This window comes from Glycine max, chromosome 15 (assembly GCF_000004515.6).
Source record: "Glycine max cultivar Williams 82 chromosome 15, Glycine_max_v4.0, whole genome shotgun sequence".
Lineage (NCBI taxonomy): Eukaryota > Viridiplantae > Streptophyta > Magnoliopsida > Fabales > Fabaceae > Glycine > Glycine max.
Window position 1 is genome coordinate 11,401,548 of NC_038251.2, and position 72,089 is coordinate 11,473,636.

The 72,089-nt window shown below is 32.3% G+C and overlaps 5 protein-coding genes and 2 pseudogenes across 11 annotated transcripts in view; 2 read left to right on the plus strand and 5 right to left on the minus strand.

The window, feature by feature from the left end:
- Positions 1-9,426: 9,426 nt before the first annotated feature.
- LOC100814408 (probable pectinesterase 67) lies at positions 9,427-10,820 on the plus strand (annotated as a pseudogene).
- A 562-nt stretch (positions 10,821-11,382) lies between these two features.
- Positions 11,383-12,474, minus strand: LOC102665334 (glycine-rich cell wall structural protein). The gene has a single exon (XM_026125672.2). It carries the CDS (start codon positions 12,472-12,474, stop codon positions 11,383-11,385), a length of 1,092 nt encoding a protein of 363 aa, XP_025981457.1.
- Positions 12,475-15,421: 2,947 nt separating this feature from the next.
- Positions 15,422-16,217, minus strand: LOC100794345 (uncharacterized; annotated as a pseudogene).
- A 2,552-nt stretch (positions 16,218-18,769) lies between these two features.
- On the plus strand, positions 18,770-21,860 carry LOC100527445 (uncharacterized). The gene is given in 3 exon segments (NM_001249262.2): positions 18,770-19,048; positions 21,471-21,537; positions 21,634-21,860. Coding segments are annotated over 3 exon segments (333 nt in total). The 5' UTR covers positions 18,770-18,863; the 3' UTR covers positions 21,715-21,860.
- Positions 21,861-26,666: 4,806 nt separating this feature from the next.
- LOC100794865 (phytochrome B-2-like) lies at positions 26,667-33,697 on the minus strand. Of its 4 annotated transcripts, none has more exons than XM_006597633.4 (5): positions 31,272-33,696; positions 29,780-30,587; positions 28,185-28,478; positions 27,392-27,643; positions 26,667-27,295 (listed from the first exon to the last, which is right to left on the minus strand). In XM_006597633.4, exons 1-4 carry the CDS (start codon positions 33,400-33,402, stop codon positions 27,427-27,429), a joined length of 3,450 nt encoding a protein of 1,149 aa, XP_006597696.1. In that variant the 5' UTR covers positions 33,403-33,696; the 3' UTR covers positions 26,667-27,295; positions 27,392-27,426. The 4 variants fall into 4 exon arrangements, 3 of the variants coding, with proteins under 3 accessions (XP_006597696.1, NP_001412203.1, XP_014623437.1); XM_014767951.3 differs by having other exon boundaries at positions 26,731-27,391; positions 27,488-27,643; positions 31,272-33,697; NM_001425274.1 differs by having other exon boundaries at positions 26,717-27,643; positions 31,272-33,643.
- An 18,436-nt stretch (positions 33,698-52,133) lies between these two features.
- On the minus strand, positions 52,134-58,550 carry LOC100796266 (ATP-citrate synthase beta chain protein 1). Of its 3 annotated transcripts, none has more exons than XM_014767945.3 (18): positions 58,417-58,534; positions 58,273-58,307; positions 58,053-58,171; positions 57,836-57,938; positions 57,562-57,627; positions 57,030-57,153; positions 56,810-56,944; positions 56,199-56,259; positions 56,045-56,121; positions 55,644-55,757; positions 55,412-55,540; positions 55,200-55,332; positions 54,688-54,815; positions 53,913-54,018; positions 53,702-53,778; positions 53,175-53,245; positions 52,765-53,049; positions 52,134-52,478 (listed from the first exon to the last, which is right to left on the minus strand). In XM_014767945.3, exons 3-18 carry the CDS (start codon positions 58,150-58,152, stop codon positions 52,403-52,405), a joined length of 1,785 nt encoding a protein of 594 aa, XP_014623431.1. In that variant the 5' UTR covers positions 58,153-58,171; positions 58,273-58,307; positions 58,417-58,534; the 3' UTR covers positions 52,134-52,402. The 3 variants fall into 3 exon arrangements, with proteins under 3 accessions (XP_014623431.1, XP_014623432.1, XP_014623433.1); XM_014767946.3 differs by having other exon boundaries at positions 58,406-58,515; XM_014767947.3 differs by lacking the exon at positions 58,053-58,171 and having other exon boundaries at positions 58,273-58,550.
- A 9,120-nt stretch (positions 58,551-67,670) lies between these two features.
- The window catches only part of LOC100795745 (ATP-citrate synthase beta chain protein 1), a 6,497-nt gene continuing 2,078 nt past the window's right edge, over positions 67,671-72,089 (minus strand). For both annotated transcript variants that reach the window (XM_006597635.4, XM_041010026.1), the window contains exons 5-17: positions 71,907-72,030; positions 71,689-71,823; positions 70,646-70,706; positions 70,496-70,572; positions 70,227-70,382; positions 69,999-70,127; positions 69,722-69,854; positions 69,473-69,600; positions 69,168-69,273; positions 68,974-69,050; positions 68,689-68,759; positions 68,296-68,580; positions 67,671-68,019 (exon numbers count right to left, since the gene is read on the minus strand). In XM_006597635.4, coding sequence (XP_006597698.1) covers positions 67,944-68,019; positions 68,296-68,580; positions 68,689-68,759; positions 68,974-69,050; positions 69,168-69,273; positions 69,473-69,600; positions 69,722-69,854; positions 69,999-70,127; positions 70,227-70,382; positions 70,496-70,572; positions 70,646-70,706; positions 71,689-71,823; positions 71,907-72,030 — 1,558 coding nt within the window. In that variant the 3' untranslated portion in view covers positions 67,671-67,943. The remainder of the gene's footprint in view (positions 68,020-68,295; positions 68,581-68,688; positions 68,760-68,973; positions 69,051-69,167; positions 69,274-69,472; positions 69,601-69,721; positions 69,855-69,998; positions 70,128-70,226; positions 70,383-70,495; positions 70,573-70,645; positions 70,707-71,688; positions 71,824-71,906; positions 72,031-72,089) is intronic.

The following is a 72,089-nucleotide window of genomic DNA, read 5'->3' on the forward strand; positions in this document are numbered from 1 at the left end:
CCAGCAACCAGTCATGAATGCAAATCAAAGTATGGAGCAATAAGAAAAGTATTTTTTTTAACACATATCTATTTTTTTTAAAAAATGTTAATACTTTTTCATGAGTTAAAAGAAAAGCAACTTTAGAAGAAGAAAAACTATAAAAATAATTAAAAACTAAAAAAACTAAAATTTGTCTCAAAAACTGATAAAAATAAATGTTTTATTAAATTGAGTTTTATTTTCTAAAAATGCTAACATTCACTCTTAATTAGGTCATTGGTTAAGAAAGTAAAAATATTTTTTTCGAGCAAAGGACATATACACTAATGTAAAGATATAAAAAGATTTTATATTGTAGTTTTAAATGATCCTTATTTAACCACCACTTGTTCATGATCCTAAGTACTTATATAACATTCAAATTTTACAATTTAGAAAAAGAAATAATAACACTTAATTAGATGTCATAAAAAGATTAGCTGAAAAAATATACATATATTAATCTAAACATGCAAATCAATTTAAATAGCATATTCAGAGCGGAAATTAAATATTACGAGCGTACCTCCAGCCATTGCAAATCGAACGCGAAGCGGCACACACACGAACTTGGAAGGAAGTTTTGTTCTTCCAGACCCTTACTCACTCTGAATAGATGGTGTATTTTTTTCTGAATAGAGAAGTGAGTTTAGTGATACAAAACTGAGAGCACCCCATCCTATCTATAAAGTCTGTCCATCAGAGAGCTCTCAACTTGTTATCAGAATGTAACAACCTAATAATTTATATATGTCTTATCACATATTTTAATGTATAGTAGATTTGTTGTCTTATAAAGATTAAATAGAATCATGGTAGTTTAAGACAATCAATAATTAATTATCTTAAAAGTTATAATAATGATGTATAATTGATACATACATTTAGACTGTTACTAAGTAATATACTTTCATCATAATTTTTAATATACTTTCACTATAGTTTTTAATAGAAATTTATTTATTTATTAATTTCTCAACTTATGACCCAGACACTCATTAATGCAACTTGTTTTGTTAACCGATCATGTTTCTAACTATGAGCTTCTTCAAAGTTGTGTGCAACACAATGAAATTAATACGTGCATGGTGAAGCAATCTTTCATGCATTTTAAAAATATTCTTCAACTATCAACAAAATGCAGGAGGTTAAGTAAAAATTCAAAACCAATGGATTGTCAAGTCTCCCCAAATAAATTTGCTCCTGCCTCTTGCAAAAAAAAAGTATGAAACAACGCGCATGACACTTGACAGGAACTGTCCCCATTTCGTAATTTCATCACTGCTTTAAATTTAAGAACCTGTCAACTTGCCACTCTTCTTTTCAGTTTCTTTATGGTGCACAATGCGCAACATATGAAAGCATTACAAAGCTTTTCATCAAATTGGAGCTATCAGGTTTGAGGAACGATCAATTAGGATGCATTGCATCATATATACTTATTTCACAATTTGGAATTGGCCTAACTGAATCCAAATTTTAAGATTATATCAGAATCTATTCTAATTAAGGATACTTTTTATTTTATAAGTAAATTTTTAGAATTGAATTAGATTCAAATCCAAATTATAATCAAAACTTATATCTTAACGATTATTATTAGGACCACCTGTTATAAGGTCCTTACCTGAACATCCATAAATGTTGTTATATATACAATCGCGTTAGAAATGTTCAATTGTCTGCGTGAGGGAGCTGCATTGGAGATTTCACTATTGACTAGTGATGATCAAATTAAAGGATATTATAAATGTAAAATAACTCTTACCTTTGAACCGATTTTGATGGATTGAGTTTGATCTAAATTGTAAGAACTTATATTGGTGTTCAACATGTTCAACTGTAGCATCATATGCATAAACGCGTAAACACTAGTGTTGGTGGCAATTGACTTCTATTTTTAACTATAGAAAAGTAACATGTTGGAGTAGGACTTCCATACCAAGTTCCAAAGTCCGTGAAACTTTGTTATCTCACTCTCATTATTGTTTAGGCATAGTGTGACAGTAAGGTATGGGCGTTCAGTGTTGTGGCTACAGAATAAATAATGGTGGGTAGCTTGTCTTTAATGCTGTAAAAATAGTGAGTTTATGTCCGAATTTTAATTAGCAATTAACAACGCACTACAGACAGGTGAATGTATGCGTGAAGCAAGTACTTTATAGTTTTGTACTAATACAGATAAGATCTCGTTCGCACTCACCAATTTTTCACGTTCTTCATTCAATTTGTTCAGTTATGATTTGATGGAGCAAATAGGGATTAGATTAATAAACTTGGATACTTTATATGGAGCGCTAGTAATTGTCATCATTATACACAAAAAAAACTTGGATTTTTTTTTTCAGTAAGAAAACAAAGCAACAACGCAGAAGAAACAAGAAAACTAATGGGGAGGAATAACTCCATCAATATAGTTAGTTAGATTTTTTTAGTTGGGATTATTTTTCAATAAAATTAACAAATATTTTATATTAATAATATGGTATTAAAAAAATATTCTTTTTATTGTTAAGAGTATTAACCAATTAGTATATAATTGTTTTAGTTTAACCAAAGATTTTAAGTTCAAGTATTGCATAGATAGTACGACGAAGAAAATTTTTGATATATATATATATATAAAAGGAAAGATTAAATTATACATGAGTAATCTTAATAATTATTATATTATTTTATAACTTTTAACTGAATAATATTTTTTTAAAATTAATTATTGAATTGAAAGTTCTTTTCATATAGATTGTATATATATAATTTCATATTAATTATCTAGATTAAAATCGATGTAATATAATTTTAAAATATATTAAAATATGAATTATTTGATTATTTTGTAATATGTATATATAATTCAACCATTAAATTAATAAAAATCACATTTTATATTAAATTATAAAAATAATGTAATAATTACTAAAATTATACCGATATAATTTCATCATCGTCTATATATAAATAAAGTAGATACTTAATTTTTCTGTCTTTAGCAATACATCAAGTTAGTCTTAACTAGATTCAACATCAATAATTGATGAATAAAAAATCACTCTCGATATGAGGCTGTTCGATTTAAAAAGAAATATTCTCAAATTCTCTTGAAAATATTTTTTAAAGTTAGCAACGATATAAAACTGTTGTCCTAGCGAAAATGTTGTGTGTACGGTAGCAATGGTTAGAAATTTTTCTACGGCACTACTTTTACTCAATAAAAGTATAAAACCATTATCGTAATTCGTAAAAATAGGCAATGACTCAGGAAAATCAAGTTTGAGAGGAAAATCACTTTGGAATAATATTTGCTTACCTATAAAAGCAAGTTTAAAAGATTTAAGAATTAGTATAATAATTATTTTTAATGTAATATATATATATATATATATATATATATATATATATATATATATATATATATATATATATATTAATTCTATAACTTACATCTAAATAATAAATTTGGAATTAAAATTAGATTTAAAATTCAAAATTATAATTGTAATTTATCATCTAAATAAACCTCAAGTTGTTGCATTATTAAATCAATGATAATCAAATAAAACACTACATTTAGAGTTACTATTTCATATGTCACTGTAAAAAATAAAATATTTAAAGAATTATCAAAATTATACTCAATATAAATCTATTTTACTAATTTATAATAAAATTTTAAAAAATTGAAACATATATGATAACTTTTTTTGTTGTAGTTTAAATTAACCCTTCTCAATTATAAGGAATGCTGCAGGTAGGAAGATATTTTAGTAAAAAAATTTATGAATGAATATTTAACCAATAAGGAGGGAGATAAATATAACATTAATGCAGGGAGAATATATTGTTTGAAGAGAGAAAAAAAAGGTTATTGAAAGAAAAAGAAAAATACTTTCGTACGTATATTATTACCAAAATTGTTTAACATTTTTCTTCATTGCTAGGACTTAAATCATCATCTAGGGATGACGAAACATTAATCATAAAATCAAGTGCAAGTCATCTTTAGTGACATATATAATCTTAACTTCATTCGTTTTCTCAAATGATTTTTCCTGTGAAATTATATTTAATAGGCTTTTTGCTAAGTACACTCCTATTTAATTTTTCGATTTTTTACTATCATATATATTCTTTACATCCGTAGCTTTGATACAAATTTATTATTAATTAATTGGAATATACTTTCCACAACTATGTTTTGTTTTTAGATTTTGGAAAGTACTTTTTGAAATACTATTTTATGTTTTAAAAAATACCTTTCAGAATGTTAAAAATTAAAATTGTATTTTGAAAAATACTTTTTAGAATAATTTTATTTTTTTAATATTTTGGAAAGTACTTTCTAAGATACTATTTTGTGTTTTGGAAGTATTTTTCAAATGCTAATTAAGAAAAACATGTTAAAAAAATTCAAGCAACTAGGACCATTAAAAATCTCATATAAAGAAAACCTTGGAATATTGAAGCAATCGAAGTGAAGAAAGCATATAATTAATATCAGTCCTTTAATATGGACGATTCTAAGAGGCGCTTCATTGCTACAACATGGAATTTGGAGGATAAAAAAATTTCAATGCTAGAGCAAGAGATCGAGCAAGGAAGGAACAAAGAAAAATCATAACAAGAGATCAAAAGTGATGGAGTGGAAGAGGGGAGGGAGTGTGATGAAAGAGAAGAAAATATATTATTGCTATGAAAAAGGGATGGTGTTGTTGTGTTGATGTTAACTCATTGACAAGTGCATCAAATTGTCTCAAGTAATAAAGTACTCAGAAGTTAGTTAAAATTGACTATCAAATTAACTTAAATTTCGGAGTTATCAACTCTCCAAATTAAAACCTTTGATTGTCCTCAAACAAAAGATAAATTCTGAATGTATTGACACATGAGATAACTGCGAACCATTTCAAACCTTTCAATGACTGACCCTGAGCTTGCATTTGTCTTAATCTTGTGATGAAAGCATGAAGGAATGCACATAGAGATGGAAAAGGTTAGCAAATAAAAATTTCATCAAGACAAAATTATCACACTTCATTCCTCACAAGGCTAGTGTTTCCCTCAGCACAAGTGTTTCGGCTAAAATTGTTTCTAAATTTAACAACTGAACTAATGTTCCCCACTTTGCACTTCTTCTCAGTTAAGGTAATTATACATATATATTGTGGATCACTAAGGGCTTTTTAGGCTTGTAACGTAGCTGAGCTAATAAGGAACTCATGGTTTTTCTTTGGATTCAAAGTTAGGTTCTAAGAGAGGCGAATGGAATTAATAACCCATGGCTTTATACTTCACAGCCCTAACTTTCATGTCTTTCATTCTTAACAACACACAAATCTCTTTGGCACATAGTTGCTATCAGCTCTTTATTTGAAGCATACTTTTTTTTTAGCAATAGAAACTATAAAAACTGAATTGCACTAGTACTGTAGCAACTGATCACATAATGCAGTTTTCTCTGGATGTATGTTGTTATTAGTGTTCCTGAAATGAATATTTTCACCCAAGAATCCTCCTCCCCCAAATTAGGGGTAAATTTGTCTTAACCCGTGCTCTCCTACAACCTAAGATAAGGTACTTATTAATTCCATTCGACTCGGGTTTCAAAGACAATTTATTCACATTAGGCTCAACAGTGTGCAAGGGATTTATTCTAGTAAGAGGTTGGCAATTTGGCTCAATGGCTAAGAAAATTAACAACAAGACCTTGATCATTTCCACCTTATGTATGTACTCAAACAGTCTAAGAACCATGCAAAATTAGGAAATTAAGGATAATTGTTCTCTCACAGTTATAAGTTTGCCCATCTCACCAGACATTTATGAAGTACTCAGCTTACCATACCATGATTTTCGTTCAGACGTGCTAACCTCTTCACTCTTATGCTTTCGATTCATACTTCATCACTCACAATAACACCTGCTCACACAAGAATCAAAATTTTCACAATTATCTCATCAGTATACATTATATCTCATTCATCAATTCATCCTGAACAAGTCGTGGCCAATTATTGATTTCCTATGTCTTATCATGCAATTTTTTATTCAATGAGTGAAATTAAACTACTGGAATTAAACTACTGAAATTAAACTGCACGAAATAAAGAAAAGAAATAAGACAACTATCCTAAAAACACACAAATGCAATTAACTAAAAGAGAGATAGAGTAAGAAATCCTGGGTTGTCTCCCAGTAAACGCTTCTTTAACGTCATTAGCTTGACGGGTCCAATGCCTTCAAGGTGGCATGAAGGTTACATAGAACACATCTTTCTTGCATTTTTACCTCTTAGCTAAAGACTCCATGAAACTCATGTATCCCGGAAACGTCTTCCATATCATTGCAAGAGAAGTGCTAGTGATCAAGGAGAGAATGACACTTAAAGATTTATCATGTTCTCCATGTCTGTCTTCCTTGACAATTAGTTGATGAGGAGGGATATTGACTTGGAGAATACTTTCTTGTTGCATTTCTACTTGTGAGCACTCCTTCCATTGTTGTTGTGTTCTCTCCTCATTTTTTTCTTCATCTTTTTCTCTTGAATCATGCTCTTATACAAAACTTTCTTCATGAGCTTCAACCTCTACAAAGTTTTCTTCTCTTGTGACCAAAAAGGGTAATTTAGCCACTTCTTTTGCTAGCTTACCAAATGGAATTTCTAGAATTTTAATTGCATGTTGAGTAGCTTTAGATGTTTCCATTAGTTGCATCAACAAATTATCAAGATTAGAAATTATTTCTTCTTCATATTGATTGTAAGGTTGTAACTCTTTCTCCCACCAACAATTTTCCATGTAGTAACTCTTGCCAACCTAAATCTCTAGATTTTGAATTGAGTTTTGATTGGCTTTAAAGCTAGCTTGGGATGTTTCCATGAATTGCATAAACATATTCTCCATATTAGAAAGTCTTTTTTCTTCATATTAATTGTAAGGGTGCAACTTTTGTCCCCACCTAGAATTTTCCATGGAGTAAAGATGACAATTATTATTGAAATGCTCTCCTCCATAAAAATCACAATTTACCGGTGGTGGGTTACTGACCCCTAATCGTATGCTTTCAAGATACTCAATCCACCTCTTTAAAATATCTTCCATGGATCAAGTTCTTCTAAAGTTCCACCCTGCAAACATAGACTCACAAGAAAAAAATACTTCTCTTTTTTTTGTTTAAAAAAAATATAATTGAATAAAGAAAAATTGAAAAATAGTTTTTTTTAAAAAAAATAAAAATAAAAAGTTAAAGATAAAAATTGATTGTTTTAAAATTAGAATATGCAAACAACCAAGTACGAAGAACAAAGCCTCTTGCAACGACACCAAAAATTTGTTAACTCATTGGCAAGTACACCAAATTGTCTCAAGTAGTAAAGTACTCGGAAGTCCGAGTGTCGAATCTACAGAAATTTTGTTTGTACTTAAATTGATGCAAACACAATTTACAAGCAAGAGATAAGAAATTTAAATGTAAAATTTAAAGAAAGTAAGAGATAAGAAAGATAAGAAATTTAAAATAGAAGATTATAAGATAAAAATTTAAAGCGATAAGAAATTTAAAGAAAAAAAAAGTAGAAGATAAAATAGATGATTTTAAAGTAAAAGATAAAAAATGTAGAAGATAGAGATAACGATGCTTAAAGATAAATTCAGAATTTAAATATGTTGGGGGTATAACATGCCAAAACTAAACTACGAGTGATACAATGTGAATGATTTTCTCTATCAAATGATATTCATGTTTCCACTCACACATCTACTAAGACACTATATTGGTGCATGAATAACCTAATTTATCTATTCTTTTCTCCCAATTTTTTTTACAAAGATAAAAATAATAAATCGTATTAAGATTAGAGATGCATGAAATAGGTTAAATGAATATCAATTTATTTCTAGCAATGATTTCATTTAGATACCCTTTCCCAGTTCTTTAGAAAATAACCATTTTTCAATGCATCATCCTTTAAACACTATATGGATGGTCAAACCATAACAAACAATTAGGCACAGAAAAGAACAATAGAAATAGAATTGCATAAGATAGATAATAAGAAATAGTTACATTACAAAAGTTGGTCTGTCAGACTCTTAACAATGAGGGTTTAACCTCTCATTGTCATGAGAAACTTTACACTTCAGGGGCTGATGTGGATAGAAGAAGAGGGATGGATAAAGGAAGAGAAAAGGGATAATGGACATAGAAAGAGGGTTTCCCCTATTAGAGATGCTCATGCTTAAGATGTATTCATTAGAGAGCTCTAAGTCTTCATATCTCGATGTGTAGGTGTTGGTGTCTCTTTTTTCTCTTCTGCTTCCTACTCCTTTTATAGGTTGTAGCTTAATTTCCACATGATCTCGCGCTTAGCACAGACTTTCACGTTAAGCGCACCTTTAGACTTCTTCATGGACCTTTTTTGCGCTAAGCGTGAGCTGGCCGCTAAGCGAGGAGACGTGTTGGAACTGTCTTGTGCGCTAAGCAAGCTGTCTAATTCTTTCAACTTTTCTTCAAGGTTTTTTCTTCCAACTTTTGCCTGAATTTTCCTCTAAAGCATTTGAAATCTTCTTCTTTTAAATTCTGCTAATAAAAAACTGCAAAGATATTAATTTCTTTATTATTTCATTAAAAATAACAATAAAGTAAATAAATTACAATCATTTTTAGTCAAAATTGACTATCAAATTAACTCAAATTTTATAGTTATCAATTGAAAAAAAATACAGGGGAGAAAAGATGATTTGAAAGGAAAAGGTTATATAAGGAATTTGATTTTTTTTTTAAAGGAGAGTGTACTTGCCAAAAAAAAGGGAGCTGATATAGCAAAATCCCAGTCAACATTGGTTACCGTATTCTATACATGAAACTTCTATTTGACACTTAATGAAACTTCTTTCACCTGGCTCATTTTAAGGTAAAATGTTAAATAATGGAATGCACTGCGTTGGTGAATGCATTTTAATTTATATACATAAACTTATCAATATCAATTATTTAGGAATAAGTATTTAATTTATAATCACAAAATATTCAATTTGTGCCAATAAATATAGGAGTAAATATATATTATGAAGAAACTTGCGTTAACAGATGGGATGTAATCAATTTTAGTCCTTCATTTAGTACCAGAAAGCCAAAAAGTAGTAACATGAAAAGCAAACTAACCACTTGCCGCATAGCGCATGCAACTAAATTAAAGGAACTTATGGACATCCTCCAACATAGAGAATATCTTGTAACCATCCTTTGTCATTTAATTGAGTGACGCTCAATTTTACCTTCCTAACATCTTAACTCCAAAAATAAAGAATACTTAAGAGCTTCTCATTTCCCATACTCATGCCTCACACAAAAGCCACAAAACACAAATTCTAACTTCACATTCTCACCGCCCCCCCCCCCCCCCAAGACATGGCTTCTCCTCTTTCGCGGTTGTCTTTTCATGCTTCATCATTCATAGTGGCAATTCTCATTTTTTGCATGTCACACTGTGCTCTTGGCATTGATGGACAAACGGTCATAGACTCTCCTCTATTAACAGAAAAGTTAGGAATCAATCGCACAGAAAAGGTGCACATACCGGAGAATAAGCCTTATATATTCATGAGAGGAAATGGAAAAGGAAAAACTGCCATAGTTTGGTCTCAAAGCTCTGAAGACAATGTGGCTTCTGCCACCTTTAAAGTCGAAGCACACGACTTCATTGCCTTTGGAATTAGCTTCAAGGTCAATTCTCTCTATATACTTAAAACTTTGCAACCTTATGCTGGAAAAGAGGGTTGGAAATTAAAAAAAATTTATCATGAGCAAATATTTTGTAATAAAATTTAAAGAATATCAAGCATTGTAATTTGAATATTTTTTACTTTTATCCACATCAAGCTAAAAATTTGAACAAAGTTGTGATAATTATTTTGTTGTTCTTTTCATTGCAGAATTAGGCACCTACGGGGGTTGCGTATACCTCGCAAAACCAATCAGTGGCAGCAGACAAAGTGGCATTTTATCATTGCGCATTTTACAGTACTCAACACTCTCTTCGATTGCAAAGGTTGACATTACTACGATAGTTGTTACATTCAAGGGTCAATTGATTTCATATTTGGCCGTGGCAGATAGATCTTCCATGTAAGTAATTACTAGTGTCTTTTCATGCATGTTTTTCCTAATGTTAATTATTATGAGTGAACCACGCACTAAATACATTTTCATGCAGAAAGCGGATATATATTTGTGGTGGATGACAAGAGGGTAACGATTAAAGGTTCAGTCACTGCTCAAAATAGGGAAAGTGAAGGTGAGATGAGTGGGTTTATCTTCATCAAAGGCAAGGTTTATGACATTGGTGGGGTGTACCTAGGAAGAGCAAAGGGCCCTTATTCTAGGGTGATTTTTGCTGAGACGTATCTATCCATGACCATTGTCCCAGAAGGGTGAACCAATTGGAGCTATGATGGTAGCACAAAGTAAGAAAAATCGCCAATTGAACTTCCTCTTATATTTGTACATAGTATAGTTATGTATTTATGTTCATGAGAATATTGATTGATTAACTGTGTGGTAATTGATTAAAATTATAGAAATCTATAACATGCGGAGTACAAATGCTATGGACCTGGAGCTTTAACAACGGGGCGTGCTCCTTGGTCGAAGCAACTAACTAAGGAAGAAGTTGCTCCCTTCATATCTATTGATTACACTGATGGCAAGAATTGGTTGCCAGCGTGGGTATAATTGTGTTGTGTTCGCATGCAAAGCTTTTAAATATGAAAAATGAAGGATGTGGATATAAAAGAGACTCTTGAATATGCAGTTGGATTGTTTAGCGGAAGCTAAATTGTGTAGCCACTTTGTCATGACACAGTTGGTACGTTATAGTAGTACTTTAGATTTATGCCTAGCTAGCAATTTAGATAGAATTTAAACTATCAAAGATCTGTTTTTAAGAGTAGGTATTGTTATTGCCTTGTACTTTTTCTTCTTTGGCTCTTGTTAATGCTACGCAAAATGATTTGTGTTAAACCAGAAACATGCCACTTCAAGTGTTTGTTATTTTTATAGATTGTTTTACATTCACAAGTTAAATATTGTGGTAATGGTAGTGTTCATGTCAATTAAGTAAGCAAAAGCTAGAACACTAGCTCCACATAAATAAAAGGAAATTAATTAATAATAATATATATATGCCAAAACTTAAGATTATATCAAGAATTCACATTTATTCATTAATTTATATTATCTTATATTTGCATCCATATATGGATGAACATGATAAAATTCAATAATTTATTTAATTAATGTATATTATTGCATGCTACATCCATGCAAGATAGCGTAAGATCATGTTTTTAGGAATATTTATTTATATTAATAGCCATCGCCACCAGCACTCCCACTTGCATGACCACCAGCTACTACTCCAAAGCCACCACCAACTCCACCTTTTCCACCTCCATAGCCACCACCAACTCCTCCTCCAGTGCCACTACCAACACCACCTCCTCCAACTCCACCTTTTCCACCTCCAATGCCACCACCAGCACCACCTCCTCCTGAGCCTCCACCAACACCACCATTATGTCCACCTCCTCCACCAGCTCCTCCCCCAGTGTCACCTTCAGCACCACCTCCTGAGCCCCCACCAACACCACCACCATGTCCACCTCCCATGCCACCATTATTAATTCCACCACATCCACCAGCTCCTCCTCCTTTACCACCTCCATAACCGCCACCAACACCAACTCCTCCTCCTCCAACACCACCACCATGTCCACCTCCTATGTTGCCTCCAGCCCCACTACCACCACCAGCTCCTCCTCCAATTCCACTACCATGTCCACCTCCAATGCCACCACCATGTCCACCTCCGGCTTGACCACCTCCACCAGCACCTCCAGCTCCCCCTCCAATGCCACCACCATGTCCACCTCCGGCTTGACCACCTCCACCAGCACCTCCAGCTCCCCCTCCAATGCCACCACCATGTCCACCTCCTACGTTGCCTGCAGCACCACTTCCGGCTCCACCACCTCCACCCCCTCCTCCTCCAATGCCACCAGCATGTCCTCCTCCTATCCCACCAGCACCACCTCCTCCAGCTCCTCCTCCAACACCACCACCTTCTCCTCCAATACCACCATGTCCACCTTCTATGCCACCTCCAGCACCTCCACCCTTATCGCCTCCATAACCTCCACCAACACCACCTCCATAGCCTCCCCCAGCTCCACCACCTCCGCCAGCTCCTCCTCCTACACCACTCCCGTGTCCACCTCCAAACCCACCACCTGCACCTCCTCCAGCACCACCACCAAATCCACCTCCACCACCGCCAAAACCATCTCCTTCAAAGCCATCGATTAATTCATGTTTTTTTATTTTTTGGCATTCTGCTATTACTATCACTAGTAAAAAGAACACAGTAAATGTTCCAATACTCTTACGTAATTTTCCCATCACTGAACAATCACAGAAAATCAAACTAGAAATGTTTGTGCTGCTTGCAATTTGAAAGCTAACAAGGAGTAGTATTTATAGTGGAAGCCACAGTACGTGCCATTAATTCATGTTGTTGAGATCTCTCTCTCATTGTGATATTGATGCCTTTCCATAGTACTACTGTCCATCACTTGGCCAAAATAATTCAAACTAGTCTGGAACATGGTTACATGGAGTACGAGACTTTTTTTTTTCTATTCCTTTTTTGGCACCTAATAATCTATTAGTGTTTATGAAACAACTTTTATATCTGCTATACTCCTTAGAACACTAAGTTTTTAGAACCAAAAGAATTAATGTTAATAATACATCACATATATACTTTTTAATATATTTTAATTGTTAAGTAAAATTTATATATAACTTGTTAAATCATGCAAAATTTATTAAATAATAAAAATAGATTTAAAATGTGTCATTATTTTTCTCTTATAGTTTCATCAATACTAGCTTTTGATACTAATTAATGACTTAAAAGCTAGTACTAGTTCACACCGATTCCACAAATGGCTTTACGATGTGGGAACAAGCTTGCTAATATCGTGGATGACAAGTGCCACGTAAAGCTTGGCCTTGTGGATCAAATCACAGTTGAAGATACGGTAAGGTTACTTGTATCAATTTTTGCTGCCGACAATTTTTACTCTGAAAATGGGATGAAATTTAGTGGTTCTTTATCCATTCTTGACTTTGATCCATCACCTCGGCATTTGATTTTTTTTTTTTTACCAAATAAAGCACCAATTGAGCTCAAAATGATCGACAGCAAATTTAGTCGCAAAATTTTTTTTCAAACAAGAATGATCACTTCAAATAAAATTTACCATTTTCATTCAATTTTTTGTTAATTTGTCCAAGCTCAACTAAGATCTATTGTATCTGTTAATTAAAAAATAAGGATAGTTGATGGCGATTATTTCACAAGTTTAGTGCACTTTTTCATAATCTGGCCCGTTAAATATGCACTATCTTTCCTTTATTGAAACTACATTATTGCCATCCATGAATACACTGGTCAATAAAATTATGAAATTTTTTTAATTAATCATAGAATAATACTAATATATGAGAACAATTAATGACAATTATTAGATCATAATTAAAAATAATAAACGATTGAGATTAAAACATTTAAAAATTTAAACTAAAATCTAACATAATCATCACATCTCTATCAGATTCACTAAACAAATCACATCATAAAATATCTTAATTATCATTTATCCATCACTATCATCATCACCGCCGCTACCTCTACTATCATGACGATCGTCATCGTTGTAGCCACCAACGACAGAGGTGACGACAACGATGACAACGACAAAGGTGATGACAATAATGATTATGATGGTGGAACCGACAATCATGATAATGATGGGTTGTTTGATATGCGTAAGGAAGTCATAATTGAAATCTTTATAGATTTAATTTTTTGTTTGATTAATTTTTTAAATATTTTATGATATATTATATTTTAATTTGAAATTTTAAATATTTTAATCACAACCATTTATTATTTTTAATCTTGATATGATGATTATTATTAATTATTCTCATGTTTTTATAAGAAATATATATATATATATATATATATATATATATATATATATATATATATAATACTATATTAGTTAAGAATTTTTACATTAATAAATAATATAAAGAAATTTTATATTTTTATTCAATTATTAATTAAAATATATTATATGTGTGTTAATTTTTACTTAATAACCTTAAAAGTTATATATGTAATAATTTCTTATTGGTTAATCATGTAAACAATACATAGAAATTAAAGTCTAGTATAAAGTAAAAACACCAACATAAATTGGGTATTGCAAAGGGCTAGCTAATTTCCTATGATGTAGTATATTAATATTCAAATATCCACCGGGAGAAATGTCTAGACATTTAGAACTAACCATGCATTCAATGGGCAATCGAACTTGATTTCCAGAATGTTATCCAGAATGTTAAATTTGAGTCTGATTGCAAAACAGTTACGGATAGTTTCACCAACAATTCTAGAGGTTTTCTGATCTCAATGTTTTATTAGCTAAGTGTAGAGCCCATTTTACATCTATATCAAACTCTCAAGTGAATTTTGTGAAGAAAAAGTAAATTATGTTTCAAGCTTGTAACCATGTTCCTATTACTAACTAACACATAGGCATATAGTCAATTTCTTTCTTAGCTATAACTACTTCTCTAGACCCAACACTAATGCTACTGAAAAGATAGTATTTTGAAACTAAAATACTATAACATAAAAATTGTTGAATGATCTTAAAATTATGAAAGATTATGTTCATTTTATTAATATTTTGACACCTAAACCTCAAATAATTGTGATCACTCGCTTTATTTATTGAGTTATAATTTTTTTAATGTTAATTTAATTTTTATTAAACAAATAATTATTTTTTTCTCTTACGTAAAATAAACATTAACATGCAAATAAAATTAACAAAACCTTAAGCAGCAGCATTTTCAGGAAAATATGATAAGTTTTAAAGATATTATTCTTAGTACAAAATCACTTGAAAATTTTTACAAGAATTTTATTAGCCACTAAACTCATAATTTGTAATCCTCACTACTTTTAAATTATTTCAAGTTTTGTGGGAACCGGACCTTCCAAATCTAATCAATTGTTTGAGTATGAATAGAACAAATCCACTTTTATATTATAAAAGAATATCTCAAGAAACTAGGAAACTAATAATAATAATAAAAACATGGAAACTAAAATATATATGAATATATTTTGTTATTGTAATTTAGGTAAGCATATATTTAGGAAACTAATTATATGCTTAACAAACTAAATATATTCACATATATCTTAACACACCCCGCAGTCGAAGTAGGAGGACGACGGACACTGAGACTGTCCCTAAAATCATCAAACAACGGCGGGATTTTCCACTGCCGAACCCACAACCACCGCCACTGGATTTTTTTTTTCAGAATTCTTGCGATATCCAGATGGCTTCCCACGGTGCTGCTGGTCCGAATGTGAGAAATTTGAGTCATATACGGATTGTGAGGCAGCCACCATTGCCGACTCCGAACCTGTGTCAGCCTCCTTTGCCAATCCGACTTCCTCAAGTGTGAGCATCGATCGAGCCTGATAAAACGAAGGTATAGGATCACTCTGCCGAATTAACGTCCCTACACCTCGATATGCACTTGTGAGACCCGAAACAAGTTGAATGACGAGGCGACTCTCTGGCACCGGTGTTCCAACATTTTTCAACTGATCAGCAAGGGACTTGAGACGTTGACGATATGCCAAAGCAGTTGGAAAATTCTCCATCTTAGTATTGGAGAATTCATCCTCAAGAGTTACCACACTGGAATGTTTGTTGTCTTGAAAAATTCCAAGCATCCATGGCCATGGCATCGGGTTCAATAATTGTATGCAACAAGTCATTGGAGATGGTTGTATAAAGCCAGGAAAGAACTGTAGCATCAAGAGTCGACCATAATTCCTTTTCATCCTCAGTCGTAGGTACCTTCTCTTTGCCGTTGGCAGGAGGAATAATGTGATGAAGGACCTTATGAGAATGTGCAGTAATTTTAAAAAGCTCTGCCCATGTAGAGTATTGGACATTCTCCATTTCAAAAGTGATGAAGATATGGTTGCGTATATTGGAAACCGCAAGAGCTGGATGGAAAGAACTCTTGTTATCCGTCATGGCGGTGAGAAAAAGAAGAAGAAATAAGAGAGATGAAGGAAAGGTAAGGTAAGGGAAGAGATTTGAGAGAGAGATGAAGGAAAGGTAAGGGAAGAGATTTCAGAGATAGAGAGAGATATATAAGGGATTTGAGAGAGAGATGAAGGGAAGGTAAGGAAAGGAAAGGAAAGGGATTTGAGAGAGAAAGGCAGCGAGCAAAAGGATTCACCGGGGACCCGGTGAGGGACGATTTTTCCTTATTCCCTCAACCAAGCTCTGATACCATAAAAAAATATTTTCCTCCACGATTTCATTCACTGACTTGGAATATGGAATATATATAATGTAATGTAGAAGACGTAATCTAAAAAAACTAGAAAACTAATAATAATACAGGAAACTCAGAAACTAAGATATATGTAAATATATTTTGTTATTGTAATTTAGGTAAGCATATATTTAGGAAACTAATTATATATTTAAAAAACTAAATATATATATCTTAAAATATTATATATTAAAAGTTTAATTATTCTGTGAGTCTTCGTATTTTGACTAAATTTTCAATTAGTTTATTAATTTCTTAAAAACAAATTGAATCCTAAACTTTTGCTTTGCTTATTGTTGTTAAAAAAATTAATTATAAACACTTAATTAGAGCTGCACATAAGAAGAGACTGATACTTCTAAAATATGTTCTAAGCAGAATTATATAAAAAATTATAGAATTTCAACCTTGTATATTTCGATCTAGATATTCTGTCAAAAGTTTTTCATAATTTTTTGACTTTGCATAATATATTATTATTATTAGTAGTAGTAGTAATAGTAGTAGTCGTCTTTTTTAAATAAAAATAAAAAATTAAGTTGTAGCAACAATGTTCCATTTAAAAATCTGTACGTACATTCAAATTTGCTGTCATTTTAGTTGGTAAAAATTTAAATGCTCGAGGTAACAGGTCATGATCAATAGATACAAATTTACTACTAATTTTTAACTTGACTCTAATTTTCAAGTTATGTTAAAAATACTTAAAAATTTCTCTTTTGAAAGTTCAATTTGACTTTCCTCTCTCTCTCCCTCTCTGTTTTTTACTGGTGACAATATCCTCACTTTTAATCATTTAATGGAAATTAATTTACTTTGAATATAAACCTTCTACTATGTAAACTTATATAGTCTTCGCTAATTTTCGTTATATTTTAGGCCTAAATAAGAATTATACAGTAAAATTAATATTATTTCATAAATTATAAGTTAATATTAATAACAAAACATTTTGATATTTTCATTTAAATTTAAGTATTTTGTATTATTTTTTTCATTTTGCAAAACAAATAAAATTCCTTAATATTAGTAAAAATAATATATAAAATATTAAATATACAAAATATATTAAATAAAATTATATTCAAAATATATTAGATAAAAAGTATTCAAAAAATATATAAAATATTAAATAAAACCATAAAAAATATATACAAAATATTAAATAAAACTAAAAAAGTATAAAAAAGGCATTTATTTATTAAATAATTAAATTAAAAAATTATTTACAATATTAAAAAAATTAAAATAAAAAATATTTACGATTTTGAAGTCGTAAAAATAAAAAACAATTATGACTTTAAAAAAAATTACGATTTTATAGTTCTAAAAACAAAAAAACTAACGAACGTAAAAAAGCTTACAACTTTAGTTAAAAAATTATATAAAAAAAAATTATAACATCTATTACAAGTTACTTCAAAAAATTATAATTTAACAAGGACCATCAATTGTTAATTTTAAAAAAAAATTACCCCACTTAAAAAATTGGCCGTTAGTACACCAAAAGAAAAAACACTTGAGTAGCATTATTAATTAATCCATAACCATACATGATCAGTGCGAGCTAGCTTTTCATACATGCATCAAAAACTATATACTCTGAAGTTTAAATTTAATTTTAATTATATAAAAATAAATCTCATTCTTTTAGCGATCGTCAATTTTTTTTCTGATTATAATTCTATTGAAAAAAAGCTGTAACACACAAATTTATTCCCGAAAGGTACCTTTGAACTTTAGCCTCCAAAGGAAAATAAAATAAAAGACCCTACACGAGCATATACTTTAAAAATGAAGAAATTTAACTTTCTTATCAAAATACAAAATTTTGAAAATGAAGAAATTTAATTTCTTTATTCAAATACAAAATTTTAAAAATGAAAAAAATCTAATTTTTTATCTAAACACAAAATTTTAGAAATGAAAGGAATTTAAATTGAAGCATTTGAAATTCTCAGAATTTAAAATTTTTTAGACTTTAAAATTTCTTCATCCAAACACACTCTTAATGTATTTGGAATGCACCCATATTAAGTAAATAGCAGAAATGAATTTTCGTTGTGCATTTTGAGTTACAGAAATGTGTTTTCATGAGGGGTACTTTAGGAAATAAAAAAAAATCAAACACATTAAGAGGTTAGAATAGCAAAGACCTTTGTAGAGGCCACTAGGAGGAAAGCCCATGGGTCATAGGCCCATTGGAATGAGGGCAGAAGGTGGACTCCAGTCCAGCGGCATCATCATGATTCATTCGAATTGTGAAGGTTAGGGCATAGAAAGAAAGGACGGTGGCCGGTGGCGGTGAGTGGTGTGTTTGGGAAAGCGTAAGAGTAAGAATGGAGGGTGGAGAGGAAGGATTGGAGATGATGGTGGACTCAAAGGACTTACAGCAACAGAGCAAAGCGTTGGACAAACTCACTGATCACGTCGAGGATCGCCAACTCGATTCCACTCGCGTCCAAGAGGCCATGGCTTCCATCGCTGCTTCTGCCGAAGCTGATCGCAATGCCATGCGCATCAGGTCACTATTTTCAATCATTATTCCTTATAACTCTGCTCACTACTTAACTTTGGTCTTGCTGAATCATAATTCAAAATTTCAGCACCTAAAGATTCACAAACTTAGATGACGTGACATGATATGATATGATGATCCTCCTAACGTTATAAGATTTCTGCGTAAATTTAGTGAAGCCAGGAGAGAGCTTCTACAAACTAGCTTATAAGAGAAACTATACGAGAGAGATTCTACAAATTAACTTATGGAAAAACTCGTTTCATTTTTTTTTTTTTTCTTTTCCTAGAAGTGTTTCTCAAGTAGTTTAGCCAAACAGGGCAATGTCTGTTGCGTTGTGAGGGGAGCCAAAACACCCAATAGATCTTTGGCAACGGGCCAAGTGAGAACCATGCAAGTTGACCCGAATGCTGCATCATCCCAAAACTTTAAGACATTATATGCCTATTTGAGACTTTTCCCTCACTTTTGACATTCCAACAATGTTCCCCTCAATTCAAACGTGAGTCTCTTCATCTAGGATGTTTGCGAAGACTTTCAATGCAAGGAGCTGGATGGATATACACCACCAATTTTGCTGCACCCTCAATTTTACTTGTTCAAGCTGTCACACCATGGCTACCCGTTGTTGCGTCATGAAGGAAGCCAAAACATTGGATTGATTTCCATCAATAGACTAAGAACAATGCAAGTGGACTTGAGAGCTCATCCAACAAAAACCTTAAGGCATTAGGTGAATGGGTCCCCGTCGCTTATACATTGCTCAACTTGTCCATTATAATCCATTGTAGGACACTAGGACTTCCCCATCACGCTTGAAAGTTCAACAATGCTACCTCTCTTCCTCATTAAATTGGCCCTAGTGTGTGTCATTTTTCCATTGAAATTGCAGACAACTGACACAAGTGTTTGTGTTATTTTCTTCCAAAGAGGCATTGTTTTCACCTTCTATCAGTTCTGTTACTATCCCATGAAGTCTGTGATGATCCTCAAACTTACTTGCCATTACTAGAATTACTGAGAACAAACAGACAAGTGAGAACGACTATACCAAAGAAATGAGTGAGGAGAGGACTCTTAATACAAGCAAATGAAAAGGAGAGAGTGAACAGAAACAATCAATCAAAGGGTAAATAATGGCTGTAGAAAACAAGGACTCAAATGGAATGTAGAGAAATAGAAAAGAAGTTGAGAGGAGAGACAATAGAGTGAAACAAAGAAGCAGAGAAAGAGAGAATTCTGTGCGTTCACAAAAATTTTAGTTACAAAATCCAGTGGGTTCATTGGACATGGTGTACATGATTATTCATTAATTTGTTTATAATAAATGTAGTAGTCATGGAGTGGATGCTAATAGGCTTTGCTTGTGCATGGAGGTTATACAAGTCCCTTTTTGTTTAAAACAGGCTAATTGTTGTATCATCAAAGACTAATCAGATTTTTTTATAAAAAAATTAAAATAAAAAGGCCTTAATATACTTTTTTCTGCCATAGCCTCCATTTCAAAGGAAGCTGCCATAGGTATAGGTTGCAATGCAAACCCACAATGACATTAAACATTTGATGACAATCTGTTAGAATGCTGCAGCCACTAACACTGGCCACCATTTGACAACACTGGGCCCAGGGGTTATTTACTTGGTAAATAAATGGGTGTTCCCTTCCTTAATTCAAGGTCAAACCACAAAACATCAATAAAAAAGCGTTGAAGATAGGGTGCAGGGTTGAAATTTACCCTTCAACTTTCACAAATCACAGATTTAGTAAAATTTGCCCCTCACATTCTCTCTCTCAGCCTCCAGTGTGGTAGGTAACAAAAACTCGGATGGTCTTTAACCTGAAAAATCTGAAAGTATAAGTGTTTTTGTTCCTAGTTTCATAATTCAGGATATGGATATGGCTCCTATAAAGTGACCAACTCACTTTAGAAGATAAAGTAATTTCAGCTGCTAATGAGAAAATCAAAGGTGTTGATATTACGTGTAAATGCATAACAAGACATGTGTGTTTTGGAATATCTACAGTTGATTTTCTCATCTACAATTAAAATTATTTTACCCTTACTCACTTTAGAAGAGCCAAATCATATAATTCATACATGCTGCAAAGATGGATAATTGTAGTTGTTTACATATGTTTAATATCTAAGCTTTCCTTCACTTGGTATTGTTGTACTTATTTCGTATGTTTTCGTATATGAATTGAAATATGAAGTTGCTTTACTAATAGAAATATAAAGTGAAGTGCTTGTTTATTTCTGAAGTCATAATTTAAACATTGATGAAACATGACTATCAGACTATGTAAATTTAAAAGACCCTATTGAAGTTGTATCTAAATTCTTCATCTTCCCTCTTGTCTGGTCTGAATTAATGATTTGTTTACCTTTTATCTCTAAACTGTAGTATGCATTTTTATCCAATTACAGGGAAAAAGAATTGGCTGCTGTTAAGATAAATGCAGCAGATGTTGATATAATTGCAAATGAACTAGAGGTAACTTCGACAGATTGTTCATTGTTCATCTATCCATCTAGAAGTTTTCATCCCAACGAATAGAATATTGATACATTTTCCTATTGTTACCAACAGTTGGACAAAAAGGTTGCTGAAAGAACTTTGCGTGAGCATAAAGGTGATGCAGTTGCTGCTATTCGGCACTTGCTTCACTAGAGAGGTGGGAATGAACAAGAGTGAATGCTTTAGAAAGTTATATTTATATGTATCAGCGTATATTGTTTTTCATCAAAATTGAATCTCAAATGTAACTCTGACCTAATTCATTCAGAAATCATAACTGTGTTATTGATTGACAGTTTACCACCCCTCCCCCTAAACTTTTCTCAACTTCTGTGTTAAGAAAAGGACCCGTTATCTATTGGTATTATCTAATCATGGAGTTAAGTGCTTCATGAGGACCTCCACGTGTCAAACCATACATATGCTTGCTAGTTAAGCATAGATAGAGTTTGCCATCTTCATGCTCAGCATGTGCTTGTTTCAAACTCAAATAGAAATCCTTGCTTTTGACATACTCTTGTAGATTGTGCTCTGTGATGCTTGTGCAAGTAGCATCTCCTATTTTGTTTTTTTCATCCAAATTGATAAAGCTAGATTTCAGATTTGTTGCCAGTGTATCTTGAAATGGACATTGATGGATAGAAGTGTCCACACTCTTACTAACTTTTGCTTATTCAAGAAACATTATGTTGCTGGCTCCATCTCCATGCAATGCTATGGTCCCCCTCTCTATGGTGCCCCTTTTCCTTCATTGGCCATACAACATAATAATGTCTTGCAGAGTTAATTATGCCAGTTTGTAACTCCACAGTTTCCTCGTCTGAAAGGGCACTCTACTTCCACTTTATGAGTAATAAAATCTCCAACGATGGTAATTCAATAGGCGATGTAAATTTTCCAAAGGCCGGTGCATCTATAATTGTAGGGATCCAGGTCAGGAGGAGTCTTTTTTACAAAAAAACTTGAATACTGGAAAATTCTTACAGCATTTTTTCAACTTCTTTTTTTATCTTAGTATTTTTTTTCTTTCAAATATTTGATTCCCATGCAATCCGTAATGGTATTTTGTGTCCCTTCCGTCCGCCGAAAGAAACAAAACAAGGTTCTTTGAGACATTCTACAAATTGCATGAGAAAGTTGGATGTGTCTCCTTTGTTATCCTTTTCACGAGATCTTATTCGATGCGTCACACTCCCACTTGGAAAACAAACTCACCAACAAAACAGAATAAAAATAATATTTAGATATATTGGAGATTTATTAAGACTTTAATTTAAATACATTAATATTGTAAAGAGTTTTTATATTATCATCTAAAGTAATTGTCATACTGATTTATGTATGATAATTATCATAAAAGTCTTAATTTGTATGATTTTTTTATAGGTAGTTTTCACTTTTCAATCTTAATCTGTTCAAATTCTATAGTCAGAATGTGTTCTTATTTTCGAAAAGTAGCTGAATAAATCAACAAATTAATCTATTAAGAATATGACGTTAGCCATTTTATTCGAAGATGAAGATTACTCTCAATCTTTATGAAAATGCAATCTATCCGTCAGATTCGTTTTCATGTTAATCACATGAGTTGATTTATTAATACGGGATGCACATAAGTTAGATGAACTCATGTAATTAATAATTTCTTCTTCCCTCTCCTTCACACTTTAAACATCTATGAGGTGAAAATAAGGTGTTTTTTTTTCTCCCTTCCCAATTTCCTCCACAAAGGAAGCTTAACCTATATCTTATTCATCATTGTTGTAAAAAGGATTATGTTCACAAGATACTTAAATTCGAATTAATATAAAATATATCCTTACTTTTCTCATTTTACACATTTATTAATCTCAAAAGAATGAAATATATTTTTCAAAATACAAATACTCCAATTCATATATCCTCTTAATTGTCTAGCTGTTATAGGTCTAACAGATCAGTGATATCCCTACAACTATAAATAATTTTTCATGTAATCAATAAACTCGTGTCAAATAGACAACTAGAGTTTTTCATGTAATCAATAGCATATAGTTTTTTGAAAGTGTGATAATAATTGTTTATGGATATTAGAGTTGTGGAAAAGAAAAAAGAGATGATGACAGTGACAAAAAATGCACACATGTGCCAGCAGCTCTCATTTATAGAAGCCCACTGTGGATCAACATCTTCTGGAATTTCTAGCCGATGGTTCATAAACCCTACAGCTCCAACAACCTGCAAGAATCCAAGAGAAACTGTTGTTCATATATGTACTCACTGAGCATGAATAGACAGTGAAATCAATTCTTTTACGGCGTTGGCGGCTTCAGCTTGAATTATTTTCTTCTTCACATTTTATGTTTTAGGAATCGTGACACGTTAGAATATTAAAGAAGAATAAATAAAAAAAAAATATTTGATTAGATTATACAGAGGATAAATATGCATGAATCTTTTAGGTAGAGTTTTTCTTTTTCATTTAGATCACATTTATCACTTATGGGATACGTGTTATTCAAGTCAAGTATGACTATTATTACTAGAGTTGGATAAAATTATGATAATAAAAATTTCCGTCTGGTATTTCATATTTTAATCGGTTAGATACACAAATTTTAAACTCGATAATACTAATTAAACAATGACAACCCATGTTAGTTGATTTACATGATTAACAGTCTTTTTTTTGGTATAACTTGAAAGTATCTAAAGTTTTTATATGGCATGTAACTTATTCCTCTCACACCAGGTTAGTGATTTTATAGGTGAGGATGGTGACTGGGACTTTAATTTGATGTCTCATCATATTTGGAGTCATCTATTGGACTACATAAGAGTTGTTCCTCCTCCTAGTGAACGGAGAGGGTCTGATAGTGTGAAGTGGCAGGGATCAAATGATGGGTGCTTCTCTATATAGCTGCTGCGTATGAGAGCATAAGGAGCCAGAATGTTGGTGTGCAGGATCCTTTGTATGACGACATTTGAAAATGGCCAGGTCCTGAGAGAATTTGTGCCTTACTAAATCATGACATGTCTCTCTCTGAGAATATCAGAGTGTATGACACTATTCTTCCTTTTATTTCTGCAGCTATTCTAGCTTAAGTAATTTCAACTGATTTTCCCGCATGGGTTTTAATTGATCAGCTATTTCAACAAAAAAATATATATATATAAGTTTTTTAAAATTAAATTAAGATTGAACAATAGTATCATATAAATATTCATAAAACTCCTCTTTAGGTGTTTTAATATAGGCATGTCTCATTAAAAAAAATTGAGAAAAAAATAATCTTTGTGCAAGAAAACAAAATACATAACTCAAGTAAAATCAAAGTAAATACTTATTTATTATAAACCTTGTCAAGAAAATTAGTAAGTCAAACTCATAGAGATGGGTAAAGAATAAGGTTGAATTAGTTAATCTATTATGAAATATCATAGACTTTACTCACATTTCAAACTTATAAATTAGTTTATGAAATATAAATGCTAGTAATAATTTGCATGAACAGTTCTACCAAATTTTCATTTGCCCAAACTTATTGATTATTTTCAATACTATCGTTGTTTTATGCTAAATTACTATTTAATTTTTATTATTTAATTTGTTCCTTCCATTATTGAAAAGTTTAACCTACGTGACAAGTACATGTCTTTTTTTTTTTTTTTTAATTGTATTATATATATACAATAACTTAACGTCGTTTTTTTTACAATTGCATGAAAATGACAGCATTACATTAATTTTAAAAATTGACTTTAAAAAAACATTAATATTAAAAATTAAATTATTACATTGAACTTTTTAATTTAAACAGAAAAACCAAATTATTAATTTAATAATTTTTTAACCAAGTAACTTTATTATAAGAATACGATATTTAAGGTTAATTCAATCTCACAAAATTAATTTATAGAGTGAAGATTACTTTTCATTTATATATTTTATACATATTTTTGCATATTACTGATTACTCGCACAATTAAGATAGGTTAAAAGTGACCATAATTTAGATGTTTTATCAACAACTTATAATGAGTATATTGAAATCTCTTCGTTATCAATAACTACATGTGTTGATCCTCCTCTTCTTTAGTTTAAATAAGACTAGTCTTTTTAAGAGTATTTGTCTCCTCAACATGGTTATCTTGATTATCAGGTAGAAGCCAATGTTTGAACACCGAAACGATATTTGCTCCAAAGTGTTCTGCTCTTGAGCATAGCACCTTAATGTCGTCCATAAAATATTACTAATTGTACTTGTGGCGGAAAACGAAAGGAAGAAAGGATACTTTGCACATGTAAAGCATTGGAAGTACACCTTTCCTCATCAACTCATTAATAAAGTTACTCTCTTCTTTATTTCTTTGCTCTTTTCATTTTTTTGTCATGATTCGTCACTAAATCCCTAATTACTGAATTAGGATGTTGATGTACTTGAATTTAGATTATGTAATGGATGAATGCTTATTCCCTTGTGCCATGCTTCTTTAATGTGGCAAACAATAGTCTGCTTTATTTCCATTTATTTATTGAATTTAAGATATATTTAATTGATGGGTGTGGTTATCCATGAATCCCTTCCTTTATTATCTTTGAGCAATGGCGAAGGAGTTAATAATCTTGTTGATAAAAAGAGATTTAACTAACTACAGAATTAGTTGTTTCCTTTGAAGACTTGGCTATCAAATCTGTCATTAGATGGTTGGCTTATAATTGAGCTACATTGCATATGAACCATTGAATAATATCATCATCCTAAACTATTTCTCTTGATTGTTGAAAAACCCAAAACCAAGTCGTTAGCTATGTTGAACTTCAAGTGCATTTACTTTCAAGATTATGTTCATCTCCATTAGAACATCCTCAATCCCTTATTTGATCCGTTCAACTAGTGTTATTTAGTAAATAGTAACTGGTCGTGTTCATTCTCAGGATCAACACAAATAAAAAAATAAACCATTCCCATACTTATGATGTTTGAATGGTGAACTCAGGATACAAGAAAGAAACACTACAAAGGCTTTCAAGCTCATCAAACCATTCACTCGCTCCCTAATGTGTTGAGGAATAAGATAAATCTCAGAAACACAGAATCAAAAATAAAGATAATACAGAAAGATAAGTGCATTTCATTTTTTTATTGAAGAAAAGCTAGCTTTCACGAAATTTAAAAAATTACAGGATAAATAACCCAGCTTTTATTACAGAGTAGGAAGGGATTTACAGGCAATGATGAAAAAAAAAAGGGTGGAGTTGGAAAGCAACATTGCAGAGGGCAAACCTTGTTGGAGACTAGGATTTTACAATTATTTGCCAACTTGGGAACGCATTTGGTATAAGCAGTTACTATCAGAACAGACAACAGTGCAGGAGATGGATGCAGTTCAATCCAACTATAGATTGGAGTTCACTGCAGCTGCTAATGATGTAAGCATTTGCTTGAAAATTTTCACAGGAGACTCCACTTGTGTGCGTATTGGCAAAACTTCATTTCATCTACTCAGCCATAACTTTATCAGTAAGATTTAAGGTTACATTTAGCTACATATTAAATGGCCACTCTTGCTTTACCGAACAAGTTTTGTCAAGGTGCAAAACAACAGTCCAATTTGGTAGAATTACATGTGACTGGGATAGCTTGCCAAATCAGCTTGTTCAAACGCTTGTCCCTTAAGTTGCCTTGTTAGGTGAGAGCATAATCTATGACAACAAACTATCTAATGGTCAGCATGAGGGGCAGTGCCAGGGCTTTAAACTTAATCTTACAGCTACAGAATACATATTTAACACTTTTTAGAGCTTCTCCGTGTCACAGGTAGTTCAAGAAGAACATAGAAGTAGCACCTTTAAACTTAATCTTACAGCTACAGAATACATATTTAACACTTTTTAGAGCTTCTCCGTGTCACAGGTAGTTCAAGAAGAACATAGAAGTAGCACCGTTGGGCCTCCCTGATATACTGCACTTCGCCGTTCATTAGCTTTAGAATCTTCCTGCTCATGCTCAGCCCTAAACCTTCTTGAGTCCCCCACCCACTGTTATTGAACATGTTTTGAATCAATTCAGGAGGAAGACCTTCACCAGGACATACCATTCTTCATAAAAGAAAAAATATAACACAAGTGATTAAATATTATCCACTCGAAAATAATAATAGCCAAGTAAAAATTGAATATATAGAAAAGCACCATCAGGTTAGTACTACAAGTTGCTAAATGTATACATCCAAGAAGTGGAATTATAGAAAGTATTTGGCTAATAATCAGCACTCGCAATTTTTATTTTTTTTTCCTTTCATAGGATAAGAACAGTTATTTCTTCTATTGCGTAATCTCTTTTCAAGAAATTATGTGGAATGACAAGAGATCATGACAGTAGTCAATAAAAATGAAACACCTATCTCCAGGGTCTTCCGGAGAGACTTATAAATTAAGCACACTCTGTTGAGGGGTGAGTTCAGATGGGAAACTAAGATTTTTCAACAAGGCTCAGAATATTCAATTGTTATATTGTCATATTGACAGATTTATACCTGAGGCTCTTAAAAACACTTATTTGAGGTTTTGATTATCTTCCATAGACACTTACTTGAAGACAATAATAATGAAAAATACTTGGAAGATCTTGCCACAGTACCTAAATTCAGCATGGAGAAGAGTGAGCCCATCTGAGATTTGTTTTATTCTTGGATGTACATGAATCTCTACCCAGCCATCTGGAGATGGTGCATAGCGCACTATATTCAATAAGAAATCAGACAACACTTGTTGAATCCTCAATTGATCACCATAAACAGCCAATGTCTTGATTTCTTCAGGAATATCACGAATCAACTGTAAATTTCTTTCTCTTAACAGTAGCATTACTTGGCTAACAACTGCATTTATGACATTTCCAAGCAAGAATTCCCCCTTTTCAAGCTCCAGGGACCTAACCCCAAAAAGAAAACAAAACATGAATCTTGCCTTTCTCAAAAGAAAATCAATGCAGTAAGTTTATAGGGACGTAAGCATACTAAAGGCAACTAACAAGGGAACCAAAACATGAAATGAAAATATCAACCCACTAGCAAAGTAAGGTATATTGAGATAGAATTGATTATTGATATTCACAGATACCAACTAATTCCCCAAATTTGCATATCCTAGCAAGATGGTAGTGTATAAATTTACATGAGTGGCATGTGCTTTGTCTGGCTTAGTCTATTTAGAAGCACCTAGAAGACAAGTGAAATCAATACACATCATTGGCAAACATGTAAAACAGGGCATTTGACAAACTACTAGATGCTTCCGTATGTTATCAGATCAAAGCAAAAATTGAAAATTTCATGAAATATTGATAAAACATAGATATGATCAAAGCCAACTAGAAAACAATTTTTTTTAATTATTTTCATTGTTTTTTGTACAAACCGCTCAAAACAGAAAACAAAAGTGCAACTTTTGTATCTAAAAGTGAAACAAGAAACAAAATAGAAAATATTTTCTCAAAAGTAAACCTCATGTTCTCATGTACCAGATATTTGGCCACTCCATCAATACCAGATATTAAGTAAGTCTCATGTTCTCATTCTTTAGCATCAACCAGTCAACGGTATCTAACAGTATCAGGATTCAGGACTATCTTATGACTTATCTGAAAGGGAAAAAAACCATATAATGAACTTAATAACTATATTAGGTTTATATTTTAGCATTACTATAGAAGTTAATTTGACATAAAACCATCAAATACCCTGATTGACAAGTGCAAATTCAATACTCAATTTGCACAGCAGGATGCCTTTATGAATCATATCACAAGTGAAAAAGCCCATTGACCTTTCAGATAGCTTTTAGAATTCCAACATCCCTCACATATGAAAGCCTGCAAGGCCTTAAATATATATGGATATCAGACTACAAGTCTACAAGGCAAAAATTTTGGAGGTACAGACAACTTAACATTGACATTTTAGTTACAGTACTTTGGAGTAACAATAGTGAACCTTAGGATTAACTTGGTACCCTACTCCCATGTCAAAATACCATTTGTTCTAAAAACTTGGCTATTGCATTTCAATAATATACAGCTTTCAATTGTTAATCTGTAATTCATCACATTTCAAAACTAGCAAGCTTTCACGTGACATGAGGGATGTTGGATTTATATAGCCAAATTCTATAACCTTAATAACACTGTCTTCCAGGACAACCAAAAGTTTTTAAAGGATTAATTAGAAAACTTACCCATCCTCAATGCTTTCAATATCAACATCGTGTATTATCTTTAACATTTGCTTCTCACAAGCAGCACTAGTCTCAAGAAACTGTTTTTGCTCATTGGACAAGCATGTAGCCTCCAAAAGAGAGTTTGTAAAGCGTATGCCACTCAAAGGATTCTTAACTCCTTGACAAATATAAGCTAACTCTTTCATCCTAGCAAATGAATTCTTCTCTTGTTGTCTCTGTGCCTTCAGAGCCTGTTGAAGTTCCGGACTCACAATTTGCAAAAAGCAAAATGCCCCAATGATCTGACCATCCATGTTAACCCTCTTATTTGCAGTCAGGAAAGCTTGCACATGCTTGCCATACCGATCAAGAAATGAAAAAGGGAATCTATCTGTATCATGTCCACCAAGCGCATTGTGTAAGACAATCATGAACTTTGTTATTGAATCTGAACCCTTCAACTGACAGCAACTGCCGAAAACCTCTCCCACCAACATTTTTCCAATGACATCCGCGCGGCTCCAACCAGTAAGCTTTTCCATTGCAGTGTTCCACTCTAAGCAACACGTGTTATCATCCGATGCAAAAATGGGAGGGATCAAAGGATTTGGATTATGTACAATAGCCTTGTAGTCGCCTTGTATGTTGATGAATTTGTCCATCACAATTTTTTGACCAGTAACATCCTGACCAACAAAGCACACTCCAACTACATTATTTGTATAATCCTTGCTGGAGCAAGCATTCACCACTACAAAAACTGCCTTATTTTGATGTTCTGGGCCAAACGTCCTCATTTTTATCTCAACATTCTTATCTTCTTCACCTGTACTAATTAAATTTAAGTTATGTCATTGTACAACCAATTATCAATACCTTATTTCTTCTAAAGCCAAACTAGATGTAGTTTATAGCAGTAGGCAACAATTTACTTCTAAGTTCATTGACATACAGTCTGCCTGATTGAGCAGTTGGAATATAGGAAAGCACAAAAGTGAAACTGGGTACATTTTATTTTCTAAAACATATTACCTTTTTTATATCAAGCAAGAGTAAAGTGATATTCATTCCAGAACCTCCACCTTTGCACTAGTAGCCCCTTACTCCAATCAAGCAGACCCTAGATCCTAAATGACATGACTGCTAACCAACATAGGATGAAACTGGATTGGACTGTAAATATTTTTTTTTTCTTCTTTTTCCTTTTTACAAGCTTTGCATTGTTACAAAATTGAATTTTATGCCTATGTTGAGGTTTTTATTGAATTACTAATAATGACTGAACCATTAATTGCATAGTTGTGTACAGCATTGGATAATTTGGAAAAGGTAGTTATTTATCATGCTATGAACTATTATTACTGTCCAGTTGACTAGCCATCATGTTTACGAGTAAAACTTCGCCAAAAAAAAAATGGTTAGATTGGCATGCTCATCAAAATGGTAAAGGGTTCTCCTGCCTAATATACTCAATGAATTGACCAGAACGCCAGAGTGTTAGAAAGGATACCTTTTAAAGCACGAGAAAGAAGCTTGTCCACAGTTTCTTCAGACTCCTTAAACACAAGATCGCGAACCAAGGACTTCCCCATAGCCTCCTCAACTGGGAGTCCTGTCAATTCTGAAACCTTTGCATTCCACCCATTTATGCGGCCATCAACATCAACAGCAAATATTGGAGCAGTGGCTGTTTCGATCAATCTAACCATCTCTCTGGCTACAGAACTTAGTTCATCGACCCCTTGCAACTCTAGTTCCGACATACGGGGATCCAAAACAGCCTTAGAATTGCTATGCTCAGCATCTTTAAACGAGTCACGCAGAATAAGCTGCAAAGAGTGAATTGCATCCATTTCCGCATTCTCCCACGGCAAGCTACGGCTTTTCACCACTTCTAAAAATGCCTTGAAGGAAGAACGGGGATGCATTCTCTGCCCATCATCCTTGTCCTCAGGATGATGCTTTGCACCACCCCATTTGATCTCTTTCGCCGTGTGCGACCTGAACCAGAAAAGAAAATCCTTCTCTGTAATATAAGCAACCGCCATCCCACAAACTGCATCCCCAAGCGAGGCAGCCCCAGGATAGCCAGCATCAGCCAGACTATCAGTACTCAAACCAGTCGAATCTCTATGAAAGGCCAACAACCACTCAATAATATCCCTTATCTGAGCCTCAGTTGGAGTCACACCCAACGGATAATAGTTCCCTTGGTAATAAAGAGCAGCTCCGTCACACTTCACCAAGTCCATAATACTAGGACTCTGAGTTACAATGCCAGTAGGAGAGTCCCTGAGAAGCATATCACACAACAGAGTCTGTGTCCTCAAAACCCGCTTCTCCAACGACTGTGCGGCCAACTGAAGCTCCATGTTCAACTGCAGCCCAAACGCCTGCATCAGAAACTCACAAGCATACCTCAAGGGAAAAGGAATACACCTAGCAGAGGTATGGTGGCAAACAACAAGCCCCCACAACCTCATCGAAGTGCGGCCACCAACACCTTCCTCATCATTCCCATTGATAATAACAGCCATCACCAACGACGCAGTCGAGCCCATGTTAGCCATATACTGAGCATGGCAACCGTGAGGCGCCCTGAGCGTGGACCCAACCAAACACAGAGGCTGCACAAGAGCCTCATCCTGCACCACCCTCACAGCAGAAGCATGACAATCCACAATCATCCTAACCCTATTCTGCTTAAACAAAAACCTAGAAGCCTGAGGAATATCAGTAGCGGGATAATGCAATCCAATGTAAGGCTCCAAATCAGGCCTCTTAGTCTCAGCAACAACCTCCCCATGCTCATCCTCATGAAACCTATAAACCATAACCCTATCATACCCTGTCAATTCCCTGACACTCTCAACAACAGTATCACAAAGAAGCTTAACATCGCCACCGGGGAGAGATTGAAGCTGCGAAATCGCGCGAACCGCGAGCTTCTGCGACTGGACAGCTCCGGCGATGGAGAGGGCAGGATCCTCCGTCCGCGCAGGCTCCAAATCGATGACAATTCCGACGTCAATTCGGTGGAGGATTCCATAGAAAGGCTTCCCGGAGGTTCTGGAGTGAATCCAGATAGGGTTCATGAGGCTAATTTCGCGCGCGGAGAAGGCCTTTTCGAGGAGAACGGCGCTGGAGTGAGTGAAGAGGGTTCGGATATCGGTTCCGAGCGCGAAGGCGGCGTCGTTCTTGTCGTCGAGCGAAGGGACGGACTGTGGAGTAATGCCGAGCATGTCACGGGCGTTGTCGGAGTAGGCAAGGATGCGGAAGGAGGGCTCGTCGACGGCGATCATGGAGCCGAAGGGCTGGATGAAGCCGCCGCGCTGAATTTTGAGAAGGTAAGCCGTTATCTGCTGCTCCGGGACGGATTCCGATGTGACGCGGATTGATTGGGAGTAGTCAAAGGACCTCCCGGACTCGCCGGACTGCTCAAAGACGGCGTGGAGCCGCGCGTCCTCCGTGTACTGCGCGATGGCCTTGCTCGTGGAGTCGATGTTGTTGTTGTTGTTGTTGTTGTTGTTGTGGTGGTGGTGGCTCAGCTTCGTCCGCGAGGTGTGGATTTGCGGCGGCGGCGGAGGCGGCAACGGCGACGGCGGGACGGAGGAATTCTCCGCTCCGCTTGCTGAAGCCATTGGAATTTAATTAACACCACCACTGCAGAGAAAAGAGAAAAAGTTGGTTCTATCACTTCTTCTCTTTCTCTTTTTTGTTAAAACTATTTCATGAAGTTATGATTATTGTTGTGTGAAATTTTGGAGAGGGGAGGGGGAAGAGCTAAATTGGTAAAAGTGAAAAAAGGAGAGAAGAGAAGAAAGACAGAGTGACAATGGCAGGTGCAGCAAAGTAACGCTGCTGCTGCTTTTGTTGTTTGGCGTTTCTCTCGCACGCGACGCGATTGCTCGATGGCTTCTTCTGACTATGTGGTCTGAAAGTAAAGTGAACTTTTTTAAATCATGTAAATGAAAATCCTTTGTTAAATTTTTTAACTTTATGATCGGTAAAAGTATGAGTATGTTAGTAATAAAGTGTACTTAGGATCAACCGCGGTTCTGTAAGCCGAAGGAGTTAATCTCCCATAATGTAACCAAACTTCGAATTTTCACTGCGACAGATGTTAGACCCCTAGCAAACCAACTAAATAATGCATATTTAGGAAGTATTTTCAAATCAGTACTCTTATTACACTCACTAGCCGCAAACAGATATTATAGTCAAAGAATTTATTCAAAAAGTTATGGGAAAAGTACTTTTCACATAATTTGATGTTTAGATGATAAATTTTTAAGTGTTTATTTAAAATAATATGATGTTTGAATAAAATTATAAAAGATTTTTTACATAATTAAAATTACCAAAAAAGATATTATATGCTTTGATATTATTAAAACTAATAATTAAATACTTAAATATTATTATATAATTATTAAATGCATTAAACAATTAAATATTATTAAAAATAATAAAATTACTTTTTTCTTCTATTTCATTTATGAAAATATTTTAAATTTATCATTATATTTAAAATATTGTTATATATTTTTTAGAAATTTTGAATAAAAAATAATTATTTTTATAAAAATAAAATAAATGTATCTCATAAAAATATAATTATACGTCTTTCTACATAATTAATTTTCATATTTAAAATGTAATTAATACATTATTGTTTTAGTAATGTTATCACTTAGATTATAGTTTATAATTTAATTATTATCTATGTAATTATAATTTATAACAAAATATAAAATATTATTAACTTGGTAATAATATGATCAATAATGTCTTTCAATATAAAATTGTTTAAATGTACCCATGCCATAAACATTCAACATTGTATTATTAAAAAATAAAGAAATTAAATACGTGTTGGAACATATTTTCCAGAAATTCTCTAAATCGTTCCATTTGTAGAGTACTTTGAGCATCATGTTCTTCCCATGTTGTAGTACTAGGACCAACATCATTTTCATCCTCATGACTATCTATATATTCATTATCTTCATCTAGTGAATCAAATTCTCCATCACTCTTGTCATTTCTTTGAATGAAGTTATGTATAGTCATGCAAGCAACAATGATTTGGTTTTGTATTTTCAAAGCAAAATGTGGCATATTACTCAATATCTTTCATCTTGTTTTACATAAACCAAATGCACGTTCAATTGTACTTCGAAGACTAGAATAATAATAATAATTAAAAACTTCAACTCTCCCCCTGATTCTAGGCCCAATTCTAAATTACGGGAGATGATACATAGTTTTCTTGTACGACCCTAGAAAACCTATAAAAGTATGGTAACCAGAATTAACAAGATAATATTTACCTAAAGAATAAAACAATAGAGCAAGTTAGAAAACAAAATTATAATGATGCATATATTTATAATATATAAATTTTAAGTACCTTGAGGAGGATATGAAAAATGCAATGCAGGCTTACGTAAAGCCTCCATAAATATCTTAGTATCATGGGTAGAACCTTCCCAACCTGCCCAAACAAAAGTGAAACACATGCTAAAGTCACAAACAGCCATGACATTAGTGGTAGTGTAGTTTTTCCTACCAATATAGACTCCTTGTAGATGAAAGGGAACACAAACTCGTATATGAGTACCATCTATTGCACCAATACAATCCCTAAAATAAGGGTGATATCTGGCATCTTTTAGAATCTCATCAAGAGTATCTCTAAATGATGGATCAACATGCTTAATTATATCTTTTGCAAACATACACACAACTTTTAAGACACTATGGAAATACCTAGATATTGTTTCACCTGAATGTTGAAATCTTTTCTTACAATTACGAACAGAACCTGGTTGACTCAACATGTATAAAAACAAGCCAACTTGCTCATAAATGCTGACATTTCGAGTTTTCTTTAAGTTGTACTTGGTTTCCAAGATATCACATAATTCAAGAAAGACAAGTTTCTTCATTCTAAACATCTGATAACAACGTATTGGATGGCCATTTAGAATTTCAGATACCCAACGATGGTCTGTCATGCTTCAATTTCTACATGGATTTTTCACAACATAATTCATGAAGTAATTGGTAACATTAGCCACAACAAACATCAACACTTTGATCTTCATAATGTGATCGTCATCGCCAGATATTTGATGATAGTGATGAGTCATTTGATGATAATGATGAAGACATCTTGTAGAAGGAAAAAAAATTCATAACACAACTGAAAATAAAAATCAAGAGCCAAACCATAACCAAGATCCATAACATAACAAAAATTAAAATCAAAGATCCATAACACAACCAAGGTTCATAACCAAGTAAAACTAGCAAGTGTCAATGATATCAGATAGAAGAGAAACTAAGGAACTTGTGCTTAAGTGTCAGACTTGATCCATCCAAGTTGTAGCTTAGGCTCTTCTAAAGCAACAAAGGTGATCTTGTTTGCCCTTTTTTTCATAAGTCTAATGGCTTTGTAAAATAGTTCACTCCCACGCTCAAGTCCTAGTAGATCTTTCAACTTTTCTACACATGGAGTAATGCTAGTTGGGTCTTGAGCAGATACACTAGATTCAAATGTTTGAATAATACGATCTAATTGTGAGGAAAGCTTGGCAGCAACCCCAATTCTTTTGTCACCCTCTCTACCTCTCTTCCTCTGTCCACTTTCCTTTTCCGAAGACGTGTTCCGAGTTATCGTGTCTATCTCAGGCTCATTCACTTCCATGTCAGTGTTATCATCAATGTTATCATTTGTCTCTTATGCTCTTGTGTTGAATCCTTCATATTGCCTTGAATCCTCAAATGGTGCATATGCTGCAAAACCAATAGCAATAGTACCCTTAAAAAGGAATTCCATCTCAGGTAAGAATTTGAGGCCTTGCTCTCTAAACTTTGCTACTTAGAATCCTCCTATAAAATAAAAAATAAGAATTATAATATATATTTGGCATGGGAGTTAAGAGATAAAAATCAATCTCATTATAATATATAGAAGTGCCTTCAAATATTACTCATGTTACATTTAGTCCTGCATCATAGATTCTCGTCAGCTATTAGGGTGAGCATGCATGTTTACTTGATGGGTACAATTCTTGGTAAGGTTGGCATTCCTATATAATTTAAATTAAGAAAAACCTAATCCAGTATGAATTTCTCCATATGTTGACCTTGTGTGGTTGGTTGGTTAGGTGCACGTTCTTTGGTGGGCCATAATAAATTATTTTATGAAAGATTTAGAAATCTAAATTAATCTAGGTTCCCTAACTAATCCGTATATCTTCTAACTTTGGACTCCTCACTAACAGTGTTTACAATTATGCAAAACTCTTATTTGGAGATGAAAAAACAAAAGAAACTTCTGCGATATGCATGATATTTAAATACTATGATTTAAATTCCTAAAAAATATGTGAAGAAAAAACTTTCTTATATCAATTTATATTTTAAAGATAATATTCATTTTCTTAACATAAATAATTTGAATTGAGTTTTTTCTAATGAAGCCATAATTGGAAAAAAAATGAAATATACAGCACGCTATAGAAAATAGAAGTAATTCATTAAACATTTTCTTATCAACTGTGTTTTTAATGTAAGTTGCACATTTCTCATTTTATACAAAAATAAAAATAACCCTATATAACGATGTAACTCTTTAACAATTAGCAATTAAACTAACCTCTAGCAAAAACATGTGAATTTTACTTGTTGTATGTTGTAGGATTTGTTTTGGAGTAGCATAGATTTTGTTGCTGGCAGCACTTAGTGTAGAATCAGGCCTTCTAAAGAATTGGACCAAGCAAAAAACAGGTTGTTACAGCATCAGAGAAGGGTTGTTCTCTGCTGCTAGTGTGTTTGCATTAGCCACACTTTTCTTGGTTGCTGGTTTATACCTAACAGCACTACGTGCACAAAGAATGTCAGAGTTGCTAGCAAATGTTCGAAGGGAGGTTCTAGAAGCCTCTGCCTAGTATGCTTCTCCACCAAGATCACCTCAACCACAATATATGTCATCTATTGCTCGAGAAAACCCCACAATATGTATGATTTTAGTTAATGTATTTTAAAATTTTAAAAAACTCTAAGAATAAGGAAGACACAAATTTTTGCAATGATAAGAAATTTTTAACATTTATAATTTTTTAACATAAAATGAAAAAAGTCACATAGATTGAGATTTTCAATATATAAGAATGCCTACTCAAATTTAGTGGATTTTGGGCAGTATGCATAGGTTTTAAGATCACTTCAGTACTAGCATATATTTTAATTTATGAATGTCAAGAATGAGAATAAATTGTTTTGGTTAAAAGTTCATACTTGCAAGATGCAGGTGAAGAGAAGTATCAACAATCTCATGTTGAAAATATGATGGATTCTAGTTAAAATAACAATTATAGTTGCATAATGGTTCCTTAACTAATTAGGTTGACAGACTCTAAGAGATTCAATTAGAGAGTTGTTGGATAGATGCACTCTGTACCATGGAATAGATATATTGGGTACATTTTTTACTATGCATGCGGATAAGATTGACTCCAAACTAACTTGTGAATGGTTGTGTACTCAAGCATCCATTTTTTTCAAGTACTAGCATTTGTTTGTTTTTCTTTTCAGTTTAGCATTTATTTGTTAAACCGAAATAATCTTTAGCAACTTGTTATTATCATAGTTATTCTAGCTAGTGTGAGTTTGGATTGGCTTTAAAATCATGTTGGAGAACACATCAAGGTTTGAAGAAAGCCTATGCCATCTCTTGCAGAACATACCAAAGAATTGCCAAATATAATGGATAGTAGTAAGTAGTAACTCATGTACTCAAACTTACCCTGCTATGTTATTACAAAAAGCTCATGAAAATTTAACTACCATTATAAAGAAGCAACTTTTCAGAAACTCAAATTTACCATTCATAAATTAACTAAAAGCATCTTCATACTCATCTTACCCTCATGCGAAAAGCATCTAAAAAGAACACAATGAAGTTAGCCTAAAATACAACTTTCTTAAGAAAAAAATAAGGAGTTATTTTGGTATGGCCACTGCATCAGCATTGCAAAAAGAATCATTACCCTCTGATTTATTGGTTGTGCTCCTCACAAGCCTCAAATAAGGCTTCCGTTGCTACTAATAGCTAAGGATCACAAGCAATAATCAAACCCCAAACATTTAGTTGATGCACCTCAAGCCTAAGCAAGAATATACTAGACTACAATACAACACATCTCTAGAGAGAGCTAAAAAAAATCAATTAACACTATAAAATCACACATCAATTGTATATCCTTGTTATGGCAAACAGCACCTCAAATTACCAACATCGTGCATTTCATTTTTTTCTCATGTAACACACCACTATGATCTAATAAATAAACCATTCATAAAATTTCACACAAAAAAGTGGTACTATCACCAGTTAGCAACAAATTCATTTCTCTGCATCTAAACTAACTCAAATTCATTTCCATTGGTGCTATGGCTTGAGGACCAATTAAGTGGGGCTTTTGTTCTCACTCAATCGACAACAATAAGATCGAAGCATCTGCCTACCCCATTGAAAAAGGATCTCACCCCCACTTTGCATTTTGAAACTCTCACATTCAAATGCTTAGCTTAACTTGTCCTTTTGAATTTTGACCTAGATTTTCTCATTCCTGCGCATGGTCATCAACAGTGGCACGCAAAAATAGGCACTCATTGATACAGGAATTAATTAAGCTTGTTTAGTTCTGTACATTTACATTTTTTAAGTTTTGAATCAATTTTTATGAGTTGATTTTCAACTTTCAAGAGCTTCCTAAGGTCATAAATAACACTATCAAAATTTAGAAAATTTCTTTTAAAAATTCTCCATCAATAAAATTATCACGAGTAATCATAACAACAATAAAATCTTATATTGTGTGAATTACACAATATCAATATCATTCAATTTAAATTTATTTTCCTATAAGATATAATCTTACAAGTCATTTCTTATTTTTACTCATTAGACCAATCTTTGGTTATATTCTATACATTTACATGAATCAATAGAAAGAGAACTATTCCTTTATAAATTTACAGATAACAAAACATGTCTTTATGCAATACCAAACGATGCAGATAAACATGCAGCAGACAATGTCCATTCAATTTGATGTCAGCTACTTCACCACATTACAATCTCTTCTTGAACACAACACTATCCCTCAATTGCAACATGTAACAAAGTAATAACCAACCTAATTATCAACTAAAATTTCAGACGCAAGCTTCTAAAAAACAGTCTGCAACTGCAATTTTGGCCGCAAAGTCAAGAATCACACATAAAAAACAAAAGAACAAAAGAGTGGCTTGTACAAAAACTCTATTTTCATTGAATAATACATACTTGAATTTTGGCTTCCCACCATTCATCACTAGCTGCAATGGTTTTCTTCTCCTCATCCCAACCAAGACCTATGTCCTTCCCAATAAGCTTAGCCCATAATTGTCATTCCTTTTTCAAAGAATCCCACCTATTTCTGAATTGTTTATATTCATATCTCAAACTTGTTGCCTTATTGAACTTTTCTGCAATATTTGCCCAACCAAGCTTAATGAAGTGGTTGTGAGGTTTATTTTCAGCATTCACCTCTTCTATGCACACTTTCAACATAATCTCAGTATTTTTATCATACCATTATGCTTTCTTTTCACAGGAACTTGATTAAGAGACATTTCATAAGCTTAATGAAACAAACAAAAGCATAACCCTATTCCATAACAATTCAAAATTTAATGAGAAGAAAAAGAAATTAATGAAGACTTGGTTAACCTGTGATGCTAACAAAGGAAGAAGAAGAGATGACGAAGGATGATCGGAAGAGATGACCAAGGATGATCGGAAAGGATGACGAAGGAGATCGGATGCACCAGAGAGAAATTCGCACAACACGTTGTGAGGAACAAGAGAGAGAAAATTTTAGGGTTTAGAAAATGAGGAGGACATGCTTTTTCATTTTGAAATTTTTTGAGGACATAATTGTCCAAGCATTATTTAGGGAACAAATTCCCAAAATTTTTTTTTTGAGAAACTGGAAATCTGAGCTTCAAAACAAGATTTTCTGAGAGCTTTTACTTTTGTAAAAACTAAAAAAAATTAATAATCAAACACTCTTAAAAAATAAAAAAAGATATTTTTCTAGTAAATAAAATAATAAAAGATTTTTTGGGAGACATCCAAAGAGACCCATTGTCGCATTTGTGTTCTTGAGAACCTTCATAAAACCCCAAAATTAAGTCTTTTTCATAGAACCCTCATAAGTATTCCTGAGAAGACCAAAATTGAGTTTAACAGAGGAAGAAGATTTTTTATTTTAGGAAAAAGAGGTGTTTACCACCTCAAGTAACAACCAATAAATACTAAAGAAAGAAAAAAAAATCTTTTTTAATCAAGACAATCAAATTTTTAAATCCTTAAGGAATAAGTCTTCTTTGAGACAAAGAAGAGACTAAAAAGAAAGTTTTGTGCCTCACTTCAATGCCTCAATGAAGTGGCAATAAATGAATTATGAAATGCACTCATAAACAAAAATGAAAGAAAGGGAACTAAAGCAGAGAAAGCGAGAGAGGAGACTGATTAGAAAATAGAAAATTGCAGTTATAATGTGCGATTGTGCTGCACATTCCTGAGAAGAAAATGGGAATGCCACTTCTAAATGGGAATGCAAACTTGGGTCCTGCAACATTAAAAAAGAAAAAGAAAAAAACATTAGATTTTGAAGAAATGCATTTGGTGTAAGATATGCCATGTTGAAGAATAAGCCATATATAATCACAACCATTTTAAAATCTATAAACTAACTCTCCAAAGTAAATGAAACACTAAAGCGTTAATGTTGCCATTTACTCTCCATTGTACTAACCATTTCCACCAATATAAATTGCCACCGTCAGTGGTTGTTGCACTACTAACCAAGTAAAATGACAGAAAGAAATAAGGTTGAATATAAAATGGGAAAGTGGGGTGGGTTAACAACTAAAATGGGTAAAAAAAAATGCAGTTGAAACTTGAAGGAATGTTGCGATTTTATTTTTCAATAGCCTAATAATGAAACAAAATATTGGTTCTGTAGAGAAAGGGAAATTACTTAGTTTTAGAGAGAGCAATGCCTCTTCCCAGTTCAAGTATATATCTGCACATGGAAAAAACAATTAGACTGACAAAACGTGGAACACTACTTGGAAGAGAGTGGGCAGATAAATTTACATCAATTTAATTTTTGTTTTACATTTTTTATTATTTTATCCTTTAGCCGATGAATGTTGCAGTTAAAATTGAAAGAGAATATTTAAAGGCTAAAAGCGTCAGTGTAATTGTGGATAAAAAAAAAATAAGAATGTCTCTTTTATATATGGTTATAGATTAATAACAATTTAAGGTTAATTATGTCATTATCATCCATAATAATATATTTTTGTCAAACTTATAAATTATTTTTAGTATGTTAAAGAAAAGTAATTATCTCACAACTTATAAACTCTCTGATTTGAGTCACAAAGACATTTTACAGGATATATAAAATAAGCCCCAATTTGAATTAAGTAAACACATAATAAAACATGTTAGGACATGTTCGAGTTTTCATTCATTATGTTATGAATATGTTTTTAGACTGATCTAACTAATCAATACTAAAAAAAAAAATACTCTTTTGATCCTTTTGAAAACGTTATTTTGAACTACACAAACAGATATCCAAACATATACTCAATATACTTTGTTGTATAGTCAAGTATTTTTCATAGAGTTTAAGTCTAAGGAATATGTTTAAAAGTAATTAATTAATTATCTAACAATTATCTTGAGTTTTTTTTCCATCTTTGTCTATATATGTTTTTTAATGAAAGATATAATTTTATTTGCTTTCATTTTCTTTGTTTGTATCTTCCTCCCATAATGGGTTGTTTTTTTGTTGGGATTTTTTTTTTAGTTTTGGTGAGTTGGAATTTGTAGTGGCAGGGATTCGATCGTGCAAACATAATTGAGCAGGGTGGTGCACGATGAAGTTTTGCCACATTGGACGACCGTGACGGCTATAGATTAGATTAGAAACTTTAATAATACTTCTTGTAAAGCTGCTACTAGTAAAAAAAACAAAACACATTTTAACAATAATCTTGTAATCTTGTAGTAGAATTACTTTTTACTCAACAGAAACGAAAATCGAAAAAAAAGAAGCAAAATGTGTAGTAATATAATTGATGTGATAAAAAATATAAAATGAAAATAATATTATAAATATATGTTATATGATAATATAGCTAAGAAAAATGTTGTAACAGACTTTCCATTATAAAGCCGTCTACAATCAATAATTCAACGGTTGAAATGTTCTCGAGACTCTTATAATCATAGGCGATTCTATTTTGAAAGATGTTCAAATTGTACTACTACCTCGTCTCTTCTTTTTTTTATACGTTGTTTAAGGTTGTTTTATAAAAATTAAGAAATATAATACTTTTGATTATAACAAAATAATTGCGGAGTTTCTTTTTCATTTTTTTTCTTTTTATTTCATAATAAATATATATATATATATATATATATATATATATATATATGTGCAAATTAATTAAGTAAAAAATAAGACTATAATTGATAAATGAATAATTAATATAATCTTAAATTTCACAAACGACAAATAAATAGAAATATTTTTTTTAAAAAAAAGTCTGACAATAAAACGAAACAGAGATTATTATTTTTTATTTTTAAATATTTAAATGATTAACATTTTTTTAAGATTTGAAAAAATAAAAATAATTTTTTTTACCAGAACTTCCAAATTTAATAGCATGAAGTGTCTACAACTTTATTTTTATATATATATATACCACAATTACTTCTTTTTTTTATTGTTAGAATAATTTCATATTAACTGATTGATTACACACTTATTAGTTAAAACTTTACTTTTCAATTCTAAACTAATAAAAAAATATTCAAAAATAAGTGTTCTGGACACTCACTGAAAATCATCAAAAATAAATGAAAACATCTTAAGAAACTTTTTCGTAGTTATTTATCAGAACTGAAAAAAGTATACATATATTTATTTTTGTCAACTATTTTATTTATAGTAATATAAAAACCATCCATCCATTGTCATAGTGACATGTGTCACTCCCACATACTGTCTGGGTCCTTTGTTTATTTTTTCTTTTCTTTATCAATTTACCCTCTCTTTTTTTTCCCTTGCAAGCACGAGCCACTCTTAGTGGCTTATCAATTCCTAGATTTTTTTATTATTTATTTTTCTACTTTATTTCTCACTAACTTACTAGAAATCTAATTTTTTTATTTTCTTCATTTTAAAATATTTTTTATTTTAGTTATCATACTTGAAGAGTATTAAGCAAAATCATCAAATTTTCATAATTTTTGTATAATATAAAATTTAAAAATAATTTTCTTAATTTTTAAGATGATATGTTATTAGAATAAATTTAAATATTGAAAGTGATAAATAAATATATTTTATATAATTATAGTCAAATAATAAATATGTTATTTTATGTAATATAACATTTATCAACTAGTTTAATTGTAGATCTTACTAAACATTTCCAATCAATCAATTAGCTTTTAAGTTTCTAGCTCTTAACTTAACTTATAGCACATAAGTTTTAATTAGCGTATAAACTAGATTTATTTTCAGTATAAAAAAATTAGTTTTATTTGTCAAACACGTGAAAAGTTTAATTTCTATGCATTGTTTGTATAAATTATACTATCAAACTACTAGTTATTGTAATAGATATAATTTTTTAAGTGATTATTATAAAAACCAATTAATTATTATGCATAATAATTTGTTATTAATTAACAATGTAAAATTTTTTGACACAGTCAATTCATAAACTATTTTTCACATATTAAAGTATATTAAATTTCTATCTCCTTAATATAAATTATATAAAAAAACATGATTTTAGTACTTTTGGTATAAAAAAAAAGACAAATGTAATTCAATTAAATTATAATTTCAACGAGAAGTGATTAATCAGTAATCAAAGAAAGGACTTCGGCAAAACGACAGATGAATCTTTTCTTGATCATGATTTTACCAACCATAGTTATTATGTTTATTTATTTACTTATTTATTTTTACGTCGCATTATTAGTGGCACACTGACACTGGCAAAAGCTTCACGTGTTTCATGCTTGGCCCCCGTTTGGTTTATCGCAAATTTGCGGTGAGGAAAATGAATTATTATTTCTTTAGATAATTCATAAAATTAATTTTCATTAATATAATGTTTATAATATATATATATATATATATATATATATATATATATATATATTCATCCATTTAAAATTAATTTTATCAAAATCAATTATATAAATTGTAAGACGAGGCTTTATTAGAATCATTGAAAGATATTTTAAGTGATTAAAGACTAATATCTGAATAAGAAGAATTGATTTTAAACTAAGTAAAAAATTTAGATTTTTCATTAATTAGTGAAGTTGATTTTAAGTGTGAAACTTATTAAGTCTTTAAAAAAATTATTCGTACATATTAAAAGTGATACTATTTTAATATTTGAGATAAAATAACTTTTACTTAAACAAATAAAACAGGTTGTGAATAAATGTGTTAGTCAAATGGCAATTCTCATTGTTTATAATTAGATTAGATTAATCTCACTAACACACATAATTTCATATCTGAATATTTATTATAATTTGATTATAGTTACTTCTGTTTGTTTTCCACGTATCTACACTTGATTCTACAACCTACGTAGTTTCACATGTGAGATCGGAGAGATGTGTGAGACATACAATTGGGGTCTACTTGATCCAGATTGGACTAAATTTTATTTATTTTTTAATCCAATCTAATTAAACTTAATAATTAGATTGAGGTTTATTCATTTTTTAATATAATTCAACTTAACCCAACTTTAATTGAAATGAATTAAGTTAGTCATCAATCAGATTGAGTCATTAAAACATTTTAATTTCTTTTACTCAAACTAAAATTTGTAAGGAATATTTTAAAAAAATAGTTTTACAGGTACTCTTTGAACAGAAAAAAGATAAATCATAAACCATAAACTTGTAATAAGTTTAAGTAACTCATTCATAATAATAAAATATAAATTCATAACCTATTTAACAATTCATAATATTCATAAAATATAACATTATTTTACAACTCAAATATTTAAGTCAACACTAATCACTAATTCTAAAAACATAGAAGTCTAAAACTATATAATAAAGAAAAGATGAACAAAACTAGTATGAGGACTTACTCTGGAGTTTTCTATATTACTACTTACTATTTAGTATAAAATTCTTATTTTGTTATATGTTTATTTATTCTATGTGGGATTGGATTAAGTTTTGATCGGATTTAAAATTTCAAAAACTTTACCAATTTAATTTTAATTGGATTTTTCAAAATAAAATAATTTAATTTAATGACCCAATTCAATTCACAAAAATTTAATTGAATTGTGTTAGATTAAATGGATTCAAGGATTAGATGTGATTCACTTACACCCCTAATAAGAATGGATAATCTTTCATACAATTATTTGAATTTAATTTTGATTTGTTACAATAAAAACTAGGATTTTTTTTTTATGTAATATCATATTCAACCCCAGCTCCCTATGAAATTGTCTTACGACAATTACCATAAGAACCAAGAATGTTGTTGGTAAAAAATTAACATTTTATTGCTTTTGTATTACCATTTTATTAGTCTTGGGGTACAAGATCGATTATATTAACACTAGGTTCTAAATATCCTTAGGGAATTAATTGAACTAAAAAAAAATACAGTGATACCAATTTTATCTTTTACAGTAAGGATTTTTTCAATCAATAGTAAAAAATTAATTCCTTTGAAGCACAAAAAAAGATTAATTTCTTTTTGAATTGTAAAAATCACTAAAATGTGTTTTGAGTGTTTTGTCACTTTCAATAAAATTTTCTTAATTTCCATATAGAAATCGATTCCTTCACAATATACTTAGAACCTAGTTATCTACTAATTAAATATTATGAACCTTGGACCTTTTTGGTTTATAATGGTACCAAAATGCGTGTATGTAAAATGCTTTTCGTTGATTAATGGAGTGATGCTTTTTGTGACATTTGGATCATAGTACGGTAACTCGGTTTAAGCAAGCAGTGGGGGCTAGAGGAGATGAATGAAGGAATTAATACGTAGCAAATAATGCCATGTGAAAAGGTGATTGAGTCAATTTGTTGAAGATAGAAGAGGTGATAAAAAGTAGCAGTGGAGGTAATGGAATAGATATAATTCTAGTACTAGTTAAGATTCTACGAACAAAAACAGTGGTAGAGAAGAGAATAATTTTATCAACAACAACAACAACTATAGAGAGCTACAGTGACGGGCTTGAAAGAAATCACGATAGCTATAGTACCATTATTGTAGTTGCTAAAGATTATTTTATTTACTTTTTCTCTATGTATAGTTTTAATAGCAACAATGCATGATGATGGTTATCAATTTCAATTTTGTTTGTTTTTTTTAAAAAAAAGAAGGTAACGATCATGACACGAGACAAGATAACAGTAAATATTCGCGAGGTTGTCTTAGCAAAGAGATAAGTCTCCAATCCTTTCATAACTTTATTGATGTTGTATTGTACAATGCGCGATAAAACTTCAAAAATTCAAAGCATCTACAATGTCAAAACTCAGAACCAAACCAATAATTTTCACATTTATTTAAGGTTGCCAGAAGCTGGATTTTGATTTATGAAATGTGCTTCTAAAAGTAACCCAGAGGGGCTTTTGTTCTTATTGGAAGAAATATTATATAGTTTGAATCACTAGTGAATGTTGAATGTTGCTAGAGCAGAATTTGTTTCCATTGTCAAGGTTCAGACTGTCAACAAATCTATCATGTGACTGTAACCAAAAGTCTATAATGTGAATGCATTGTTTGAATTTAACTATATATGCTCCTAAAATTAACAGAACATATGCACAAACCTATACTGACAAAAAAAATAAAAAAAATGTGCTGTCACATATCCTCTTGGCCACTCAAAATGGCTTGGATATCTTTTCTCTATCTTCAATGAATTAAGCAATTTATGACTATGGGACGAATAAAACGTCTGTTTCTATAATTAGTATTTTAGTCTATGGAATCTTACATTAGTCTATGGAATTGCAGAATAAAATTTATTTTATGTAACTAAATTTATAATAAAAAAATTAATATATATTTAATATATAAATTATATTATGATTAAAGTATATATTTTTATTGTATAAATTATATTTTAGATCTATAATAAACAATTTATATTTTGATATACAAAATTAATTTTAACTATTGATATTTTATTATAAAAAAATAATGAACTTTAATCTAGAAATAAGTATGAAAATGATATATTAAAAGAAATAGAAAGTTAAGAAAAAATTCTAAAAGCACTCTTGTTTGAACAAAAAAATCATATATGTCAGTGTTAAAGAATAAATCCTAAAAAGCACTCTTATTCAAGATGTGAATTCAAAATTTATAATATAGGAGTAGATTTTAGCAACTATATATGAACACTTTGATTGATAGTAAATAAAGGTATGTAGTTTTGTATATTATTATTTCTTCCGTTTCTTTCTAATTATCGTAATGATATGAAAATTAACAAATATAATTATATTTTTTTAATTTCTTAATCCAGCCTTTTTAATTAGTATACCATTCCCCTTATGTTGTGCTTGTTTTAAGGTATTATATACAAATTATTTCCATAAATGTGAACATGAAAAATATCACATTTTCTTGTTTGTGACAATTTTTAAAAAATATTCTTAAGCATTGTCGAATTCCATGAATATAACATACTCATATTTGTCTCATTTCTTATTCTCATGATGAAGGTGTTAAAGATGAGAGAAAAAACACACACACTTTAAAAAGAAAATGAAAAAAAAAATCTTATTTATCACATAATTACTTGTATTCAATGTGTTACACAAAATTATTTATATAAAAATTACTTATAGCATAATAAAAATCCTTAAGTTAACAACTAACAAAGATGAGTATCTATATTTTCATGAGAATGAAAGTTACTTTCTATAATAACTACACATTCTCATTATCTTTTTTCCCATATTTTCTTTTATTTTTTAATTAAATGATTTTTTGAAATAATCAAATACCAACCAAACATGTTTATGGGAATAATATTCCGAGACATAGTATTTCAATGAATGTAATTTAATATTAAACCTTGAAAGAAACACTCCCTTAACAATTATAGTTTTTTTTCCTTATTATAGGAGGTAAATTATAGTAATTATTAATGTATTGAAATATCCAACTAAGAGGATTTAACTTAGATGATTGAATATGGTGCATGAGTTATTGTAAATCTATTGATATGTCTTCAATTCTTACAAATATTTTTTTTTTATTGAAATATCCAAAAGGTGTGAGATATAAATGTTGAAACTTGGTAAAAGACTTTTTAATGTATATTTTATTATTTGATTTTATGGTAAATATATAAAAATAAGGATATAATTTTAAAAGTTAATTTAACCTTAAATTTTTAAATACTAAATATATAGGTCAAAAAATTCTTATTAAACAAGGATAAAAAAATGAGAGAGCAATTTGTTTTATTTTAGTGATTGGACGGTGGTGGTTGAAGTATTACCACCAAGGAGACAAGAAAAACAAGTTATTTATAAACTAAATCAAACAAGCTGGAATGGACTCAAGGAAGGAAAAACATGGAGTCTGGTCCTCCCTCTTTTTTTAAAAAAATAAAATAAAATAAAATCAATAGTACATTCTTATCTTCCATAAAAAAAATTCTATAATTTTATAATTTGGTAATATAATTATTATTTTTATTTGTGAATGTAATTGTTAATTTATGTTAGTGAAAAGAATTTAAACTAAGAGTCTCTCCTTCCAATCAAATCAACCTTATAACTTCTTTAATAATATAATTATGTACCTTTTTTTATTGATATAATTATGTACGTTAAAATTTGTTTAACTTTAATCTCTCCCTCGAATTAATTTCTAGATTCGTTCCTACAAGCCAATTTGTATGGCTAATTTGAGAAAATTTGAAGCAGTTTTGAAAAGGCACAAAAACAATAGTCCAACTATTCGTAAAGAAATGTTACTCAAGTTTTCTTGGCAGTGAAAATGTTACTAAAGTGAAGACTGAAGAGTGTGTTTTTAATTATTATTTTTTAACTTGTCCTACTATCGTTAATCCATATGTTCAAATAAATAGAAAACAAAAACTTTAAAATAAAAAAACAGAAAATACTGTGTGTAACGTGCCCCCTATAGAGCCCAAACGGGGATGTAGAGCCCGTAATGTCAGTTGCGTTTGGATCAATAAACTTGACTAGATATTGATTAATACGACAAACGTTAAAGTGTACGGTAAAGTTAAATTAAAAATAATAAAATATTTCTAACATAAATATAATGAATCTTTCAAAATAACAATAAAGCTCACAACTATTAATTAAGAAATGACAATTTTTTTGTTCATGTGTCAAAATCAAAGTCGAAATAACAAAATCAACAAAACTTTTATATGGAATATGGATTGTGAGAAAAAAAAATATTAGAAAATGAAAAACGAAAAACATATACAAACAATTTGTTTTTCAGAACATTATTCTTTTGGTGCAGCGGTAAAGTTGTGCCTTGGTGACAATGAGATACGGAATTTTATTCTTTTAACCTTTTCTTCTGAAGGTCAGGTTGGCATTACGGTGAGTCGGTGACAACTGATAAAAGAAATTTCAAGTTTTTAAAATCATTTTATCACTTCTTTATAGCCCATTTCATATGAAACAATAAGTGCTTAGATGTATTTTTATTAAGAGATGTATATCAGAACAAGTTCTTAACAAGCACTCATGAAACAGTAAGTGCTTATACAAGTATTGGTTCACTAAAAATTTGTGAAATCCATATAGATGTATTTTTATGAAATAGTAATAAAATATAAAAATGTGGAGTTATTTATTAGATTTAGACCCATTTAATAAATATTTTAGAGCTACTGGATTTGGGAGGTGATTTACTAAAATTATATTTTAAAAAAAACTGAAATGTAAGCTATGATTATATTCGGTAAAATTAGTTGAAAAATTAGTTAGTAATTAAAAGTTTAAAGTTATAGCTTGAAGCTGAAAAATTAATTTATTAAATTATAAGTATTTGATAAAATTAATTATTGAAGTAACTGAAAAGTATAAAATAACAGAAAAATAATAAAATCATAATTTATTTATAAAGGATAACTAGGAAAGTGGATGAATATATTAAGGATAAAAATGAGAAAATATAAAAAGTTAAAAATTAGAAACTAATATTTTAAAAAATACTACTTTAAGTAGCATTTCAAAAAATGATAGAAACGATTAAAAAAACTTATTTATCAAACAATCAATCAAATTTTTAGCTAGTAAAAGAAAACTAGAAGTTAATTGGGAATGTCTTGCCGAACATAACCTATGTTTGATTCACAAAACTAGCTGGAAGGTAAAAGGTGAAAAGTTAGCGGGTAACGGAAAACTTAACAACTATCTTATTAAATTACAAGTGTTTGGTAAAATTAGTTGTTGAAATAAATGAAAAGTATAAATAACAAAAAAATAATGATAAAATAATAATTTATTTTAAAAAGGTAACTAGAAAATTAAATAAATGTATTAAGAATGAAAATGAAAGAAAATATAAAAAGATAAAAATTAGTGTTTTTAAAAAATATACTTCAATTAATGTTTTAAAAAACATTAGAAGTAATAAGAAATTACTAAAAAAGATTATTTACTCACTAATCAAACAAATTTTTTAATTACAAATAACTGAAATGTATTTCCAAATACAGTACTAATGTACAATGATAAAACTCATTTAATAACTTCAGTGAAAAAAATGAGTTACCAGAATGAAGATAGTTAACAATATTTATTGAATAAAAAAATTAAGGATTAGGAATTGTAATATGACAAACTATAAAAATTTCTGTAAGAAAGAAACAAACTATAAAATTAATTTCAACCCCACTGTTGGGTCAACCCAGTAATTTAGTGAGCATATGCTCTAGAACTTATGGATTTCATTTCAAAGTCAAAAGAGTACAGCGATAACAATATTCATGAAGAGAAATATAATTTTAAAAATACTATAAGGAGGCGTTTATTTCTAAGTTATAAAATTATCCTAAGAATTATATTCTTAGAAATATTGTGCTTAGGAATAGTATTCCCATAAACATGTTTGATATATTGTGATTAGGAATTTTAGGAAAATAAAATAAATTTATTTAATAGAAAATTTTAAAAAAAGTAAAATAAAAAATGTTAAGAAAGAAGTAGAGATAGGTAATTATTGTAGAAAATCTCCCATACAAATCCAATATACTCACCTCTTACAATGAGAATAAGAAATAATAAAAACATGTGTATTTTTATATTATGAAAGTTAATACATGTTATGATTGGAAGACGACTTTTCACCAATGGATCGTACAACACTAGTCTAACAGCTAAAAAATCCCTCCAGCTTATTTCAGATGCATGATTTCCCAATTTGAAGCATGGCAAAGTTCTTATAGTCAGACAAAACTTCCTCACTTTGTGTAGAGAACATCTTCCCATGGGTGACGGTAAAGTGGTTGCTTCAATCGCTTTTGGTCAAAAGTGTGCCTGAAATTTTAAATAATAATGAATGAGTTGAGACCAAGCCAATGAAACCATGCATAATTATTATTATTTTCTTTTGTTTGGAGGTGGATTTAGATTCTGAGTTCAATTGATTCACAAAAGACATGCAATATTGTGCACATCTAGTAGCAGTGTCTATGAGGACCACCCATGAGGCCATGACCCAAGTGAAAGTGGGAACCATTTGGACCATAAGAGAATTGTGGATAAAAATGCCACAAAGGTCCAAAACGTGATGTTCGCAAGAAATATGTAAAAAAAACCTCACCCAATCAGACCAATGCAGCGTGCCAGCACAAAGAAGCCATTCAGATAGCCAATCTCCACAATTTCATCAATCTCTTGTTTGCTGAACAGTCCACTGCCAACAAAAAGATCCAAGAAAAGAGATGCAATTGCACCATCCACGTTTAGAATTAAATTATTTGCCTTTGAGAGGGTGTAGTCTTCAACTTGAATAGCATATTCCATGTACTTCACGCAAGGGAAATGTGTGCGTGCAAACTTTTGTAGTAGCTCTACTCTCTTATCTTTGTTGTCCTTATTCTTTACCCTTTTTCACAAAGCAAAACCAAGCCTCAGATATTTTAATTTTTATAACACTACAGCTAGAGCTAGAGCAAGGGAAATAGTAGAATGCTTTATTGCTTAATTAAATGAACAGAAGGAATACGTTACCTGTGTCCTATTCCTGGCACACGAATTCCCTTCTTTTTCATACCTTCAACAAACTCATAAGGCGTAAGCCCCTGTGACATAACACAGTAAATAGTACACCTACATATGTTAGAAGCTTCATGAGTTATTGGTTCTTGAGATTAATTTTTAGTGACTTGAAATCCCTAAAAAAATGACAATTTATGATGATTTTAAAAATCTTTGAGATTCAATTAATTAGAAAAATTACATAATGAAGGACTAGATTTTTTTTAAAAAAAATTGTTTGAAAATTCTCAAATTGTTAGTCTTTCTTTTTTGTTAACATTTTATTGATATAGAATATCTATCAATTTTGTCTGTGACAAATTTCTGTTTGATAATTTGATTGATCACTTTTGATAGGATTATCTTCTCCTTGTCTAGTAACCAGTAATTTAACCTTTTAAATATTTTTTTAACCTATTGGGATTTCACTCAATCTCTCCCCAACGTTTGTTTTAATTCTAGTTCCAACCAGCTTCACAGGAAAAGTACAAATCATATACCCTGTCATGAGCATCCTTGAAGTAGCGAGCAGCATCATCAATGGCACCCCCAAATCGAGGACCAATTGTAAGCATACCTGTTTCAGAAGCTCATTATTCATTACTAACTGTTTTATGGCATTATTATTATTAGCATACAAAGTTTTGGTCACCTTATCACATTCATACTATGCCTACATCAATAATTGACAGATTAAAGGCTTGTATTTACCTGATACAATACTGGAAATTAGGTCCTTCCCGGCCCTTGCTGTCACGATAGCATTGTGAGCACCTGAGGCACAAGGACCATGGTCGGCACATAGCATGATGCACATCTAAGCAATGTAATGCATCAGAAAGATAGAATGTGGAAGATGATGTCAATAGTTTGCTATAAAAAAAATTGTTTAATAACTCATTTAATCTTTATACCTGCATAATCTTTACATTTTAATCCCTACATTTAAAAGCTATTGGTTTTAGTTTCTATGTATAATACACCTTTTAATATTTTTTAGTTCCTATAATTTTGGACGGCAAGGATTAAAACAAGTTAAAGTGTATAAGTAGAAACTAAAACAAAGTAATGTTTAAGTGTATAGTTAAAACATAAAGATTATTATATGATAAGGATTAAATGAGTAGAAGAGGGATTAATTTATACCAAAAGTATTTTTTTTGAATTATTTCTTATTTTTTTAATTCATTTTTTTTGAAATTTAAAGAATTTTATGGATAAGATTAGTGACTTTTATAACTATTAGATTTTAAAAAAATAAAATAAAATAAATGATAAGAATAGAGAGTAAAAAGAGTTACTCTTGATATAAGTTGATTCATGAGTAATTAAAATGAAAAAAATATAAAAGGAAAATTGACAGCATAAAAGAAGTTTGACTATAGAGTGTTGAAGTAGAACATTTTCACATACTCAAAGGCAAACACACTGAAAGGAAAGGAGGAAAATATTTTATGAAAGCTCTGTGTACTATTGAATAACCTACCTCAATAAATTGAGTACAGTAATGGGGAAGGCTGCGTTTAAACCATAAAAGAGAGACCACACCACCAACACCATAACCTTCTTCAATAATGGAAGACATGGATACACCAGCATAGCATTGCTCCTCACCTTCAGCAAAATATTGGAAGACAACCTTAGTTTAACAATCAAATTTGAGTGTCTAATCCAGAAAATGAAATGCAGAACCCATATCGGTGTGTATTGAGTTGGTAAAATTGATTTTGGTTAAAATTGACTCTGAAGTGATGTGTGACTTATGTTTAGATATTTTTATTAGAAAAACAAGTTAGTAGTAAAACTGGACATAAATTTTTTATCCAACACAAATTTTTTAAAGTTATTTCAACTCAAGAATCCTAAAAATTAATTTCTCAATGTGGAATCAAAATGAGAAAATTTACCTAAACGTACATTAACGTTAACTGGTATTTCAATATGATTCTGGATAATCCAATATTAAACCAATCATACACTCATTAGATTTCAACAAACCTCTCTCATCAGAAATGGTGGAAATAATATGAGTTGGAGCACGGACTTTTCCACTCTTGATTGCAGAGTTAAGGTCCTCGGGGATTGGTGGAGGAGTGGTTTCCTTGACTGGTGTGATATTCCCTTCTTCAACCTAACAAAGATAAGCTAACTATGAATTAAAGAGACTTCTTCTAAAGATAAGGAAAATTTCAATATGCATGCATACTAACCAACTTGTCAAATGCTTCCTTAATTGCAGCTTCAAAAGTTTCATATGATGTGGGAACAACAGCTCCAGCGTCCCTTAGTGCCTGATTCTTTGCTTGAGCAGACTCCAACTGACTGCCACTTTTAGCTCCCTAATTTATATAAAAGAGCCAATAATGGACATAAGAATGCTGTTCTTCTAAGATGAAGGCTTTAATTGAGAACTTTGTTGAAGTTAAAGGAGCTGAGATATACTTCATGATCAACCCAGGCCACAACCGGTTTTGATACTTTTCCTTGTTTTAGGGCGTCCACTAAGGAATACTCATCACGCCCACCAAGTTCTCCAAGTACTACCATCATTTTAATCTGAGGTTTAACTTAAATCCAAACTAGTCAATAACAAAATACTGATGAGGGATGCTAGCGATGATTGATTGAAATTTATTGAAAATAATCAATTTTGGTGTGTCACACCTCTCATTCAATGAGAATGTTAAAAATTGGTGATTTCTAATAAAATTCAATCAATCATAAAGAGGGTGTTAAAAAGAGTGTTAGAGAGAGTGTCACTAACAATTTTTTAAATACTGATATGCTGTTGTATATTGGATGCATATGTTAGGTAGCTCCACAAGAAGAAAGCAAAAATATACCTGTGGTATGTTGTTAAACCGTAAAACATGGTCAGAAAGTGTGGAGCCTGGGAAAGCATCTCCTCCAATGTCAATGCCTACAGTGAAACAAGATATAACTCAATACTAGTCTTACAAAAACAAAGAAAAGAAGATAAAATCAGCATATAAATACCTTCATAAATCCCATCAGTTACGCGGGCGATAGTGTTATATAATTCATTGGACATCCCCCCCTGTAATAATTCAAAAATTTGTCTTCTCTCAGAATCATCTATTCATACATTATATCATCATCATGCCATAAAAATAAAGCTCAAATTCTAAATTTCTATAAAAGCAATTTCACTGATCATGTGATACTAGCTAAGAAGCAATTGCCATTATTTAGAAATAGATAGAGAAGGGGGAGGGGAACAGTGATTATTAATGTTCAGTAACCTTATCATGCAAGCAAACTACCAATTTATGCTGTGTTAATGTTTCTATTGAGCCGTGCCCTTCTCTAGTTATATTTGATACATCAGTGTTCCATCATAAATATTATCATCTCACCATCTACTCTGAAGCTACTAGGAAGATTGAGTTCAATCTTCACAAAAATATATTAAGACAATGTCTTTGGTTTTTTCAGAAAGGAGAAACAAAATTGCAATTAGCCATTCAGTCTGTGAAGCAGGCAAGGATTCTCAAAAGCTTTTAGAGTGGTAGGTACTAGAAGAAAAGATGTATCCTCAATGTGAAAAAGATGGCATGAACATAAGCAGAAAGTGAATAACTACATACAGATTTAGATACAAATCCAACAGATCCTGGCCTATAGAGCTTGCAGTGAATTATATTGTCAATTGTTCCAGCTGTGTCGCCAATTTTAAAAGCACCTGCTTGAATGCCTCCATCAGTGGCTGGACCAATAACAACCTAACAAATCAAGAGCACTAAAATAAGTTTTTCTCCATGTTATTATATAACTATTAAGCCAATTAATATCTATTTCATCTCCCACCTTATTGTTTGCCCGGGCATACGCAACCAATTGCTTAGTGTCTGACTCAGGTACTCCTTCAGCAATAATAGCAACAACTCTGATCGTTGGCTGCTTCAAGGCAGCCATGGATGCTGCTGCAGCGCTGCATGTAGATCAATTTGTACATTTTAAAATCATAAGGATTTAGGTGGGGAAAGAAGGAAAGGGAAAAAAATAGGGACTGAATAATTGAAATTGACATTGATTTTTTTTTATTCGTGGGAATTAAAGACAATGTCATGAAATTTACAATAATTCAGACACCTTTGCTCAATCAGCTAAGCAGCTAGACCCCCTTGACAAATTAACATTGATTTGATGTGACATGATACGATAAAAATGAAATTGAAGAATAAATACTAAAATTATAAACTATATATATATATATAAAAATAAATACTAGACTCATAATAATCCTAACTAAATAAGGAAATAACTCATGAAATATGTAGTCACTCCTAAAACATCATATAAGATACTTTAAAATATTTTATGATGCAAAATTGCTCACCTTCTAAATGAAGCAAAGTTGATGAAGACATCAGCAGTAGGATGTGCAGCACAAGCTGCTTCAATGCTGCAAAAAATAAGACAACATTGAGACAAATCACCCCACAGAAAAACTAGAATGTCATGCACTGAAGTTGGTTACTTTGTATTCAATTGGCATGCTGAAGAAGTTAAAATAAAGAAAAATCTCCCCTTGGCTACAACTACAACCAACCAAATCATAAATTCAAGCAAAAAAAGGAAATCGAGTATAGTAATGAATGAGCAGCACATACGTAGCATGAACTGGGATGGCAATTTCCTCCTGACCAAAAAAAAGTTTTTGAAATCCCTCAGAACCAGGGCTAATTATTCCAGAAACTGATGGTGTTTCCCTGCCTAAGAACACAAAATTGGAGCTTCCATTAGTATTAAGAACAAATATTAATGTCAAATGTATCATTTTCTGCAATCCGCCTAGAAGAAAATCAAGATGATAGAGCCTATACAAACCACAAAGGAAGTCAAAATCAAGCATCCTCTGGATGTAAAGTTGCTTGTAGTTGTAAAATAAAGATTGTGTAGTACGGGAGAATAGTTGTCCAGTGGCCATGACAAAGAAAAAGATAGATCTGATGACAAATAATTAAGTGCATTACACTCTACATTGCAGAATATTTGAGACATTAATTACCATACAAAAAGATTATTATGCATGTTAAAGTGCGTTCACCTTTAATATCCCTCAAATATTTTCAAGATCCGTTCCTACAAACAAGTGGAATATTACCAGTGACGCTTGGATGAATTTGTATGAAGAGTTTGAAAATGTAATGGAAAAGCAAACAAAAAAAGCCCAGCTATACTTGTGAAGTACCAAAGTGAAGACTGAAGAGTATGTTCTGAATTTGTGGTAATATGATTCGTTAGTTCACACGGTTAAATAATAATAGAGAGCCGTAATGCTACGTGACCCCTATTATTCTTTTTTGGTGAACCTTTTGATTGCATTGGATAAAAAAGAAAACGCTTCCTCCCACTCAAAATATACGTGTAGCGTCCACCCAAAGTATGTGGTTAACGAATATAAATATGATTAATTCTGTCTCACAAATGATTAAATATGGCTCGGAGATGAATTTTTCTTTATAGCACTCTTCATGTGAAATCAAATTAGTTATAAAACATGTATTTTTCTCACTAGGTGTAATCTATTCGCATATGAGGTATTCATGAATAATTTTTCTTACATGATTAATACCACTGTTCTGACTCCTAACAAACTCCCAAACTATACATAATTAATTTTCTAAAATTAAACAATTTAACCATGCATTATCTAAAAATTGCCCAAAATCAATGACTTTGTGGTGGAAAGGTCACTCATTTTACGTCATTAGATTAATTTGATGGTCCTGGTTTTACCACTTGTTTCAAAAGATCTTTTTAATTAAATTATCAATTACATATTTATATTTTTATACTTTAAAATCATAAAAAATATTACTAACCATCTAGATTAACTATTATATAGTTATGTCAGTAGTTTCGAGAGAAAAATTTGTCTTTCACTTGAACAACATTGCCTCAAATGAAAGATACCAATGATGTGTATAAAAAAATTGTTTTAGGTCTTGAACTGTTATAAATTTATTTCTCGGTAAAAGATTTCTTACAATTGAATAACTGTAAGAAATTTGTAAACAATCTGAATAATATTGGGGACTGTATGTTAAATTAAAATAATTCTGTATTAATTAATCTACACGTTTAATAGTATTTTTAAAAAATAATTTTAAAGCATAAAAAATATACAAAAAAATTAAAATTATTTTTTTTTAAAATAAATGGCAAAATCTAAATCATTAAAAATGAATCTAATGACCTAAAAAGGAGGAAAGCCACTCAGTCTGTTTCTAGAAATAATGGATATTTATTAGGTGTTGAAAGAATATATTCATGTATCATCACTCACCCTGTAAAATGCTGTAGGCCCGTGAAAGCTTGTTTACGGGAGAATAGTAGCACAGTGGCCATGTCAAAGAAAAATTAATCAATACTTCTGATGCAACTATTTTGTTCTGATGTCAGAAAAAAAATCTTAAGCAACTATAGATTTAACACGATTAAGAAATATATTCCATTCACCACTGTAGCCATGTGCTCATCATGATTCAAATAAGGGGAAGAAAAATTTGCTTTTGAGTAGAATGAAATTACGTCACGCTCTCAATGAGAAAGCAAGCCACAATTTATTGAAATATCATATGAAACTGCACAAGGAAGACAACAACACGCATGCACATCCAACAAAATCACAATTAACCATTTCGTTTGATTCACGTCGTCACCACAACACAAGAACGTTAATAACGATTTTACATTACATGATTTGATTTGAAAATTAAAAGAGCTGAGGGAAACTAATGATCAAAGCAGATATACATTAATCATTCTCACTCTATTATGCATGAAAGAAACCCTAGAAGCCTCAGGAATATCGGTACGTAGTGGAAGCAATGTTGTTGTGGTGGCTCAGCTTAGTGCTTCTTGTTCTTGAAGTGTGAAATATTTGTTTTGCGGCGGAGGAATGGGCTACTACGGTGGCTGACACGGCCATTGTAGACAACCCGGAACATGATATGAGACTGGGAAACGGAAAGAACTAATTAAGTGGTGAGAAATAAAAAGAAGAAATTCAAAGTGAGCATGTGCCTTGTCATTATCCTACACTAAGTCAGTGAGGTCAAACCAATAAACATAGTCAATAACATGTAAATATGAAAAATAAATAAGTTTAATAGTCATGTAAAACATCTGCAATGTTTTATAAAATTGTTTCTCATGGCTTTTAATTATCTTTATATAAAAGTCAATAAATTTATTAAAACATCTTAAATGCTCCCAGTTTACTTTATATGTTTTTTTTATTCCATCAAAAATCAATGTTGTGGTGTAAACGCTTATGATTTCTCCATCTATGTCCTACGGTAATGATTCCTCTACATTACAAGACAACTCTCTCCGAAGAATTTGGTAAAATGGTCTCCTAACTTTGGGAGAAGGATACCTTCTCACAAAAGGGGTTGCAATAAGTATGTTTTGTCATATTAAAACAATTTAAATGGTACCCACAATGTTACATACTACCTCTGGCATTTTTTTTTTATCTGTCTTTTAAAGTTATTACGTGAAAATCAATAAATGTAATAAGATTTCTTGACTCTAATAAACTAGTTGTTTTCCTTGAGATTTTCTTCATTTCTGGTTTTGGGTGTGCTGGATTTTCTTGTGGTAGGACTTCGGTCGTGCGAACATAATTGAGCTTGAGCAGGGTGTTCAGTCGAGGAGCCAATAGATGAAAAAAAAACACTGCAAAACCACGTGAGAAGTGACCCCACAATGCAAAAAACTCCCTGGTTCAGAGCTTTGAAGTTTGGATAGATTATGAAGATATGTGGTCTGTTTGTCTGAATCTTATTTTTGATTCATTATCTTTTATTATTTTTTATTTTGATAAATTAAATTTTAAATTTTTTATTTTGATGATTTATATTTTTAAAAGTTTCATTTTAATATATTAAATTTTAAAAGTTTTATTTTAATCTTAAAAGTTTGATGGAGGGATGATGTGGATTTAATTTGTTTGTTGATGATGATTCTAATACTGAAGAGATTATAGATATAAGTAAACAGTGATTTGGTTATGAAGCTTGTAGAAGAAAAGGAAGGTGATAAAGAAAGTAGAATCACGGGAAAGCAGAAGAAAATCCAGCACACCCAAAACCAGAAATGAAGAAAATCTCAAGGAAGAAAACTCTCGGGAGGAAATGAAAATAGGATTATTAAAAAACATTTTTTTACAGTTAAAATCTGTGTGGATATATATTCATACTGAAAAAAAAGTTATTTACATCAGCCAAAACAAAACATTTATAGATAATAGAAACATGAAAAAAGAATGTCTCAGGATAATTGGTAACTAATTAAATACTTTAACATCTTCGTCTCTTCAGAATTAAACTCTGATCAATCATTTATATGAGAATACTTTATTAAATAAGAAATAATTAAAATATTTGATTACGTATGTTTGCTCAACTCAAACTGGGTTTCTATCCTCTACAAATGAAGAAATTATTAGGTGGTCCCTCTGCGCATGGTTCCTGTCTAAAAATATCAATGGGAGTTTATGACAAATGAGAGGGTAAGTAGAAACAAAAAACTAAAGTCTTTATGATAAGTTGAGATGATTTTTTGTGTGTATTTTTCATTAATATGCTAAAATCATTTTTAAAATAAAAAGTTATTAAATATTTTTTTATGTAATTCATTTTCACTATTTTTTTATAAAATTAAGATCACATAAAATTAAATTTATAAGCGCCTAAATTCTTATAATTTTCTGTGCCTATGATTACAGCTATCTTTACAGTCTATAGTGACATGATTAAAATCAAGGTATTATCAATAAATGTTACAAGAGTGTTGATTAAAGAGTTCATTTTATACAAATTTTTAGTGTAAAATATTTTTAATCCAGCTCTTTTAAAGTAACAATACACTTTAGAGACTAAAATAAATAAATTCTGTTAGCAACCACCTAAACGACATCACGACTGGGCCCGAAACTGCAGATACAAGGCCCAAACGAAGAACGTCGAGACTCAGCTACCTGATCGACTACGAGACATGATGGAAAGAAGAAGCTTCCATAGTTAGCTGTTCCAAGTAGTTAGGGTAGTTATCAATTCTGTTATCGATTCTGTTAGTACCGTTATTCGGTTAAGAAAGCAACATAACGTCCTTGCCTTGTATAAATACTCGAATATGCAATAATAAAGGGCATGAAAAGTTACGTAAACATTCTCTCTCTTATATTCTTTAGGAGGTTACCTTCCCTCGAAGCAAGGCCCATTTCCCCTCCCACTCTCACTCGCAACCTCTGCTCGTATCACTGGTCCGACCTGCCGGCGCTACGTCCACCATGGCTGACCATGCAACAAGGAAAACTACCACCGATAGGCTTGAAGAAGCTATTACTCGTCTCTCTAATAGCCAATCCTCCCTCCTAGATAAACATGCTGACCTCGTTGACAAGTACTCTGAACTTTCCGGCAAGGTGGATACACATCATCTCCACCTCCGATCTCCGGCTCGAGAGCACCATGGGACCTCTTCCCAGTTTCATCAGCGTAACTCCGTCAAGTTGGACGTCCCTAGGTTTGACGGGCGTGACCCTATGGGGTGGATCTTCAAGATCTCACAACTTTTCGAATACCAGAATACGCCGGAAGAAGAAAGAATCACTGTGGCCTCTTTTTACCTTGACGGAGCTGCGTTAAGCTGGTACCAATGGATGTTTAAGAATGGGTTTATTACGTCATGGTCAGGTTTCTTACAAGCCCTCGAATCCAGGTTCGCTCCTTCCTTTTATGATGACCCGAAGGGGGCGTTATTCAAACTAACACAACGAGGCACGGTTAATGAGTACTTAACGGAGTTTGAACGGTTGGCCAATCGTGTTATTGGCTTACCCCCACCCTTCCTATTAAGCTGTTTTGTTTCAGGTTTAGCACAGGATATTCGAAGAGAAGTGCTAGCTCTCCAGCCCATTTCCCTTCCCCAGGCCATGGCCCTTGCCAAGTTACAGGAAGACAAGATTCGTGACCGCCGGCAAGCACCACCACGAGGTCACAATACACCATCACCATCCTATGCTCCTCCTAGCCGGAAACCACAGTCTACATACGTTCAAAGAACTCCAGAAGAAATGGCCCTTCGCCGAGAAAAGGGGCTTTGCTACAATTGTGAGGAAAAATGGAGTTCCACCCACAGATATAAAGGACGCGTTCTTTTATTCATCGCTGACAACCCCTCCTTGCTACCAGATGAGCCCAACCCCGAACCTCCTTTACTGCCGGAACCGATTCCAGCGTGTTCCCTCGACCTAGACACAACCTCAGATTTTACTTCCCCTCACGTGAGTCTCCACGCCCTTTCTGGCCTCCCCTCCTCCGAGACCTTCCGACTCGTCGGAATCATCAATCACTCCTCCCTCACCATGCTCATAGACAGTGGAAGTACCTATAACTTCCTTCAACCCCGACTTGCCCAGTTCCTTCATCTCAAAACCGAAAACACAAACCTACTTCACGTCCTGGTTGGCAATGGCTCTGTCCTTGAATGCAATCAAGTTTGCCGTGATACTTCACTTCTCCTTCAGGGCCACCAGTTCACGGTCACGTTCCATTTGCTCCCTATCAGTGGTGCGGATGCTGTATTGGGCATAGAATGGCTACGACAATTTGGGCCTGTTATTACTGACTACACCGCGTTTTCCATGAAGTTCACCCATATGGGCCGGCCCATTGAATTACACGCTGATATCTCCACTGGACCAAAACCAATTTCGATCCCTCAAGTTAAACGGTTATTACAAACCGGATCCGCTTCAGCCCTCTTCCACTTAAAAATGATACCCGACCAACAACCCGACCCATTACTTCATCTTCCTCACCCGATACCTGCGGTTGAAGCTCTTCTCACTCAGTTTCATAAGCTATTCCGACAGCCTTCATCCCTTCCTCCCCCACGATCCATCGTCCACCATATCAACCTCCTACCAAACACAACCCCAATTAATGTAAGACCGTATCGTTACCCACAATTCCAGAAATCCGAAATAGAAAAGCAGGTCTTAGAGCTCCTCGAATCCGATCTAATCCAACCCAGTATGAGTCCTTACTCCTCGCCGGTATTACTTGTCAAGAAAAAGGACGGAACCTGGAGAATGTGTGTCGATTACCGAGCTCTAAACGCAGTAACAGCTCGAGATCGGTTCCCGATACCCACGATCGACGAACTTCTGGACGAGTTAGGAGGCGCTGCCTGGTTTTCTAAACTCGACCTCCGGCAAGGGTTTCATCAAATACTCATGCACGACCCTGACGTGGAAAAGACTGCCTTTCGAACCCACCAAGGGCACTACGAATATCGCGTAATGCCCTTTGGGTTATGTAACGCGCCGTCCACTTTTCAGGCGGCAATGAATACCTTGCTAACGCCATTTCTGAGGAAGTTTGCCGCGGTTTTTTTCGATGATATATTGATATATAGCAGGACACTAGCTTCACACCTCCACCACCTCGAGCTCATCTTCCAGACTCTTCTTCAAAGCCAGTACCATCTAAAGAAGACCAAGTGCCTTTTCGCTCAGAAGCAAATCGAGTATTTAGGGCACGTTGTGTCCGGCCAAGGAGTCGAGCCGGAACCCTCCAAGGTCCAAGCCATGGTGCAGTGGCCCACGTCGTCCTCAGCCAAGGAACTTAGGTCCTTCCTAGGACTCACAGGTTTCTACAGAAAGTTCATTAAGAACTATGCTATGATTACGGCCCCCCTCACTTCCCTCTGCTCCAAGGAAACATTCGAATGGCCCTCGGAAGCCCAGTCCGCGTTTGATCGATTAAAGGCAGCTATGACTTCAGCCCCAGTCCTTGCGCTACCCGATTTCGATGAACCATTTATCATCGAAACAGATGCTTCCGGCGCCGGCATGGGCGCGGTTCTAATGCAGAAAGGCCACCCTCTCGCGTTCTTTAGTAAGCAATTCGGCCCACGAATGGTTCATGCCTCCACTTACGTCAGAGAACTCCACGCGATAGTAGCTGCAGTCCGCAAATGGCGCCAGTACCTTCTGGGCCATCCTTTCACCATTTTTACCGATCATAAAAGCCTCCGCGAGCTCATGTCCCAAGTTATCCAAACACCCGAGCAACACTACTATCTTTCTAAGCTTTTGGGTTTCGACTACACGATACAATACAAGGTGGGTTCTTCAAACGCAGTTGCGGACGCTCTGTCCCGTACTACTCCCTCCGGCGAGTTCCTACTCCTATCAGTGCCTCACCTTGACTTCATGCGTGACTTACGCAACACACTTTAGAGACTAAAATAAATAAATTCAGTCATTAATAAGAAAATCAATAATTAATTTTTTACCATTAATTAATAATTAATTTATGTATACATACATAACAAATCATGCATATGTTATAAATAAACCATCTCTCTTTTGTTTTCACTCATACATCCCAAAAATAAGATGTACGAATAACTTTTTCTTCTTAAAATGACAAATTTTCTCATGCTACACTTTCCAAACATTTGCCTTACGTTTCATTATATAACAGGCTAAAATAGAATTTTGATTTCTTAGATTTATAAAGTTTTTTTTACCCTTTAAAATTTCTCTATTGAACCAAATTAATCATTCTCATACTAATTTGATCAACTTGGTGATACATGACAAATTGTAAAAAATGCTACGTTAGCTAAACATAACAGTGTTAAAGCAACTTGGTGACACATGACAAATTCTAAAAAATACTACGTTAACTAAACTTAACGGTTAAGGGACCAAATTTTTTTAGCCTATAGCTAACGAATCTTTACTAGAACTCACTCAAAGATATTGTCAGTGTTTAAAAGTTATTTTTAAAATGTTCATAATTCTGATTAAAAAAGAGAGAGAGAGAGAGCATAATTAATGTACCAAAAAGTGATCACGATTAATTTTAAAATAAGTAAAAATTTAGATTTTTCATTAATTGATAAAGTTTATGTTTTAAGTATGGAACTTGTTAAAAAAAATTAGAAACTATTCGTGCATTTTAAAACTTATTATAATCTAATGTTTATATAAAATTAATTTTACTAAAATAGAAAACAAACCGGTTCTAAATAAATGTGTGAAATGGCAATTCTCATTTTTCATAACTAGATTAAATTAATCTCACTAACAGACACAACACACATTATTTCATAGTTTTTATAATTTGATTATAGTTAAAGTTTATAATATCTGGTTGATAACACTGACTTAGTTTGTTCGATGAGAAATGTCAAGATTTTTTTTAGTATCGCTCACTGGATTTTCTCGGGAAACTGGAAAGGAAAATGAACAAAAAAGTGAAACGAAAAGAAAATTAAAAAGAAAGAATGGAATGCAGCAGAAGAGGGAGGGTGTTCACGGTAGATATCATGGCGCTGATATATTTGGTATATGAATCATGGGAAGGTTTGCATGAGAAAATAGGCCGGCCACCAACGTATTCAAATGCCTACTTAACTCACCACAGATGTTATAGTTTCAAAGTTGTTAAATATTTTTTTATGTAATTCATTTTCACTATTTTTTTATAAAATTAAGATCACATAAAATTAAATTTATAAGCGCCTAAATTCTTATAATTTTCTGTGCCTATGATTACAGCTATCTTTACACAAAAAATAAATAAATAATTATAAATTCAACAAAAAATATTAATAAGGACTATAGTCTATAGTGACATGATTAAAATCAAGGTATTATCAATAAATGTTACAAGAGTGTTGATTAAAGAGTTCATTTTATACAAATTTTTAGTGTGAAATATTTTTAATCCAGCTCTTTTAAAGTAACAATACACTTTAGAGACTAAAATAAATAAATTCAGTCATTAATAAGAAAATCAATAATTAATTTTTTACCATTAATTAATAATTAATTTATGTATACATACATAACAAATCATGCATATGTTATAAATAAACCATCTCTCTTTTGTTTTCACTCATACATCCCAAAAATAAGATGTACGAATAACTTTTTCTTCTTAAAATGACAAATTTTCTCATGCTACACTTTCCAAATATTAGCCTTACGTTTCATTATATAACAAAGGCTAAAATAGAATTTTGATTTCTTAGATTTATAAAGTTTTTTTTATCCTTTAAAATTTCTCTATTGAACCAAATTGATCATTCTCATACTAATTTGATCAACTTGGTGATACATGACAAATTGTAAAAAATGCTACGTTAGCTAAACATAACAGTGTTAAAGCAACTTGGTGACACATGACAAATTCTAAAAAATACTACGTTAACTAAACTTAACGGTTAAGGGACCAACGTATTCAAATGCCTACTTAACTCACCACAGATGTTATAGTTTCAAAGTTGTGCATGAGAAAATATGCCACCAACGTATTCAAACCGGATATGTTCTTTTGGCTATATAACAAAGCATTTCATTCACTGGCAATAAAATTGTTGTTTCCATGAACATATACCATACCGCAGAATAAATGCGCTCGAACTTATGTGATAATTTCCTATTGAAGTCAAAACAGTACAAAGATCAGAATATTCATCAAGAGAAATGTAATTTAAAAAATGACCAAGTTCTTTCTTTATGAAATTTAATCAAAGTTACAAATGGAAGATGACTTTTTCACCAATAGATCGTACAACACTAGTCTAACAGCTACAAAATCACTCCAGCTTATATCAGATGCATGATTTCCCAAAAGATTGCTAATTTGAAGCATGTGAAAGTTCTTACAGTCGCACAAAACTTCCTCACTTTGTGTAGAGAACATCCTCCCATGGGTGACGGTAAAGTGGTTGCTTCAATCGCTTTTGGTCAAAGGTGTGTCTGAAATTTTAAGTAACAATGAATGAGACCAAGACATAATTTTTTATTTTGGAGGTCGATGAAGATTCTCAGTTTAATTGATTAACAAAAGACATGCAAGGTGCATATCCAGGACCAGTAGTAGTGGCTATGAAGACCACCAAACTGAAAGTAGAACCCTTCGGATCGTAAGTCCATTAGAGAATTGTGGATAAAATACCCACAAAAGGTCCAAAACTACAACAATGTCCAAAAAGTTCTGTTCACATGAAATACGTATAATTAATTTAAACTTACCCAATCAGACCAATGGAGCGTGCCAGCACAAAGAGGCCATTCAGATAGCCAATCTCCACAATTTCATCAATCTCTTGTTTGGTGAACATTCCACTACCAGCAAGAAGATCCAAGAAAAGAGATCCAATTGCACCATCTACGTTAAGAACTAAATTATTTGCCTTTGTGAGTGTGTAGGTCTCAACTTGAACAGCATATTCCATGTATTTCACGGAAGGAAAATGTGTTCGTGCAAACTTCTGTAGCAGCTCAACTCTCTTATCTTTGTTGTCCCTATTCTTGATCCTGTTTCACAAGGCAAAACAAAGCCTCGGATTTATTATAACACTACAGCAATAGCAAGGGAATTAGAATATTTATTGCTTAATAAAATGAAAAGATGGAATGTGTTACCTGTGCCCTATTCCTGCCACACGAATTCCCTTCTTTTTCATACCTTCAACAAACTCATAAGGAGTAAGTGCCTGTGACAAGACACAGTACCACATGTTAGATGAAAGACGAAGTTTGTGGTGTGTTCAATGTTTTTTTGGGGGGGCAGAAACTGAGAATTTTGAATTTCCCCTGGTTTCAAGTTTATTGTATAAAATAATTCTTTAATCCATTAGGTTCATTCCACCAGTCCCGGATGTTTTTATTCTAGTTCCAACTAGCTTCACAGGAAAGAACTAATCATACCCTGTCATGAGCATCCTTGAAGTAGCGAGCAGCATCATCGATGGCACCCCCAAATCGAGGACCAATTGTTAGCAAACCTGATTCAGAAGCTCGTTACTAACCATTTTATGGCATTATTAGCATAAAAAGTTTTGGTCACCCCATCAGATACAATACCTACACCAGTAGTTGACAGATTAGAGGCATGTATTTACCTGATACGAGACTGGAAACTAGGTCTTTCCCTGCCCTTGCTGTCACAATAGTATTGTGAGCACCAGAGACACAAGGACCATGGTCGGCACATAGCATGATGCATATCTGACCAATGTAATGTATCAGCAAGATAGAAGGTGGAAGATGATATGAATAGTTTGCTTTTGAAAAAAAAAATCTAAAAGGAAAACTGACAGCACAAATAGAAGTTTGACTGTAGAGTGTAGAACATTTTCACATACTCCAGACAAACACAGCAAATGGAAAGTATTCAATGAAAGCACTGTGCTACTGAATAGCCTACCTCAATAAATTGAGTACAGTAACGGGGAAGGCTTCGTTTAAACCACAAAAGAGAGATAACATCACCAACACCATAACCTTTTTCGATAATGGAAGACATGGGTACACCAGCATAGCATGGCTCCTCTCCTTCAGAAAATATTGGAAGAAAACTTTAGTTTAACACTTTAACTATCAAATTTGAGTGTCTCATCCAGATAATGAAAGGCATCCCATTTCTAAATTACAAAATCAGTGGATTCCAACATACCTCTGTCATCAGAAATGGTGGAAATAATATGAGTTGGAGCACGGACTTTTCCACTCTTAATTGCAGTACTAAGGTCTTCAGGGATTGGTGGAGGTGTGATTTCCTTGATTGGTGTGATCTTCCCTTCTTCAACCTATCAAAGATAAGACAACTATAAATATTACAACTTATTAAGGAAATTAAAGAGATTTCTTTAACCATTGTGTGTTTCCAGGATTAGGAGATGGGAGAAAACTCAATAAAACATAAGGAAATTTCAATGTTCATGCATACTAACCAATTTATCAAATGTTTCCCTAATTGCAGCTTCAAAAGCTTCATATGATGTGGGAACAACAGCTCCAGCGTCCCTTAGTGCCTGATTCTTTGCTTGAGCAGACTCTAACTCACCACCACTTTTGGCTCCCTGATTTATGCAAGAGCCAACAGACATTAAGAATGTTGTCCTTTTATGGTTTATGCTTTAATTGAGAATTTAGTCAAAGTTAAAGGAGCTGAGACATACTGCATGACCAAATTGTACTTCAGATTTGAAGAGTCGTGCACATGTGCCACTGACCCAGGCAACAACCGGTTTGGATACCTTTCCTTGTTTTAAGGCCTCCACTAAGGAATACTCATCACGCCCACCAAGTTCCCCAAGTACTACCATCATTTTAACCTGAGGTTTAATGTAAACCAAGACGATAAATAACCAAAAAAAACTGACATGCTCTAGATTCTACTCGATGCAAATATTTTAGGTAGCTCCTCAAGAAGAAGGCAAAAATTTACCTGTGGCATGTTGTTAAACCGTAAAACATGGTCAGAAAGTGTGGAACCAGGGAAAACATCTCCTCCAATAGCAATGCCTACAGTGAAATAAGACATAACTCAATACTGGCATTAACAAAAAGAGAAAAGATAAATTCAGCATATAAATACCTTCATAAATCCCATCAGTTACACGGGCAATAGTGTTGTAGAGTTCATTGGACATCCCACCCTGCAATTTAAAAAGTTGTCTTCCCTCAGAGCCATCCATTCACATTAAATCACGCAAATAAAAAATAAAGCTCAAGTTTTAAATTTCTATAAAACACTAGTTGGTACTAAATGTTAAATAAAAGCAATTTCATTGAACATGTGATATTAATATTAGCTAAAGAAGCTATTACTGTTATTTAGCAATAGAGAGAGAGAGAGAGAGAGAGAGAGAAAGGGGAGAAGAAGAGTAATTATTAATGTTCAAAAACCTTATCATGCGAGTAAATTACCAATTCATGCTATGTTGCCATTAAGCTGTGTCATTCTATAGTTATAATTTGATTTATCTGTGTTCAACCAAAACTATTATCATCTCACCATCCACTCTGAAATCTAATATAAAGATTGAGTTCAATCTTCACAAAAGTATATAAAGGCAATCTCTTTGGTTCTTTCAGAAATGAGAAACAAAATTTAAATGATAGAATAATAAATTCAAAGATAAGGATGTGAGCTCAAGAAAATTGCAATTAGCAATTTCACTCTGTCCTATCGCACCAGCATACTATCCACACAACAAGCTAGTAAAAAAATAAGGTATTCAAGAGACAGCCTAGTAACTAGTTAAGTAACTATACTATTTCTCAAGATTCTAGACGAACTAAGCCATGATGGACAAGTATAAACAGCAAAAGGCATGATTCATAGTCATCTCTACTAGGATTATTCTTAAATTTCTTGAAGCTGCTATTTGGAACTTGAATTAGCTCCTGTTGGTGGAATCTTTCACTGGGTACAAGATAGGTATACATAACAAAGTATCATATTTAAATTCAAAAAGTAAAATGCATGCATTTGCTAAGACCTTGAAAACATCCTGCATTTTCTTAATCTAAAAGCAGGTTGGGATTATCAAAAGATTTATAGTGGTACTAGAAGAAAAAGTGTATCCCTAATATGAAGATGACATAAACATAAGCAAGAAGTGAATAACTACATACAGATTTAGAAACAAATCCAACAGATCCAGGCCTGTAGAGCTTGCACTGAATTATATTGTCAATTGTTCCAGCTGTGTCACCAATTTTAAAAGCACCTGCTTGAATGCCTCCAACAGTGGCTGGACCAATAACAACCTATCAAATCAAGAGCATTAAAATTGGTTTTTACATGTTGTTATATAGCTATTAAGTCAATCAATATCTATTTCAACTCCCACCTTATTGTTTGATCGGGCATATGCAATCAATTGCTTAGTGTCTGACTCGGGTACTCCTTCAGCAATAATAGCAACAACTCTAATTGTTGGCTGCTTCAAAGCTGCCATGGATGATGCTGCAGCACTGCATGTAGATCAATTTGTACATGTTGAAATCATAAATAATTAGGCATGGAAACAAGA

Coding starts and splice junctions, on each gene's coding strand:
- LOC102665334 (XM_026125672.2), bottom strand. CDS start 12,474: ATGGGAAAATTACGTAAGAGTATTGGAACATTTACTGTGTTCTTTTTA.
- LOC100794865 (XM_006597633.4), bottom strand. CDS start 33,402: ATGGCTTCAGCAAGCGGAGCGGAGAATTCCTCCGTCCCGCCGTCGCCG. Junction 30,588..31,271: donor TCTTTCTCGTGCTTTAAAAG/GTATCCTTTCTA, acceptor TAATTAGTACAG/GTGAAGAAGATAAGAATGTT. Junction 27,644..28,184: donor CTTCTCCATGCTGAATTTAG/GTACTGTGGCAA, acceptor TCTTTTATGAAG/AATGGTATGTCCTGGTGAAG.
- LOC100796266 (XM_014767945.3), bottom strand. CDS start 58,152: ATGGCCACTGGACAACTATTCTCCCGTACTACACAATCTTTATTTTAC. Junction 56,260..56,809: donor TTGGATTTGTATCTAAATCT/GTATGTAGTTAT, acceptor GAATTATTACAG/GGGGGGATGTCCAATGAATT. Junction 55,541..55,643: donor TGGCCTGGGTTGATCATGAA/GTATATCTCAGC, acceptor TATATAAATTAG/GGAGCTAAAAGTGGCAGTCA.